Source organism: Oryctolagus cuniculus, chromosome 4, assembly GCF_051225735.1.
Source record: "Oryctolagus cuniculus isolate XC-2025 breed Fujian yellow rabbit chromosome 4, ASM5122573v1, whole genome shotgun sequence".
Taxonomy (NCBI): domain Eukaryota; kingdom Metazoa; phylum Chordata; class Mammalia; order Lagomorpha; family Leporidae; genus Oryctolagus; species Oryctolagus cuniculus.
In genome coordinates this window covers 129,505,868-129,563,480 of record NC_142870.1, presented here as the reverse complement: position 1 = coordinate 129,563,480, position 57,613 = coordinate 129,505,868, and the positions used below count along the sequence as shown (strand labels likewise).

At 38.5% G+C, this 57,613-nt stretch overlaps 1 protein-coding gene and 1 pseudogene across 1 annotated transcript; both read left to right on the top strand.

Annotated features, from left to right (window-relative positions):
* The first annotated feature begins 9,886 nt into the window (after nucleotides 1-9,886).
* LOC100340931 (mitochondrial outer membrane protein SLC25A46 pseudogene) lies at nucleotides 9,887-10,621 on the top strand (annotated as a pseudogene).
* Nucleotides 10,622-23,502: 12,881 nt separating this feature from the next.
* LOC103350418 (arylacetamide deacetylase-like 2) lies at nucleotides 23,503-52,854 on the top strand. The gene is made up of 5 exons (XM_017346847.4): nucleotides 23,503-23,640; nucleotides 28,202-28,424; nucleotides 33,914-33,983; nucleotides 36,231-36,402; nucleotides 52,246-52,854. The coding sequence occupies exons 1-5, from the start codon at nucleotides 23,503-23,505 to the stop codon at nucleotides 52,846-52,848; spliced, it is 1,206 nt and encodes a 401-aa protein (XP_017202336.3). The 3' UTR covers nucleotides 52,849-52,854.
* Nucleotides 52,855-57,613: the final 4,759 nt, after the last annotated feature.

Sequence of the window (57,613 nt, the reverse complement as noted above, 5' to 3'; positions counted from 1 at the left end):
TGTACGCACCAGTGCTGGAAGCCTAGGTGAGACAGGGCGCTCCCCCAGCACTTCGGCAACAGCCGCCGCCGCCCCTCCCACAACCCATCCTGGGACAGACACTGAGACAGGCACAACTGAGTGGGGGAGGAAATAGAAAACAGAACAGAGTGAGTAGCGCCTGTGGAAAGAGTGCGCGATTCAGGGGGACAAATTGAGGGACTAAACAAGCGAGGATCCCTTGCTGCCTAGACACTCCCCCAAATCGGAGCTGCAGTGGGCGGGAAGCAGCCCTCTTGTTTGTTTACATTCGGGTTTAAAGGAGAACTGCCTCTGCCTCTGCACTAACCTTCAGAGGCGGAGCCTGGAGCCCAAAGGTGGAGTGGAGCGACATGACACTCCTCGCACAGGGGGCAAGCAGTGAGGGAGGGCAGCTCAAAGCCCTGACACCAGTCTACTCAAGTTACCAGAAGAAAAAGAAATTGAATAGCCCCCGCAGGAAGAGGGCAGGATCCAGGGGGATGAACTGAGGGATCAAAAATGCCAGGATCCTTAGGAGCTGCCCAACCCACAATCAGAGCTGCAGCGGGCAGAGTGCAGCCATCCTGTTTGTTTACATTTGGGCTTAAAGGAGGCTGGCCTCTGCTCTGAAGGAGGAAGCAGCAGGGGCGGAGTCCAAAGGTAATCTGGAGCTACTTGGCACTCCTCACGCAGGAGGTGTAGTGAGAGAGAGCGGCTGACCAACGAACCCCAGGCACAGACACATAAGGCTAACACAGGAACAAGGGAACCGGCCCCCAAGGGGTGGAGATTGGCACCTCAAAGCCCTGACACCAGCCCACTCAAGTTACAAAAATAAATAAATAAATAAGTCAATAATAAATAAATAAACAAGTTCTAGAAGGCAGAGCAGCCTGCTTACACTGGATATTGGTACAGACTCACAGCAGCCTATAGCAGAGGGAAATCAACCTGAAAAACCACCCAGATGGAATGCCAAAAAACAAAACAAAAACCCACAATAAGAATATAGAAGAACATATAAACTCATCAATGGAGCAGGCTAAACCAACCATAACAGAGGCTGAAGAAGAAGAAGAATTTGAAACCATGCCAGAAAAAGAATTCTGAAAATTAATAATCAGAACACTTAAAAATAATGAGAAACAGTGTCGAGAGCTGAATGAAAAACAAGCCCAAGGATTAGAGATCCTAAAGAGAAGCCAGAATGAAATACTGGAAATGAAAAACTCAATTGACCATATAAAAAACACCATGGAATCCCTCGGAAATTAAACAGATGAAATAGAAGACCGAATATCAGAATTCGAAGGCAAACTTCCAGAAATAATACAGTCAGTTCAAACACAGGAAGAAGAAATTAAAAAATTAAAAAATATGGTCAGAGACCTACAAGATTCAATCAAACAGTGTAATGTTCAGATAATAGGAGTCCCTGAGGGGGTAGAAAGAGAGAATGGATTAGAAGGTGTTTTCAATGAAATAATATCAGGAAACTTCAAACAAACGCAGCTGGATAATAACAGGCAAATTCAACAGATAGCCAGGACTCCGAACAGGGTAGACCAGAAGAGAAATTCACCACGACACATTGTGGCAACACCCAGCTCAGTGACACACAAAGAACAAATCCTAAAATGTGCCAGAGAAAAACGACAAATCACATTCAGGGGTAAGTTAATCAGACTCACCCCAGACTTCTCATCACAAACACTACAGGCAAGGAGACAATGGCATGATATATTTCAAGTTTTAAAAGACAAACAATGGGCCGGCACCACGGCTAAATAAGCTAATCCTCCGCCTTGCAGTGCCGGCACAATGGGTTCTAGTCCCGGTCGGGGCACCGGATTCTGTCCCGGTTGCTCCTCTTCTAGGCCAGCTCTCTGCCGTGGCCTGGGGAAGGCAGTGGAGGGTGGCCCAAATGCTTGGGCTCTGCACCCCATCGGAGACCAGGATAAGCACCTGGCTCCTGCCTTCAGATCAGCGCGGTGCGCCGGCCGTGGTGTGCCGGCCACAGTGTGCCGGCCATGGCGGCCATTGGAGGGTGAACCAACGGCAAAAGGAAGAGCTTTCTCTCTGTCTCTCTCTCTCTCTCACTGTCTACTCTGCCTGTCAAAAAAAAAAAAAAAAAAAAAGACAAACAATGCCAACCTAGAATCTATACCCTGCAAAGCTATCATTTATGATTGAAGGGGAAATAAAGATCTTCCAAGACAAACAGAAACTGAAAGAATTTGTATCCACATGTCCAACCCTACAACACTTTCTCAAAGACATGCTGCACACAGAAATACAAAAACAAGAACTTCACTACAAAAAAAAAAGCGAATGTAGAGTAACCTACAAAGTTCAAAATACATAAACAGCTCGTTTCAGGAAACATGAATGGGAAAAGACAGAACTTAACAATAATCACACTGAATGTGAATGGTCTTAATTCTACTACCAAGAGACATAGACTAGCTGATTGGATCAAGAAAGAGAATCCATCTATATGCTGCCTTCAGGAGACACACCTTATCAGCAAAGATGCACGCAGACTGAAAGTGAAAGGATGGAAAAAGATACTCCAAGCTAACAGAAATCAAAAAAGAGCTGGTGTGGCCATCCTAATATCAGATAAAATAGACTTTAACATAAAAACTATTAAAAGAGACAGAGAAGGGCACTATATAATGATTAAAGGATCTATCCAACAGGAAGACATTACTATTATAAATGTATATGCACCTAATTACAGGGCGCCTGGCTACCTGAAAGAATTACTAAAGGATTTAAAGGGAGATATAGATTCAAATACAATAGTAACAGGGGACTTCAACACCCCACTCTCACCAATGGACAGATCAACCAGACAGAAATTCAACAAGGAAACAACAGAGCTAATTGACGCTATAGACCAAATACACCTAATAGATATCTTCAGAACCTTCCACCCCACAGCTACAGAGTTCATGTATTTCTCCCCAGTACATGGAACATTCTCTAGGACTGACCATATGCTAGGCCATAAAGGGAGCCTCAACAAATTCAAAACAATTGAAACTATACCATGCAGCTTCTCAGACCACAGCTCAGTGAAACTCAAAATCAATAACCCAAGAATCTCTACACCATATGCAAACATGGAGAATGGACAACATGATCCTAAACGAACAGTGGGTCATCGAAGAAATTAAAAGAGAAATCAAAAGATTTCTAGAAACAAATGAAAATGACAACACAACCTATCAAAACCTGTGGGACACAGCAAAAGCAGTGCTAAGAGGAAAGTTTATAGCAATTGGTGCCTACATCAAGAAGCTGGAAAGGAACCAAACAAATGAACTCTCCATGCACCTCAAGGATTTAGAAAAAAGCAGCCAATCAAGCCCAAATCCAGAAGGAGGAAAGAAATACTAAAGATCAGAGAAGAAATAAACAGAATTGAAACAAACAAACAAACAAAATACAAAAGATCAACAAAACCAGGAGCTGGTTCTTTGAAAAAATAAACAAAATCGACACACCATTGGCCCAACTAACCAAAAAAAGGAGAGAGAAGACCCAAATCTGTAAAATCAAAGATTGTAATGGAAACGTAACAACAGACACAACAGAAATAAAAAGAATCATCAGAAACCACTACAAAGAGATGTATGCTAACAAATTGGGGAACCTGGAAGAAATGGATAGATTCCTGGACACATACAACCTTCCTAAACTGAGCCGTGAAGATATAGAAAATCTACACAGACCTGTAACCATGGAAGAAATTGAATCAGTAATAAACTCACTACCGAAAAACAAGAGCCCAGGACCGGATGCCTTCACCACCGAATTTTACCAGACATTTATAGAACAACTAACCCCAGTTATTCTCAAATTATTCAAAACGATTGAAAGGGAGGGAATCCTCCCAAATTCTTTCTACGAAGCCAATATCACCTTAATTCCTAAGCCCGGAAAAGACACAACAGAGAAAGAAAACTGCAGACCTATCTCCCTGATGAACATAGATGCAAAAATACTCAACAAAATTCTGGCAAACCGAATCCAACTGCACCTCAGAAAGATCATTCACCTGGACCAAGTGGGATTTATCCCTGGTATGCAGGGATGGTTCAATATTCGAAAGTCAATCAATGTAATACATCACATTGATAAATTGAGAAACAAAAATCATATGATTATCTCAATAGATGCAGAGAAAGCATTTGACAAAATACAACACCCGTTCATGATGAAAACTCTAAGCAAATGGGGTTAGAAGGAACATTCCTCAACACAATTAAGGCAGTCTATGATAAACCAATGGCCAGCATCATATTGAATGGGGAAAAGTTGGAGGCATTTCCATTGAAAACTGGCACCAGACAGGGATGCCCACTCTCACCATTGCTATTCAATAGAGTCCTAGAAGTGTTAGCCAGGGCCATCAGGCAAGAAAAAGAAATTAAAGGGATACAAATGGGAAAGGAAGAAGTTAAACTATCCCTGTTTGCAGATGACATGATACTATATATAGGGGACCCGATAAACTCCTATAAGAGACTATTGGAACTCGTAGAACAGTTTGGTAAAGTAGCAGGATACAAAGTCAACGCTCAGAAATCAACAGTCTTTGTATACACGGATAATGCCAGGGCCGAGGAAGAACTTCTAAGATCAATCCCATTCACAATAGCCACAAAAACAATAAAGTACCTTGGAATAAATTTAACCAAGGATGTCAAAGACCTCTATAATGAAAATTACAAAACACTAAAGAAAGAAATTGAAGACGACACAAAAATGGAAAAACCTGCCATTCTCATGGATTGGAAGAATCAATATCATCAAAATGTCCATTCTCCCCAAAGCAATTTACAAGTTCAATGCAATACCAATCAAAATACCAAAGTCATTCTTCAAAGACCTAGAAAAAATGATGCTGAAATTCATATGGAGAAACAGGAGACCGATAATAGCTAAAGCAATCCTTTACAATAAAAACAAGGCTTGAGGCATCACAATTCCAGACTTCAAGACATACTACAGGGCAGTTATAATCAAAACAGCCTGGTACTGGTACAAAAACAGATGGATAGACCAATGGAACAGAATAGAAACATCGGAGATCAATCCAAACATCTACAGCCAACTCATATTCGACAAAGGACCTAAAACCAACCCCTGGAACAAGAACAGCCTCTTCAACAAATGGTGCTGGGAAAACTGGATGTCCACATGTCAAAGTATGAAGCAATACCCCTGCCTTACACCTTATACAAAAATCCACTCAACATGGATCAAAGAACTAGAGATGTGCCACGACACCATGAAACTAATTGAGAGCATAGGGAAAACCCTTCAAGATATTGGAACAGGTGAAGAATCCCTGGAGAAGACTCCAGAGGCATGGGTAATCAAAGATAAAATAAACAAATGGGATTACCTCAAATTGAAGAGTTTCCTTACAGCAAAGGAAACAGTCAGGAAAGTGAAGAGGCACCCAACAGAATGGGAGACGTTATTCGCTAACTACACAACAGATAAAGGATTAACAACTAGAATCTATAAAATGATCAAGAAACACCACAGCATCAAAACAAACAACCCAATAAAAAGATGGGCCAAAGACCTTAACAGACATTTTTCCAAAAGGAAATCCAAATGGCCAACAGACACATGAAAAAATGCTCAGGATCCCTAGCCATCAGGGAAATGCAGATCAAAACCACAATGAGGTTTCACCTCACTCCAGTTAGATTGACTTACATACAGAAATCAACCAACAACAGATGCTGGCAAGGATGTGGGGAAAAAGGGACACTAATCCACTGTTGGTGGGAATGCAAACTGGTAAAGCCACTATGGAAGACAGTTTGGAGAGTCCTTAGAAACCTGAATATAGCACTATCACAGGACCCAGCCATCCCACTCCTTGGAATATACCCAAATGGAATTAAAGGGGAGAAAAAAGAGCCATTTGCACCTCAATATTTGTTGCAGCTCAATTCACAATAGCTAGGACATGGAATCAACCTAAATGTCCATCAACGGATGACTGGATAAAGAAACTATGGGATATGTACTCTATGGAACACTATACAGCAGTAAAAAACAATGAAATCTGGGCATTTACAACAAAATGCAAGAAGCCGGAAAACATCATGCTGAGTGAAATAAGCCAGTCCAAAAGGAACAAATATCATATGTTCTCTCTGATCGATGGCATCTAAACGAGCATTTGAAATGATACCCATTGAAGGGAAATGGACACTATGAGAGACAATGACATGAGCAGCCCTTGTCTAGACTGTTGAGGAACAACTTACTATTTTATTCCTTTTAGTATTTTTGTTGTTGTTGTTGTTGCTCTGTTTGTTCTACATAAGACCACTGGTTGAACTCTGTAATCAATGCACAATCATTCTTAGGTGTTTAAAATTAACAGAAAAGTGATCTCCGTTAAACATAGGAGTGGGAATAAGAGAGGGAGGAGATGTATAGGTTGGCACATGCTCACTCAGACTTACCTCCAATGGTGGAACTAGAAATGTGCCAGGGGATTTCAGCTCAATCTTACCAAGGAGGCAGGTACCAATTCCAGTGCACTTGGTAAAGTGATAAGTATAAATACAAACCAATCAAAAAGATAGGGTAAGTGTCGAAGAGATTTCACAAATAAGACCAGTGTAAGAAAACAATGAAGAATAGAAATAAAAGGGAGAGTACGATCCTGGGGGGAAAGCAGGACACACAGCAGACTCATAGAATGGCAAATGCCCAAAACAGCACTCCTGCCTCAGAATCAACCCTTGGGACATTCGAATCTGGCTAAAAGGTCCATGAGAGTCTCATAGGCATGGGAAGCCATGACACGGTGGCAAAAAGCAATCTAAATGAAAGATCCTGGTGAACAAGACCCCAGCAGAAGGAACAGGACATCAAGGAGGGAGGCGCCTTTCTCTGAAGGGAGGAAGGAACCTCCACTGTGATATGGCCTTGACTAAACAAGTTCAGAGTCGGTGAACTCAAGGGGCTTCCATAGCCTAGACAGCTCATAGCAAGAGTCTCGGGTGATTGCTGACGTCATAAATAAGAGTGCCAATTGTAAAAGCAACAACGGGAATCACTGAGTACAGGCTCCCCACGTAGGATCTCTGTCCTTAATGTGTTTTACTATGAAACTTAAAAACAACACTACTAGTCGAACAATGCCCTGTACCTTGTGCGGTTGTGTGAGTGCAGCCTGTTGAAATCCTTGCTTAGTGTATACTAAGTTGATCTTCTGTATATGAAGGTGATTGAAAATGAAACTCGATGAAGGGCGGGATGGGAGAGGGAGTGGGAGAGGGGAAGGCCGCGGGAGGGAGGGGAGGTTGCACTTTGTAAACTCACATTTATTAAATAATAAAAAAAAAGAACTTATGGGGGGGGGAAGCCATTGTAATTCATAAACTGTACTTTGGAAATTTATATTTATTAAATAAAAGCTAAAAAAATAAAATAAAAGTATACTTTGAGGTTAGGTTTCATTTTGTTTACACAGCAGGCTAGGCTACAGTTCATTAGTTATGCAGGCCACCTTGAACTAAACATTATCACTCAAGTACAGAGGTTGACAATAAATGAGCCTCAGCCATCAGGCTGCCATTTGATTGAATTATGTCTATGCAAAACAAATGCCTCATTACACATTGTGCAGCCAATGAAGCTGTTTTTGCAGGTCATTTCTCTTTCTTTGGCTATGATTATGAGGATTTTTTGAAAGGTTCATGGAAAATCTGTATTAAGAAAAACTCATGCATTAATATTAAAACAATTTTTGCAACCAAATAAACATATTCTTAAATTCTGTTGTTCCATAAACTTCTTGAGGGATCTTAATTTGACCCATAGAAGTGATTGGATGGAGCATTCTGAACAATCTTTAGTCTGTATCGTTGTCCAGTTTTTGTATTGCTTTGAAGAAATGTGATAGAGTGAAGCACAAGTTGTTGGCCTTGGTGTCACCCACTGATAAAATCAATGCCAAACACCTGGTGGGCGTCTTTGGATACTGGGGATGATTGGATGGTTGTTTGGCCCCTTTAGTCAAGGTGACCCTGAAGTCATCAACATTGAATAATGCCCTTTGAAGCATCAGGAGCTGAAAGCTATTAATCAAACTTGGTATCAGACACTACTTTTAAAGTCTTTAGCCTAATAGTAGAATGATATAACAAGTACCTGAAACCTACATGCCTATTTATTGGAGTCCATGGCAATATGAAATTTCCATGGAAGTGTGCCAACCTCTCTGAGCTTGAACATTTATATCACTGAAACATCCACCAAATGCATTTATTCAAAATTGCAAGTCTGTATCTGTTCATCGGCATCACAGAGCCAGCCCCTGCAGATACAATTCTAAGAACATAATGATATTCCCTTCCTCCCTTGTTCCCTCCCTCCTTCTGTACTCCTATTTCCCTCCTCCTTCTTTCCTCCTTTCTTTTTTTTTTTTTTTAGTTTCTGAGATAACATATTTTACATTTACAAAACAGTAAAAGGGCTTTATACTTCACCAAATAAGAAGTTTAGCAAGTAAAAAAAAAAAGCAAACAAAAAATGCCCTATTTTATGGGAATATAGACAATGACTATAAATACTAATTGAATGGAAAAATGACCATTTCACTCATATACAGTAAATTTTAAAGTAATCTCAAATCATTTAAACTATAGTATAATATTCTTAACCACTGGTTTGACAAAGGAATAAAACAAAGTTTTACAAAGCTATATTTGCGGCAATATTGATATTGAGGTCAGAAATTCTTTCTTCCTCTTGGTCTAATCTTCTGATAAAGCTCTCAATAGTGGTATTAGCCAGCAGAAGCTTAGGCGGTTCCATTTGACTCACATATAACGTCTGGGTTCATGACTTTCATGAGCTCTTTAGTACCATACATAAGAGTCAGTGGCCATTTAAAAAACAAAAAACAAAAAACAAAAAAAAAAAAAACACTCTGACCACGGTACACCGTCACTGCCTTGGCAGCTCAACAGCAATCCCTCCACTCCCCCAAGAAGGAGTTTTCGAAAAACAGAGCTACTCTAGGCTTTCTTTTAGCCCTCTGGGAGCACGTGCCATTGCCAGTTCTTCCTATTATACCTGGAAGAACACATCAGGTGTTGTAGAAACACAAGAGGAAAAGAACCAGAAGCAGACCAACCAGCTGCAAATGGTGAGGCTGCCTGAAGGATATTCCTTTCGCCTCTTTACTAATTTCTTACCTGAATTACTAGGGTCCTGCCCTGGGTCTTTCTGCTTGTAGTAACGGTTCTCATGGGCCTAATAAAATGTAACTTGAGACTTCCAGTTGTTAGAATCCCCCCTTCCAATCTCCCCCTCACACACCAGGGCCGTGGCAGGAGCGACTGTCCTAGGTCACTCGGTCAGGTAACGGTGGGAGCCAGGTAGGCTCTCCTCGTGCTGCAGCTCTGACATGGATTCGAGGCACCCGGATGGATTCGGTGGCTTGGGCTACTGCGCAGGGCCCGGGAGGAGTAGGGCTTTAGCGGGCACTTTGCCTTCAAGGTCTTTCAGCTCCAGCCCGGACCTGGGCCACTGGGTGATGCTTGCCCCAGACTGCCGGGCAGCCAGCCTGCACTGGGACGAGAAGGGTCCGGGGCTCGCTGTGCCCTCCTCCTCCACACCGCACAAAGGCCCCGCAAGGAGCCTTTTCCTGGCAGGGGCGGCGGTGGCTTTAGGGGCAGAGCAGTTGAATGCACTCGCTGGATTTGGTATTGGACTTGCAAGTCTTTTTACAGACAATGCATTGGCCCTTCCTTGCAATGTCCTACGCCATCAATGTCAGGTTTATTACCATGACCGGCCTTATCATTTCATTCCATTTACAGGCATCAGTATTATGTACAGCTTCAACAAAACTCAGGGACCAAGAGCCCTGTGGAAAGTAATGGGGAGTACGTTTATTGTCCAAGGAGTCACACTTGGGGCAGAAGGCATAATTAGTGAATTCACATCTTTGCGAAGGGAGGTTTCACACAAATGGAATCCTGGACAAATAGAACACCGTCTATTGAAATCCCTAACTAATTTAGTAGTGATACCTTTTTATTGAAATAGTATGGAGTGAAATAATTCGAGACATACTGGCATTTTGGAATGTGTTAAAGAAGGAATTGGAGAAGTGACAGCTTTGGGAGTGCCTATAGCAAACGACTTCTGCTTCTTTCCTCGACCTTCTCCACGGTGCTGTACAGCATTCTTCATCACATCATCAGCTCATTCAGATGTTTGTTCTCCTAATTCTAAAAAGAAAGACTTACAATAGCCGCTTAGTAGAGAACGGTAGCCCCGTGCAGAATATGTTGGATGCTTATTTTTCAGAACTTATTGCTAACTTTACTGCCAGTCTTTGATGTTATACTTTACCCACTGGAAACAGGTTTGCACTGCCTTCACATTCAAGGAATATGCAGAATTATGGGAATGAGAGACTGCAGCAATATAAAAGGCTATGGGAAGGAGTGCTTGGTTTTTATAAATAGTTGGTGCTGTTATAACACAGTTTACACTGCATGCAGCTGTCTTACAGATTACTAAAATTATTTACTCTACACTTCTTCAGCATAGTGTTTGAGATTCAGGTTTCATCACTGGCTACTCCAGAAGGTATACTCTGGGCAATTTGCTGTGAAATGATGAGGGCTAGAAGAAAGACTGGGAGGGAAAATGGATTGGAAAGTGAACCTGGCAGAAAAAGCCCATTCAGATTATATTGACTCTTCTTCCTTTTTTTTTTTTTTAAAGGGATATGTATTTTTTTTCTTTTGGATCATGCCTACTGAAGATTTGAAATCTCAATAAAAATAACACTTTGTATGATTTAAATTGTAGCTAGTGTAGCACTCATGCTTAAGTAAAAATGAAAATGGGCAGAAGCAAAAACTTTTCATCAATGTAAACTAAATTTCATACAGTATGATCTATCTCTGACCTTAATATTTGCTACATGTTTATTTTACCTTCTAGATTGATACTGATATATTCTTCTTAATACAGCTTGTAATATCAGTTATTACCTTTAAGAAAATCAAGCAGGAGTCAGAGATTTTAAATTGCATTTATATATAATTATTTTCATGGCTATTATATATGTATTATATAAAGTAATTTATGTGCCAATATATAATTTGGAATTTCCTTCATTTTTACAAATTCTGTACTTTTAGGTCAGCTTATTGCATAAAAAAAAATCATAACTTTCTGATTAAATGTCAGAATAAAACATCAAAAGCCAAGATGCTCCCCAAATTTAAGTCAAATTTAACCTAATTGGGGGCAGCGCTGTGGCTTAGCTGGTAAAACTGCCTCCTCCAGCACCAGCATTCCACATGGGCACAGGTTCAAGTCCTGGCTGCTCCACTGTGATCCAGTTCTCTGCTATGGTCTGGGAAAGCAGAAGATGGCCCAAGTCCTTGTGCCCCTGCACCCATGTGGGAGACCTGAATGAAATTCCTGGCTCATGACTTCGGATTGGCACAGCTCCAGCTGTTGTGGCCATCTGGGGAGTGAACTGGCAGATGAAAGACTCTCTCTCGCTCTCGCTCTCTCTGCCTCTGCCTCTCTGTAACTCTGCCTTTCAAATAAATAAATTTTTTTTAAAAAAATAGCAGAATAGCACACCTGTCCATATCCAAACCCAGTGTTTCAAGCCCAGCAGCTTAAAATTTGACATACATTTATACAGATTCATTTCTTTAGCTATTTATGTGAATTGTCAGGCTATTTTTAGAGTCAATCTTAAGCGGCCATTTGAGGGGTGAACCAATGGAAGGAAGACCTTTCTCTCTGTCTCTCTCTCACTGTCTAACTCTGCCTGTCCAAAAAAAAAAAAAAAAAAAAAAGAAAAAAAGAAAAAAAAAAGAAAGAAAGAAAGGTATAAGCTTAATGTAGGCAGATTAATACCTTTAAAAAATAAATTTGGTTGAATGAATGCTAAAAAAAATGCAAACCTTAAAGGAAAATTGTTCTTGTGTTTTCTGAATGAGGAGAAAAAAAATTCAACAAATAAAGAAAAAACAATTTTTAATCAATTTAAAAATTCTTATGTTTATAAATTTAATTTGAAGAGTTAGACTCTTATATAGAAGAATAATATATTTTTGGCCTATCATTAAACATTTTAAAATGCCATTTCTTTCTTTGGATATCACAGTTTTACTGCAAACTGTTTACCCCTCTGAACCACTGAGACTTTGCACTAATGTTTCAAACCAAAACATAATTTACTTGTTAAATGTCACAGGAATGGTTACTTTGTTGATTAATAGTGTTGGAACAAAAAATAGTCAAAAATGTGAAACATAAAATAATAATTATCTCTACTGTCTTGAGTTTTAGTTACTAAAACAACATAAGTTTTCCATTATTTAATTTTAGCTGCACTAAAGCTGGAATATAAAATCAAACATTGCTGATCACATTAAAATTTTATAGTTAACATTTTTTAGATTATGGTTTTTAAATTTATTTATTTGTTCTCAATTGCTAAATAATTTTATGTGTATGTAACATATTTATCTTTCTAGAAAGCTTTCACTTTTATTGTAATCAAGGTGGTTTCAACATGAGTAAGCCAAAAAATTTCAAGTTTTAGGAAATTTTTATAATAGAATCTGAATGGAATTGAGTGTTTAATAGTGAAAATCTGTAGGATTCTTCATCTAGCTAAAATTTCTTAATTCAAGATTACTGGAAGTGAGTATAGACATACAGGTAGATCAATTTGTTTCATTGTGGAATCATTGTAATAGGCTGAACCACACATCAGTAAGGTTTGTCTTATTTTCCGTCTCTGGAGAAAGTAAAAATTAACATTAAAAGCTAATATTGAAAAGTGGTAAGCAAAATACTGATTACTTTTTACTGCTATTCCAAATTAGTTGAATATTCAAGTTTTAGCTAGGCAAATGTATTTCAATGATTTAGTCACGACTTCATCCTCAATGGGTAACTTTCCTGAGTCTTAGGAAGTCGGTTCATGTGAATCCCAGGCTTCGGCTGTCCCTTGATGGGAAGTTGGAGTCATGGTCGGGTCATTGCAGGAAGCTGCGGACCGGGAGCCAGGAGTTGCGGGTTGCCTATGGTCCCTTGAGCTCCAACCTGGAACAGCTGCTGGACACGGGGGCTCAGGAACAGCACTGGCCAGTTGGCGCTGGGTGAAGTCGTTTGTGGAGTTGCTGGCATCCCGAGGGGCTGTGGGTGAGTGTTGGGAGCTTCTTGGGCCTAAGGGAGCCCACCTTGAGGAACACGCCCTGGGTGCTGACTTCCAGGCTGGCCCCCGACGCCAGCATGACTGACTGCCGCCTGTAGCCATCAACAGGAAAATGCTCTAACGGTCCATCCAGCTCTGGTCAGCGAATCTGAGTACTTCCTGGTTCAGCCGTATCCCAGGACCCTGGCGCTGTGGGCCGGAAGCACTTCCACCACATCCGGGTTGGCCTGTTGCACTGCACGGCCACTGCTGCCAGCCCTGGGACCCCGGGGCTCTTGTGCCCTTGAATGTCATCCAGGGCTGGGCCTGGGCCTGCACCCTCAGGTCCAGCTGCACACTATGGCACGTCTGTGGAACATGAAATTGGTGCTCTCAAAGGTGACAAAATGTGGATTCCTGAAGGCTGAAGGCAGACGTGGGGGACCGGCAGGTGCGTCCAGTGCTGGGGGGATGCCTGGGCATGCAGCAGGAACTCTCGGGTGCCCAGAGGCGGCAGTAACAGAAAGTGGTATGCCTTAGGCTGGTTAGGACTTGCTGGGCCCGCAGGGGGCCTGCGGTGCTGGGGTGCGCCGGAGACATGCCCACGGTCCCGCGGGTCCAGGGCACTGGGCTGCATGCAGCACGCACGGTGCAAGGCCCCCGGTGCTAGGTGCTCCCTGTCTCAGCGGTATTCCTCGTGCAAGCAGACGGTGTCGGTCGAAGCCTGGGCCCAGGGGCAAGGGCAGTGGGGCAGCTCTTCTAGGAAAGCGGCTTCTGGTCATCCAGCTTCGCCCAGGCCAGGCACTTAGCTCTAAGTATTTTCTGTTTCACTGATGGCCTGATGAGATTTTTAAGCTAATTTCAATGTGGCCTCATAATATGATTAGTCTGTTACAATCCCACAATATGTGTTGATGTTAGGTTTATTAGCTAGTGTTCTAAATCCGTCTGTATGATGTGTATGCTTCAAAAGATTGTGTATTTTCAATTGTTGGAGATGAAAGCGTCTACCTATTCTGTCAATTTGAACTTAAGACTGTGTGGTGCATATCTTCCACATTGTGATGCATTTTTGTTTTGGTCTCTTAATTACAGGAAGAAGTGTGTTAAAAATCTCTTATAAATGGAATGCATCTGTCAGTTTCTCTTTGAATTCTGTTAATGTTTTTGCTTTCGTATCTTGAGATTAGTTATAATTCTGGAATTGTTATTGTTCTATCTACTAGGCAAGTTTTTTTTTTGTTGTTGTTAGTGACTCAATGTACAGAAATTATTTTTGCCTTGAGTCTATTTTGAAGATTAGCAATGTGTCTATACCAGCTTCCTTTTTGTAATTTTCTGGGATACATTTGCCACATATTGAATGTCAGTTTTTTTGGTACTGTGTTTTAGATTTGATTGTTGTGACCAGTATATAGATGTATATTTAAAAAACCTTCCATACTATTTCATTTATTTTTAACTAAAGGCAACCTTTATTACAGATATATTCATAAGAACTACTTCACATTTATCTTTAATAGTGGTAAAAACATAATATTTAATGTACCCGCACCAGTCTTTAAGTGTTTAATTCAGTAGCTTTATATTCACATTAGTGTGTAACAGTGCTATAGAACTTTTTCTTCTTACAACGCTGAATCTCTATAGTAATAGTAATTTAACATTATTTCTCTTTTTCCACTGAAACCTGTGAACAACTTTTTTTTGCTTCTATGATTTTAACTACTTTATAATGATCATTTGTTTTTTTGTGTCTAAAACATGAGGTTCCTACATGTTTTAGCATATGTCATAATATCGCTTTTAAGACTGCATAATACTCCATATATACCTTTTTAAAAATTTTAAAAAGTTTTGATTAACACATAATTGTACACAAATATAAGGTACAGTGTGATATTCCAATGCATGTATACAATGTATATTGATCAAATCAGGGTAAATTGCATTTTAAGCTCCTTATCAGTTCTTTATGCTTGAAGCTTTAATTTTTTTCTATTTGTTCATAAAATACATAACTGGTTATTATCCACTATAGTCACTTCACTATGTACAAAATATTGGAACATATTTATTGTATCTAACTTTGCTTTTTTTTTTTTTTGCCAGGCAGATTTAGACAGTGAGAGAGAGAGAGAGAGAGAGAGTTATAGACAGTGAGAGACAGAGAGAAAGGTCTTCCTTCCGTTGATTCACTCCCCTAATGGCCGCTATGGCCGGCGCTGTGCCACTCCAAAGCCAGGAGCTGGGTACTACTTTCCAGTCTCCCATGCGGGTGCAGGGACCCAAGCACTTGGGCCATACTCCGCTGTCCTCTCGGGCCACAGCAGAGAGTTGGACTGGAAGAGGAGCAACTGGGACTAGTACCCAGTGCCCCAACTGGGACTAGAACCTGGGGTGCTGGCACCACAGGTGGAGGATTAGCCAAGTGAGCCACGGCGCTGGCCCTAACTTTGCTTTGATACCTGATACTTAACCTCCTTCTATCCTCCTCAATCCTCTTCCCAGTCTATAAAACCAATATTTTACATTCATGATGTTTTTTCTCACTTGCACATATTTGTACGGATTATTTTACTTAACATGATGTCATATTTCCACCAAATTCCTATAAATGATGACTCAATTATTTTTTAAGGCTGAATGATATTCCATTATGTACATATATCACATTTCTTTCTCCATTCATTCATTGATAGGTGCCTAAGTTGATTAAATATGTTAGCTATTGTAAACAGTGCAGTAATAAACATGAGGGTGCAGGTCTCTCTTGATACAGTTATTTCTCTTCTTTTGGCTATATAATCAGAGTGGGATAGATGGATCTTTGACAATTCTATTTTTAGTTGTTTTGAGGAAACAATGTATGGCCATCTCTAATATCTATATTAATTTGTGTTCCCACCAAGAATGTTCTTTTCTGCACATCTTTAGTGACATTGATTGTATTTTTCTTGATAGTAGCCATTCTAACTGGGGTGAGATGATGTCTCATTGTGGCCCAGACTTGCATCTCCCTTATGGCTTGAGCAATTTTCTATATATGTGTTGGCCATTTTCATTTCTTCTTTGCATAAATATCTTTGCATATGATTAATCATTTTAAAACTGTATTATTCTGCGTCTTGTAGGTTATAGAACTTTTTGAATTCCTTATATATTCCTGGTATTAATCCTTTGTCAGATGAATTGTTAACAAATATTTTCTCCCATTCTGTTGGTTGACTCTTCACTCTGTTGATTGTTTCCTATGCTGTATAGAATCTTTTTAGTTTATACGGTTTAATTTGTCTAGATTGACTCTTCTTCCCTGTGCTGTAGGACTTATCCAAAAACCTCATTGCTTATACTAATGTCTTAAAATGTTTCCCGTATGTTTTGACTAATTTCATAATTTCAAATGTTGCATTTAGGTCTTTTAATCCTTTTTGAGTTTATTTTTTTTATGCAGGGTGAGTGACAGGAGTCAAGCTTTGTTTTTCTACATATGTATCCAGAAAGGATGTCCTTTCTCCATTTTGTCAAGCATTAGTTGGCCATAAATATGTGGATTCAATTTTGGAATCTCTATTCTGTTCCACTGATCTGTGTGTTGGTGTTTTTATGCCAGTATCATGTTGTGTTGGTTGATGTAACCCTATTGTATATCTCAAGAAGAGGTATTGTGATGCTTCCAGCGTTTTTGTTGTTGTTGTTCAAAATTGTTTTAAGGTTGTTTTTGCTTCCACATGAATTATAGGATTGTTTTTCTAGTTCTGTCAATAAGGTCACATTGAATGGGTAAATCACTTCAAGGAATATGCACATTTGGATAATACTAAATCCTCTAACTCAGGAATAGGACGTGTCTTTTCTTTTTCTTAATCCTCTTCAGCTTCTTTCATCAGTGTTTTGTAGTTTTCACTGTTGCAGTGCTTTGCTTCCTTGATTAAATTTATCCGCAGAGTTTTTTGGGGCACAGGGATAGATGTTGTTAATAAGATTACTTTCTTGATTGCTTTATCAGCAAATTCTTTACTGATTTTTAAAAGATTACTAGTTTTTGTGTATTGATTTTCTATACAGCATTTTTACTGAATTCATTTAACAGTTCTAATACCTTTAGGTGAAATTTTCAGGTGTTTTTATGTGTAGAATCATATCTGTGAATGGATGGTTTGACTTTTTTAGGATTTATTTATTTATTTGAAAGTCAAAGGAGAGAGTCAGAGAGAGTAAGAGAGAGAGAGAGAGAATCTTCCATCTTCTGATTTACTTCCTAAATAGCTGCAATGGCTGGGCTGGACCAGGCCAAAGCCAGGAACCAGGAGCCTTTTCTAGGTCTCCCACATAGATATAGGGGCCCAAGCACTTGGGCCATCTTCCGCTGCTTTTCCAGGCCTTTAGCAGGGAGCTGGATTGGAAGCAGAGCTGCCAGGATTGGAACCAGCACCCATATGGGATGCCAGCACGGCAGCGGCAGCTTAATGAGCTGAGCCACAGCTCCTGCCCCAAATTACTTCTTTACAACCCTTTCATATGGCTTTTATTTCTTTCACTTTACTAGTTTATGTGGCTGAGTTCTAGTACTGTGTTGTTTATGAGTGGTAAATGTGGACATCCTTACCTTGTTGCAGATCTTAGAGGAAATGCTTTTAACTTTTTCTTCATTCAGTGTGATGTTGGCTGTGGGTTTGTTCATTATGTTTAAGAGTGTTCCTTTTATATTAATCCATTGACAGCTTTTATGATGAAGTGATGTAGAATTTTATTGAATGCATTTTCTTTATATATTGAGATAACCATATGATTTTTGTCCTTCCTATTTTTGTGTAATGTATTATATTTATTGGTTTGTATATGCTAAACTGTCTTTGCATATTTGGACTCAATCCCCCCTGATCACAGTGAATAATCTTATTTTTTATTGTAGCATTCAATTTTCTAATATTTTAAGGGCTTTTAAAAATTCTTTTTTTCACTATCAACTGTGATTCTTTATGACATCATTTATTTATAGTTGAGGGACTGTTCCATTACACTGTTTGCTTTTTATAGACCCTTTTTTTCTCATTTCTTGGGTTCCTATTGTATATGGATTAAGTTCTTTTTTTTTAACTTTTATTTAATGAATATAAATTTCCAAAGTACAGCTTATGGATTACAATGGCTCCCCCCATAACTTCCCTCCCACCCACAACCCTCCCCTTTCCCTCTCCCTCCCCCCTTCCATTCACATCAAGATTCGTTTTCAATTCTCTTTATATACAGAAGATCAGTTTAGCATATATTAAGTAAAGATTTCAACAGTTTGCACCCACATAGAAACACAAAGTGAAAAATACTGTTTGAGTACTAGTTATAGCATTAAATCTCAATGTACAGCACACTAAGGACAAAGATCCTACATGAGGAGTAAGTGCACAGTGACTCCTGTTGTTGACTTAACAAATTGACACTCTTGTTTATGGCATCAGTAATCACCCCAGGCTCTTGTCATGAGCTGCCAAGGCTATGGAAGCCTTTTGAGTTCACCAACTCTGATCATATGTAGACAAGGTCGTAGTCAAAATGGAAGTTCTCTCCTCCCTTCAGAGAAAGATACCTCCTTCTTTGATGACCTGTTCTTTTTTTTTTTTTATTTTTTATTATTTTTTTTGACAGGCAGAGTGGACAGTGAGAGAGAGAGACAGAGAGAAAGGTCTTCCTTTGCCGTTGGTTCACCCTCCAATGGCCGCCGCGGCCGGCGCACCGCGCTGATCCGATGGCAGGAGCCAGGAGCCAGGTGCTTTTCCTGGTCTCCCATGGGGTGCAGGGCCCAAGCACCCGGGCCATCCTCCACTGCACTCCCTGGCCACAGCAGAGGGCTGGCCTGGAAGAGGGGCAACCGGGACAGAATCCGGCGCCCCGACTGGGACTAGAACCCGGTGTGCCGGCGCCGCTAGGCGGAGGATTAGCCTATTGAGCCGCGGCGCCGGCTTGATGACCTGTTCTTTTCACTGGGATCTGACTCGCGGAGATCTTTCATGTAGGGTGTTTTTTTTTTTTTTTTTTTTTTTTTTTTTTTTTTTTTTTTTGCCAAAGTGTTTTGGCTTTCATGCCTGCAATACTCTCATGGGCTTTTCAGCCAGATTGGAATGCCTTTAGGGCTGATTCTGAGGCCAGAGTGCTGTTTAGGATATCTGCCATTCTATGGGTCTGCTGTGTATCTCGCTTCCCATGTTGGATTGTTTTCTCCCTTTTTTATTCTATCAGCTAGTATTTGCCAACACTAGTCTTCTTTATGTGCTCCCTTTGGCTCTTAGTCCTATCATTCTGATCAATTGTGAACAGAAATTGATCACTTTGACTAGGGAGATGGCATTGGTATATGCCACCTTGATGGGATTGAATTGGAATCCCCTGGCATGTTTCTAACTCTACCGTTTGAGGTAAGTCAGCTTGAGCATGTCCCGAATTGCACATCTCTTCCCTCTCTTATTCCCACTCTTATATTTGACAGCGATCACTTTTCAGTTAAGTTTCAACACTTGAGAATAACTGTGTATTGATTACAATATTCAACCAAAAGTATTAAGTAGAACAAACAAAAAAAATACAAAGAGGGATAACATATCAAGTTGTTCATCAACAGTCAGGGCAAGGGATGCTCAAGTCACCATTTCTCATAGTGTTCATTTCACTTTAACAGGTTTTCTTTTTGGTGCTCAGTTAGTTGTCACCTATCAAGGAGAACATATGGTATTTGTCCCTTTGGGACTGGCTTATTTCACTCAGCATAATGGTTTCCAGATTCCTAACAGGGATCACTTTTCAGTTAAAAATTAAACACCTAAGAATAATTGTGTGTTAATTACAGAGTTCAACCAGTAGTACTAGAACAAAAAAAAATACTCAAATGGATAAAGTATTACATTGTACATCAACAGTCAGGACAAGAGCTGATCAAGTCACTGTTTCTCATAGTGTCCATTTCACTTCAACAAGTTTCCCCTTTGGTGCTCAGTTAGTTGTTGCCGATCAGGGAGAACATATGATATTTGTCCCTTTGGGACTGGCTTAATTCACTCAGCATGATGTTTTCTAAATTCCTCCATCTTTTTGCAAATGACCGGGTTTCACTGTTTTTGACTGCTGTATATTATTCTATAGAGTACATGTCCCATAATTTCTTTATCCAGTCTACTGTTGATGGGCATTTGGGTTGGTTGCAGGTCTTAGCTATTGTGAATTGAGCTGCAATAAACATTAAGGTGCAGACAGCTTTTTTGTTTGCCAATTTCATTTCCTTTGGGTAAATTCCAAGGAGTGGGATGGCTGGGTTGAATGGTAGGGTTATATTCAGGTTTCTGAGGAATCTCCAAACTGACTTCTGTAGTGGCTTAACTGTAAGCCAAAATATGTCTTTCTTCCTTAGACGCTCCTCTCAAATATTTTAGGTAAGGTAACGATAAAGCTGAGCAATACAGTCTTAGAGCCCCAAACCCAAGGCCTGAAAAAGATGCATGTCTATTTTGATTATTACATATTTTTTGGTATTGTCAGGTAGAGTACACTGAGGAATATTTAGACTGGCATATCAAACGATTAAGTTTATTAACTTGCAGTTCCCAGGAAAAGAACAACACAAGTTTCAAGGCCAGTGGGAAAGGAGGAGCTAGGAAGAACTCTTGACCACTGATGAAAATGAGGAGAAAGAGGTAGACACCTGTGGGCTGAAGCTTTTATTGGGGTCTAGAACATTACTTAGGTGAGACAAAGCACTTGGATCATCATCCAGTGCTCTCCTGGGCACATTAGCAGGGAGCTGGATCAGAAATGCAGTAGATGGCACTTGAACCAGTGGCCATATGTGATACTGGCATCCCTGGTTATGTCTTAACCTGCTGCACAACAATATCAGTCCCAGATAGTGAGATCTGAAGTCCTACACTCTAAACTTTCTCCATGTTTTTCTTCAAAAAAATTTTAAATTTATTTTTATTTATTTGTTTGAAACACACACACACACACATACACAGAGAGAGAGAGAGAGAGATCTTTAATCAGGATTTGTTATTTTAAGGGAAAAAATGCACAGGAACTTAGGAGTCACTTTTTTGGGTTCACTGGATATAAAACAAAAGTATCACAATTAAGTGATTCAGGGTATGGGGATTTACATACATAGATCACAGAAATAGTAACTGGTTGGAGACCATCTCTGTTATGTAGATTAGTGGTGACAAGCCAGAGATGGTGCAAGAAAATGGATGCTGAAGCTGTGCTATGGTTTGGACTTTGAATTTCTCCAACAGCCCATTCACATGTTAAAGGTGTGGTCTCCAGATTAGTGCTATCCATGGGTAGTGTGGAACTTTTAGGAGATGACGCCTAGTCTGAGGTCCTTAGATTATTGTGGCATGCATGTGCATGGTTGTTCTCTCAGAAGCTTGTTTGATTTGAGCTTGGCGCCACCAAGTCTTTCTATCCCTAGCTCAAGATGAGACAACTTGTTCCATCCAATGCATGTTCCCTGCATGTTGTTTTCTGCCACAAACCAATGGCACTGACTGATCTTGGATTTGAACTTCCAAAACTTTGAGCCAAATACTTTTTCTCTTTATAAAATTAGTTGCCACGAGCAATTAATTGTCATAATGAAAAGCTAATATAAGCAGTATTAATATGAGTTGCAGTTATCAAAACATCCTAACTCAGAGAGTGTAAATTCATCTTTCCTCTACACTTCATTGCAGCTGGGCCCTCTGTGGATTCAATAGTGCTCATCCACATCCATAAGGATAATCTTCTTTACTCAGTCTACAAGCTCAAGTGCTAATCTCTCCTGGAAACACTCTTACAGACGTACTCAGTTTTCTAGCCATCTGGTCATCCTTTAGCCCAGTCAAGTTGCCACATAAATTTAGGATAACACTATGTAATCCTCTTGAAAAATACAGTGTGGTTTTGAAACATTGTAACTTAACTTACTGTAAACTTCTAGCTTGGTGAATGATGAAACTTGCGTATGTGCCCTATCTGTTGTGCCAAAACCAAGCTCATCACATGCACAGCTTGTTAACATGGTCAATAATAATACTGGCATGAGCTTGGCTTTTGACTAATATCAAGTATGGTTCTGTCAAATTTTGTTTACATCTTTTCAGATGAATGGTTAAAAGCAATATGATACAAAGCTTGAATAATCTATGATTATTTTAAAATTTACTGTGTACAAGTGAAATAAGCATCTTTTCATTTGATTATTGTTTATAGCCGTGGCCTATATTTTTGCTGAACTACGGGTTTTTAACTGGTTGAATTCTTTATTTATTAGAGCAATAAGCCTTTGATTATAATGTAAATTAAACATGTATTATCTGAAAATTTAAAAGGAAAGAAAAGAAATAAAGAAGAAAAAAGAAAAGGAAAGAAAGAGGGAAGAAGGGAGGGAGGGAGAAAATAGAGGGAAGAAGAGAAGAAGAGGAGTATAATTAGAATTGTACACATGAACTCTATTAACTCCATTCTCTTTATATTAATTCCAAATTTGTTTAAACTTAAAAAAATTAAAGATTTATTTATTTATTTGAAAGACAGAGTTAAAGAGAGGCAAAGGCAGAGAGTGAGAGAGAGAGAGAGAGAGAGGTCTTCCATTTGTTGGTTCACTCCCCAGTTGGCCACAATGGCCGGGCCAGAGCTGTGCTGATCCGAAGCCAGGAGTTTCTCCCTGGTCTCACATGTAGGTGCAGAGGCCCAAGGACTTGGGCCATCTTCTACTGCTTTCCCAGGCCAATGCAGAGAGCTGGATCCGAAGTGGAGCAGTTGGAATTTGAATTGGCGCTATATGGGATGCCAGCGCTGCAGGTAGCAGCTTTACCTGCTATGCCACAGTGCTGCCCCCCCCCAAATTTCTACAAAATATTGTAACTAATCATAAAATTTTACTTCATGGGTTAATCAGTGCTTTCATTTAGTCTCTGATTTAAGACTCAACAAAAATTATTTTGTGCTGATTATGGTATTGCAAGGTGAAGAAACATGGTAGGAGGCTCTCACTGCATGCAGTAATACCTGCATGACCTGTTGAATGACAACATCTGTTTTACAAAGTCTGTCTATCTGAAAAACTAGTTAATACTGATGTTGCAATGCTTGAATTGAAAATTATCTCCACGTCGTGAAGATGATGATATTTCCTGACAGGGCCTCTGGTCTATGTTTGGTTTGCTGCTTATTATTCAGTGTATATAGAAAACAAATAATCTCAGCACTGTGAAAAAGCTGGAAAAAGGATTATTATGGGGTTGAAAACTCTCTGTTTGGGGATGTTTTGTGTTATCTTTGTCTCTCATATTTATACACCCCTACCGGCCAACATTGAAGAAAGCTGGAAAGTAATGGTCTTGGATACAATTGCTAAAACTTGTACATTCATGGTAAGATAAACACTTTTTTTTTTCCTGGAGATTGAGATACTTGATTAACCAAAAATCAATGTTTTTGACTTTAACAGTATTAATATTATCATTTTTGAAGAATCATTTGTTGTTCATTTTTCTAAACTAAGTTAATCAAATATCATAAATGAATAAAATTTGCTGAATGTGTATAAAAGACAGTGAGAAAAACTTTCTTGTTTTCAAGAAGTTTATGTATAAATGTAAGGTCTCCATATATTGTAATATTCATTAAAGAATGATATTGTTGAAGGGAAAAGCTTTAAGGCTTATTTGATAGCTTGACTTTGACTTGAATTTTCAGTGTCAATCTAAATAATCATCACATATTATGTAGATAATTGTTAAGGATGTTTACACCTGTTTGATGTTAATTTAGGTCTTTTACTATTTCAATGGCTTCCATTGTCCATTTTTAACACTATGTTGCTTAATTTTAGAGATTAATTTACTTTGAATATGTACAGAGAATTATGACTTCATCAAAAGTAACTCCCCTGTAGTTAGAAACTAACATTCTTGAACTCTTCAACTGTATATACATATATATCTCTATATATCCCTCTCTCTATATATATACATGTGCATATAACCCCCCCCCATTCCCCATTATGCTGTAGTTCTTTTTATTAATTTATAGAGGAGAAGAAGGAGATACAAGAAAGTACATGAAAGTGGAAAATAACAAGTATAATGGGAAGCCAGGACTGCTGTATTGAAAAACTCATACTCTTTCTACCAAACCAGTTTGTTCCCACAAAGAGTCTTTGATGACAGTAACAAGAGGCTAAAAGAAGGCAATAATAACAATAGATGCAGAAAAAGAGAGAGGAAACTGCGTTGTAAGAGGGAGAAGCTCTCTCACAATACTTTGAATGAGAAGCACTAGTTCTGTGAAACTACAGCCAACTCTGACTGATGTCTGCCAAGTCTACATCAAAGGCATTAGGGGAAGGGGTTTAGCTTCATGAAATCCTTTTATTTTTCTAGTCACTTCCAAATTGTCACTTTTTTCCATAACAGTGTCTCTCACTAATGCTCTTATTCCTCGATTTAATGTCAGTGAAAGAATATGTAAGTAAACAAATATTAGGTCCACAGAAAACTGCTATGTTATGTTCCTTGATTATTCATATGTATTTAAAACTCAGAGGGAATGATATTGACAATATCATCCAAATAACAACATTATCAAAACATCCAACTCTAAAACTCTACCTTCACTTTCTTTGCTTCAAATAATCTTATCCTTGTCTAGCTGTAATATAATTGTACACTTCATGTATTTGATATTTTATATAGATTAGTTTTTACTTTTAAAGAGATAATAAGAAAAAACACAAAATATTTAAAGATTATTTTAGTAAATTTAAAAGCCTTTGATTGTTCTAGGGAAACAATTTTGTAATTGTCAGGACTAATTTTTCTGACTTGAGTAGTTATGCCAGTACAAATAATAAATTTTTTACATATGACAGGGAAATGAAAATGAGAGTTCCTGGTAAAGTGTCTCGAAAAATACAGGCATTGCTATGAAGTCAGTCATATGTTGTATTGGAAAGCAGAGCTGGTGAAAGAAATTATGTCTAACCATGGGAATTTTACTTAACACTTCATTGTCAATTTTTTACTTATTAAATGGAGACATTAATAATAAATACCGTACAGGATTCATCTGAGAATGAAAGACCATATATGCTAGGAGTGCCTAAAAGAGCACAAACGAGTCTCTAAGCAGTTTTTATTTAATTTTAAAATAAAGTCTTAAATATCTACTTAAAAATGAAAATGCTAGAAATGAGAAACAAGGCATTTGCCAAAAATCTATGTTTTAAATGTCAATTCACCATAAGAAAAATTAAGTAAATTAAATTAGTTACCAAAAATTTGCTGTAAAGATAGTCTGCTTAATTATACTCAATTAGTATAATAATATTCAAGAATTTTCATTAGTGGAGAGTACTTAAAATTTTGAATACTTAGCATGTACCAGACAGTCCTCTCTGTCTAATGAAACTACTAATTTAAACTACATTGCAGCCCACTGAGGGATTTATTATTAGTAATAAAATTAATATTAATATTATCACTGCATAGATAAGGAAAGTGAGGTACGGAGAGAATTCACTAGTATGTGGTAATAAGGGGCTGGTCTAGGAACGTGGGTATAGGTTTGTCTTTCGCCTTCACTGACTGTAACAGTTTATCCATGTTTCTTACCATGAAAGTTTATTGATTAAATGTTCTGCAATATCATGTAAATACCTCAAATTCTTTCCAATAATTATAATGATAAAGGATATTTAACATTATGGACCATGCACGGTTTTTGTTTTGAGTGAACTGCCCAAGAATCTTAGACAAAAGTCCTAGGAAACCTGGTCAGAAATATGAGCTTTCTTCAAATATAGGATTTGTGACAGACACAGGCAAAAGGGATTGATATATCTGGAGTTTTTTTAAATTTATTTATTTTACTTGAAAGTAATATTAAAAAAAGTCAGAGTTCTATCAGCTAGTATTTGCAGACACTATTCTTGTTTATGTGATCCCTTTGGTTCTTAGTCCTATCATTATGATCAATTGTGAACAGAAATTGATCACTGGGACTAGTGAGATGGCATTGGTACATGCCACCTTGATGGGATTGAATTAGAATCCCCTGGTATCTTTCTAACTCTACCGATTGAGGTAAGGGGGGAGAGAATGATCCAGCATGGGAAGTGAGATACACAGCAGACCCGTAGAATGGCAGATGTCCTAGACAGCACTCTGGCCTCAGAATCAGCCCTTAAGGCATGCGGATCTGGCTGAAAAGCCCATGAGAGTATTTCAGGCATGGAAAGCCAATACACTCTGGGGGGAAAAAAAAAAAAACCTAAATGAAAGATCTCCATGAGTGAGATCCCAGTGGAAAGAATGGGTCATCAAAGAAGGAGGTATCTTTCTCTGAAGGGAGGAGAGAACTTCCATTTTGACCATGGCCTTGTCTAAAAATTATCAGAGTCAGTGAACTCAGGGGGCTTCCATAGCCTTGGCAGCTCATGACAAGAGCCTAGGGTAATTACTGATGCCATAAACAAGAGTGTCAATTTGTTAAGTCAGCAACAGGAGTCACTGTGCATTTACTCCTCATGTAGGATCTTTGTCCTTAGTGTGCTATACATTGAGATTTAATGCTATAACTAGTACTCAAACAGTATTTTTCACTTTATGTTTCTGTGTGGGAGCAAACTGTTGAAATCTTTACTTAATGTATGCTAAACTGGTCTTCTGTATATAAAGAGAATTGAAAATGAATCTTGATGTGAATGGAAGGGGAGAGGGAGTGGGTAAGGGGAGGGTTGCGGGTGGGAGGGACGTTATGTGGGGGGAGCCATTTTAATCCATAAGCCGTACTTTGGAAATTTATATTCATTAAATAAAAGTTTAAAAAAAAAAGTCAGAGTTACACAGAGAGGAGAAAAAGAGAGAGAGAGAGAGAGAGAGAGAAAGAGAGAGAGGTTTTACATCTGATGGTTCACTCCCCAGCTGGCCGCAATGGCCGGAGCTGCGCTGATCCAAAGCCAGGAGCCAGGAGCTTCCTCCGGGTCTTACATGTGGGTTCAGGGGCCCAAGGACTTGGGCCATCTTCCACTGCTTTCCCAGGCCACAGCAGAGAGCTGGACAAGAAGTAGAGCATCCGGGTTTCGAACCAGCACCCATATGGGATGCCGGCATTTCAGGCCAGGGCATTAACCCGCTCTGTCACAGCGCCAGCACCATATTTGCAGTTTAAAATCAGGAAACTTGGATCATTAATAGTGTGTTCACATGATGATACTTAAAATTTGGGGTTAAGTAAAATGAACTATAAAACATAACAGCATGCCTACAAAAAGAATTATAATACTTGGATATTTTTCAATAGAATTGTTTAATGAAGAAACAATCAGTAGTCAGAAACATCTAGAAAAGATGATTTTTGATAAAGTATTTTTAAATTTACTTTTTATTTGAGAGGGAGAGTGTGAGGGAGGGGGGAAGGTAGGGAGTGAGGGGGTGAGAGAGAGAGAGAGGGATAGATCCCTGTTGCTGGTGCATTGCCCAAGTGTCTGTAATGGCTAGGCAGAGGCTGGGAGCCAGGCACTTAATCCAGACCTCTTGAATGGTGGCAGGGACTCACTCAGCTGCTGGAGCCATCATCTCTGCTTCCCAGGTTGAGTATTAACAGGAAGCTGCAATCTGAGCAGAACTGGGAGTTGCACTCAGGCACTTTTGACATGGGATGTCAGATCTCTTCACCACTAGTCCAAACCTCTGTCCCTAAGACGGTTTTTGAGTTAGATAATTTTTAATCTAAAATAAATAAATAAATATTTAAAATTTTCAAAGGAATCAAGGTTATATAATAAGAACTTCAGAGATTTATTTGCAAATAAGGTTTATAAACATTGTATTTCTTCATGTATGTGTTTCTTCTGTTTACTTCCTTTTTTGCTTTCTCTTTATTTTAATGTTATGTAAAGATCCACGTGTTCAATTTTGTTTGTTTTTACAGGCCATATGTTTTGAAAATATAGGTATCATGAGATATGAAGAGTTTATTTCCATGATATTCCATCTGGATTATACTGAACCACAGTCAGATGAGTACGTCACAGTGACTGATACTACATTTGTTGACATCCCAGTACGTCTGTACGTGCCGAAGAGAAAGTCAGAAACCCCAAGACGAGCTGTAATCTATATTCATGGTGGTGCTTTCTGTTTTGGAAGCTTCAGTAAGTTCATTATATAAGGAAAAAGTATAACTCATTGTGTTTTTGATACAGGAAACATTTTATATAAATATACATGCTTAAACATGCATACACTATGTTCATGTGGACACATTTAAATATGATTATAAATATTATAATTCTAAGGGAAACATAATCATGCACATAAATATAATTTGCCAGTATCATGAAGATTTTGAATATACTTTTGTTTTGTTCAGCATTTTATTCTGTGCTTTCATATTGAATAAACATGCTCATATATCAAAGGAAAATAAGGCATGAACAAGTCAGTTACTAAAACATTTTTCTTTTTAATCATAATATATTGATAAATAGGGGCACTGAAGTGATACAGATGTTTTAAAAATCAAATCAGAAATATATTAGTTACTACAAAGGGAATTTTGCATTTACTAATAACAATAATATTAATGGTGGCTGTTTAGAATGCTGTGGCTCGTCTTGAATCTAAGAGGAAAAAACAAAGTAGAGTATCACAATAATAGACCCTTCCCGTGAAGTATAGGGTGTCTGCTTGCCTCCAGTGATGATTCTACAAGACTATGTTGCAAAATAAAAAAAAAAATCAATAAAATTATCCTTATTAAAACTTTGGAGAATTCAGTCATATAGTGATGCTTGCATATAGGCCACTGTTTTATCTAAGAAAATAATAAAATTAAACAAATAAATGGAATTGATGAAGGTCAACAAATAATAAATGAAACTGAATTGAAGTCACTCTGTATTTCTCTAAGTCTCATTTAGTTAAAAATTGCTTGATAATCTCATAAAGATATGGGTACTATAGCAAGCTGTACTTAATCAAATATTAGTGTAGAATAGATTAATGTACAAAATGCCAACTTGGTTAGGCTGCAATTCTGGCTTTCTAGTTTTCTCCTACCCAGTTTTCTAACAGCTAACATGAAAAACAAATATAATCAGTTATAGAGCACATTTATGTCCCTTGCTTGGTTTGGTTTGTACAGTCCTGAAACAAATTAGAATCATGTTACACTTGCCAGACTATTTTATCAGTTACCACTCAAAGTTCACAGAATAGGAAGGTAGAAAGCAATACAAGAACAATTACCAGGCAAAGGGAGAATGCCAGGAGGAAATAGGGATGCTACTCTATCTCACATATATTTTATTTTTTAGAGTCCTCAAAGCAAAAAAACAAAGTAAAACAAAACAAGCAAACCCAAATAACAAGAAAATGTAAAAGTAGATAGATTCTAAGACTGAAATAAGAAATTCAGCTCTTTGTTACAAAAAGACTTTCTACTACATGAAGAGCATCTTAAAACACCCTTACAATGAGCTATTAATTTTTATGATAATCCTCATAAGTACAGGCTAACAGATTGACACAAAGACATGTAGTTAGTGAAAGCAGTTCTAGGCGTAGATAATGTGATGCAGTAAAGATAAAGACCCTCTTTGGGACATGCACTTGAAAGGTGAATTTTATAATATCTAGAGAAGTGTGTGTTCTGCTGTGTTCTGTATATCTTGAGGAAATCCTCATTAAAAGAGTTTTCCTTTTGAACAACTCTGAAGGAAACCGAGAAAGTGAATTCTATAGCACATACTGTGACAAGGAAGGGGAGATCAGTCATCTCCAGCCTGTAAGGGCTAACGCCCAAAGACAGAGATTCACGAATTTTAGAGGCTCAGAAACAGCTGGTAGGGTGAGTTATGCAGATCAAGAATTTTTGATTCAGTAAATCAATGGCGGAGCCAGAGAATTTGCATTTCAAATTAATTTCCAGTTGTTGCTGGTCGTAGCACCGCTGTGTAACTGATGTCTTGCTGTGTTTGGCTCAGCAATCCTGCTGGTTATTGCTCTCTTTATTCTACCCTCACCTATAGTTTAAAAAGAAAAGAAAAGAATGACGTGCTGTCTATACTTACTCTTCATCAATATCTTAAATATCCTTCTGCCCCCAAATTCTCTCCCTTGCGTGGTTCTGACTTTTGGAACTCTACTCTAATCCCTCATTCTGCAATTACCCTCATGCTATTGGCATGCAGGTCTCTCTCCTCTGATACTGTTCTTGAGTTTTGAATCAAACATATACAACCAATTAGATGTGTATGTCTATATGGACCACAGACCACAAACCACTTGAGCTTAAGTATGACCAAATACAGTTTATCTTATGTCCAAACAGTCTTAAGGAAATGAAAACCCACCATTTATCAAAACCAACATATCAATCTCGTGAATGTTCTTAGTGACAATTGTTTATTGTTCTTTACTGTTTCTTAGTGCCCGCACTCAATTAGCATATCTCGTTTATTTTCCTTCCTAACAGTTTGACTTTATATCCATAATTTAGTACTTCATCTTGCACAGACACCTTTTCTTGATGTCTCCACTGCCTCCCTGTTCAACTTTGCTTCATCCACTACTTTCAACAATACTGAGTTACTTTTAGTTCCCTAAAGACTTCATGCATTGTCCTTTCTCCCTGCAACGGTACTTATTTTAGAACATCTTTCATATTTTACCCCCAGAAGATGACTCACCTGTTACCTTCAGATAAAATCTGTTTTTTTCTCATGTGTACATCTGTGTGTCTGTGGGCGTGAGATCTCTGGCTGTTTTCTGCTGTTTGCAATTTTCAATTTATCTTTTTTTTTCTTTTGTTCCAGTATTTCTTCCTTCTTCTTCTTCTTCTTTTTTTTTTTTTTTTTTTTGACAGAGAGAGAAGTCTTCCACCTGCTGGTTCACTCCCCAGATGGCTGCGCGGCCAGAGCTATGCCGATCTGAAGCCAGGAGCCAGGAGCTTCTGGGTCTCCCTGGCGGATGCAGGGGCTCAAGGACTTGGGCCATCCTCCACTGCTATCCCAGGCCATAGCAGAGAGCTGGACTGGAAGAGGAGCAGCCAGGACTAGAACTGGCACCCATATGAGATGCCAGCGCTTCAGGCCAGGGCGTTAACCATTGTGCCACAGTGCCGGCCCCTAAAATTTCTTTTAAAATTAAGAAATCTAGGAAAATTTGGCTTTGGTAGTTTTTTAAATATAATTCCTTGGTTCTTGTTTTATCAGCATTTATCCTAATATCTTCTTGTTTCTAACTTGTTCCTGCACATGCTACACATTCAATGAATGGGCATGGAATGAAGGAAAAACATGACCGTAGATTACATCAGCAAATACTGTGTGAGTTGGGACACTTTGAGATAAGAATAAAACACAAAAAAAATCTTGATTTGATTTTAGTTGTAAGGTAATTTAAAAATAATTTGGATGTAAAAATAAAGACACATATAATCATTGAAATATAATCATTGAGGGGCTTTACAAATGAAGGTCAAAGGGCCAGAACTGTGGTGCAGTTGGTTAAGCACCGACTTGGGACAGCTGCATCACACATCAGTGCTTGTTTGATTACTGGCTACTCAGTGCTTCCAATCTAGCTCTCTCTAGTTTGCCTAGGAAGCAACAAACAATGGCTGAAGTAGCTGAGTCCCTGTTACCCACATGGGAGACCAGGATGGAGTTCCTGCTCCTTGCTTTGACTCTGCTCAGTCCTGGCTCTTGCAGCCATCTGAGGTAGTGACCAGTGGATGGAAAATCTCTTTCTCTCTCTCTCCCTCTCTCTCTGTCACTCTTGCAAGTAAATAAATAAATCTTTAAAAATTAAATGTAAAAGATAGAGTGCTTTTACATCTTGCACATTTTGGTCTTTATCTGTGTATTGCCCTCCCCTCCCCAAATTATCAATTCAACATTTAATGGAAACGTTCTTTTTCTTTTGTTTACAGATTTATTTATTTATTTAAAAGGCATTTACAGAGAAAAGGAGAGACTGAGAGAAAGATCTTCCATCTGTTGGTTTAGTTCCCAAGTGGCCAAAACTGACAAAGCTGGGCTAACCTGAAAACAGGAGCCAGGAGCTTCTTCTGGGTCCCCCACGTGGGTGCAGGGGCCCAAGCATGTGAACCATGTTCTGATGCTTTCCCAGGAGCATTAGCAGGGAGTGGGATAGGAAGTGGAGCATCTGCATCTTGAAATGGTGCCTTATGGGATGCTGGCGTTGACAGGCAGTAGCATTGCTGGCTACACTACAGTGCCAGCCCTGGAAATATTATTTTTCTAACTAAAAGACTAAGTGATTTACTTTTCTGTTTTCCAGGTTGTTATGCACCAAATATTAAGTTTGATGTATCTAACTTGAAATTTTGTCAATGTGCCAGAGAAGCCTTAAAAAAGTTTGGAAATTGATCATAATTCTAGAATTCTCTGAATTTCTAGGGTCTTGTATAAAAAAGAAAGCAGTATCAGATGTCACATAATTTGCTAAGGTGCTTTGGCCATGGCACTGGTAAATCAGATTTTTGGACACTTGGGGAAAGATGTGGAGTGTGTCTGTATGTATGAGTATTGGGAGACAGTCAATGGCTTGTATGCAAACATCCCAAGACTCATCTGTACATCTAAGACTTACATTGGTTTGGAACAGGCTTTCTCAAAAGCTAGTTGCTGTTCCTAAGCTTCTGCCTTAATACTAAGTTTATTTTGGCCATTTCCTATTGTGGCATATTGAAAGAGAATGGAAGTTTTGAGGAATTATGTTATTGACCACTGTTGTTTTAGGGAGTCAATACCTACTGTTAAAGATGCCTTGCAACTTAAAATTGGGTCTTGTTTTAATAAATCTATTGTGAACTGAAAATAAGTAAGTCAAAACTGTAGTTAATACATGTGACCTACCAAACAACAGCTTCCTACCTTAAGTGCTCTTAACACTTGCATTAGCTTACAGTTCTATCTCAAGGCAGAAATCTAAAAGCATATTGCTAGCTCGGGAAAATTAAAAATTTGCAGTACCATTTCTTTGGAATGCTTATCACTTATGCAGCATGGTAAAGTAAAAACATAATAAGTTAAACTGTATTAAGTCAGAAATCATTTATAATTTTTTTCCTGAGTTTAGAACCAAATGAAAGATTATGCACAGAATTCAAGTTAATGAAAGTCAAAATATTATTATTGTTGTTTCCAGTGAAAGTTTTGGAGAAAACATATGTAGGTGCTTGGCATGTCATGTTTTAGTTACAGAGATTAACCAGTCACTGTGGTCTACCCTACTGTCCAATTACACACACACTCCCTATGGAACTTGCTGCCTAGAGTTGCAGAAAAATAGAGAATGCAAAAGGCCACAGAGGCACTGGAGAAGCGTTGTTGTGTACAGAGAGCTGATGCCAAAGAAAAATTAAAATGAGCCGAGACTAATTTTTCTCCCTTAAATACTTATTTGCAAAGTCATCTTTCTCCTCTGGAGAGAGTGACTGGCAATACTAGGGTGAGCAGACCATGTGATGTTAATTCTAGTCCCCCTCATTGAAACAAGAGTGTGAAATAGAGATTCCTGTGAAGTGCTCACATTTCTTTCTCTGTTTATAATTATAATTGAAGGTTTTTTTTTATTTGAAAGTATTATTTTGACTTTTGTTTCTTCATTTCAGAGCAGACGGCTCTCGACTTCCTAAACAGATGGACGGCAAAGACACTAGATGCTGTCGTCGTAGGAGTAGAGTAAGAGAATGTTTTCCTTTGGCAACTTTGATTTTTACCTTCATCCAATAGAGGTTTTATTTTAAATCAAGTCAGATATGCTTCAAATATGATTTTAAAAAATTAGTTTGTTTCCTCATTACCATTGTGACATAGACTGCTCCTTGGAAGGGTCCAATAACCAATTATTCTCCCAGAAATGTGGGAATCTCCCAGTTATACCCAAAAGAGTTTTCTTGGAATAACTACTGCTCTAACTACATAAAATTCAAATGCTATAAGTCTCTAGTTGTGTAACACCTGGACAACAGAAAGTAAATTAATCATTATGCATTTGGGATATTGAGTCATATTTTGGCTGGTAAGAAAATGCTTAACTTAAGAATAATTCTTGTTTGGAATGATGTAGGTGATAAAGATTAGGACTAGCTGAGAATATTAAGCCATGCTTAAGAAAAGTGGTTTTATACTTGGATTTGTCTAGAATATACCAGAGTGTCTTAAGCTGGAACAGTAATTTCATATCCATACTAGTATACTTTGGATTTCTGAGATCTAGGATAAATTAGGATATCTGCCATCCTCTGGAAGAATATTTTCTTCTACATTTTTCTACTCCATAAAAATAACAATAATTACAAAAATATTACAGATTTCTGATACAAAAAATTTTATAAGATTTAGCGGTTTTGGTTCTATTTATTTATGTATTTTTTAACTTGGAAGTTATAGAAGGTTAAAAAGAGTTAAGATTTAATCACTTAAATAGAATGTTTGCTTTTATATTCATTATACTTTTATCAGAAGGGCACCTAAAAGAACTTCAACCTTTTATCATTATCACCATTGTGTATTTTAATTTTACCTGTTTTAATACAGTGATACAATTTTTCCTGCCTTATATAGTATGAATCCTTACAAATTTTGTTGATATTTATTCCTAAAATACCTTAAATATGGTGCATTTCAAGTAATGCACACAACATATCTAATGTTCCAGATACATCTATATATGTTTTACATTTTATTTAGAACTTTCTAGATACAATTTATCATAGAATTCTTTTTTTTTTTTTTTTTTTTTGACAGGCAGAGTGGACAGTGAGAGAGAGAGAGACAAAGAGAAAGGTCTTCCTTTTTGCCCTATTTATTTATTTATTTATGCCCTATTTATTTATTTATTTATTTATTTTGACAGGCAGATTGGACAGTGAGAGAGAGAGACAGAGAAAAAGGTCTTCCTTTGCCGTTGGTTCACCCTCCAATGGCCGCCACAGCCAGCGGGCTGTGGCCGGCGCACCGCGCTGATCCGATGGCAGGAGCCAGGTACTTATCCTGGTCTCCCATGGGGTGCAGGGCCCAAGGACTTGGGCCATCCTCCACTGCACTCCCTGGCCAGAGCAGAGAGCTGGCCTGGAAGAGGGGCAATTGGGACAGAATCCAGCGCCCCGACCAGGACTAGAACCCGGTGTGCCGGCACTGCAAGGCAGAGGATTAGCCTATTGAGCCACGGCGCCGGCCTATCATAGAATTCTAAGAACTCTATAGCCAATATTTAATATCAAGTATAAATATTAATAGATTTTATCACCCTGAAGAAAATAATACTTCAGCTCTGAGAACAGGCTAACAGAGTACAATTCTGGCTTTACTGACCCACATATATTAGGGAAATATCCATTAAAAATAATTGGATATAACTTGCTTTAAAAATTCATTGAACAGAAACCGGCAAAATCCCTAGGCTATTTTAGTGTTATTTGCATTTCAATATTTTAATTTAGATTTCAATTATTCAATTATTCATGTATGTGTTGCCATCTTGTAGAATTTTTATCTTAATGTCTTTGAAATATAGTACATTTGGCTAGAATATACACTGAGATCTGTTGCCTTTAAGCAAATTCTTGATACTTTTTAAAAAATTGATTTCCAAAATGCTTGGATCACCTGTTATACTGAGAACATGATGTAAGTTATAGAACATCTCCAATCCAAAATGCGCTTGGCCTAGGTTTTTGCTTACAATACCCAGGGAGATCATACCACTCCCATGAATCTGCTTACACAACACCATTCATGGACTTTAGGTACAAGACTGAAAAACATGTTTCACTTTCAATTCAATATTTTAAGCAAGTAATATTAGTAGAAAATTCATACTTTGTTTTAAAGCGATTGAACAATAAGTGTTAAATTGCATTTATTTGGTCACTGAGCACCGTTTGAACAGATGCAAACCTAATGTTTCATTGTTCTTTTTTGAAGCTATAGACTAGCTCCTCAACACCACTTTCCAGCACAGTTTGAAGACTGCCTAACTGTAGTCAAGTATTTTCTTCAGGATAAAATTCTTACAAAATATAGAGTGGATCCTACCCGAATCTGTATTTCAGGAGACAGTTCTGGAGGTGCGTTAACAGCAGCAGTGACTCAAAAGGTACATTATTTTTGTGTTCAGCAAAGGAGGTAGAGGTTGAGGCTCATTTCTCATTTCCACACAGATATCTAGTTCTTATGGCGCCAGTAGTTAAAGACCATCCTTGCCCATTGAATTACCATGGTACTTTGTAGAAATTCTATTGACCATAATCTTTTTCTGAATGTTCCTTTTCCATTGACCTGTATGCTTATCTTATGCCAATACTATGCTGGATTCAACTGTTTTTTAACTTATTTATTTTTATTAGTATAGAGCGAACAGATTTCATGTATTTTATAATTACAATTCTAAGAAGATAACTCTACTCCCCTCTCTCCCATTCTACCTTCCTCAATCTCCTGCCTTTCTTCCTTTATTTTTTTCTTTAATATTTGCAAAGATACTTCAGTCCACTCTATAACCAAAGGCTTAATTCACCATTAACCATAATATTCAACAAGTTAAAAAATGGGAAGACCATGGTTCCACAGGAATATAAACAAGGGATAAAAATAACAATCATATCACAAGATGTTGTTTTATAATTTTTAAATAACCTATATTAGCTATCACATATCAGAGAAAACATGATATTTGAATTTTTAGATTGAGAGGCTAATTTCACTAAATATAATGGTTTCTGGTTGCATCCATTTTGTTTCAAAAGAAAGGATTCCACTCTTTTTTATGGATGAGTAGTATTCCATAGGGTATATATTTATCACATTTTCTTTACCAGTCACCCATCGATGGACAATTGGGTTGATTTCATATCTTAGCTATTGTGAATTGAGCTAAAAAAATGGGCGTACAAATAACTCTTTCATATACTGATTTTATTTCATTGGGGTAAATTCCCAGGAGTGGGATGGCTGGGTCATATAGTAGATCTACTTTTAGATTTCTGAGGAATCTTCATACTGTCTTTGGTAATGGTTGTACTAGTTTACATTTATACCAATAGTGCATTAGGGTACCTTTTTCCATGCATCCTTATCAGTATTTATTTTTTGGTTTTTGGATGATGGCCATTTTAACTGGGGTGAGGTGAAACATCATTGTGGTTTTTATTTTCACTTCCCTGATGATTAGTGACCCTGAGTAATTTTTTATGTCTGTTGGTAAGAATGTAAAAGATCTCTATAATGAAAATTATAAAACATTAAAGAAATAAATAGAAAACACACACAATAATGGAAAAATCTTCCATGTTCATGGATTCTAAGAATGGATACCATCAAAATGTTGACACTATTTTATCTATGCAAAACGTCCATACAAAATGATTTAAAGATTCAATGTGATCCCAATCAAAATACTGAGGATACTCTGCTCAGACTTAGAAAAAGTGATGCTAAAATTGATGAGAGACCTTAATAGATGAAGCAACCTTAAAAACAAAGACAAAACTGGAGGCATCATAATACCAAATTTCAAGATATTTCACAAGGCAGTTATAATCAAAACATTCTGGTACTGGCATAAAAATTGATATGTAGACCATTGGAATGGAATAGAAAACCAAGAAATTAATCCCCTCAACTACAACCAACTGATTATTTGACAGACAAGCTAAAATCAGTCCCTAGAGAAAGGACAATGTCTTCAACAAATGGCACTGGGAAAATTTTATCTATGCATGCAGAAGTATGAAATAAAACCCTGACCTTACACAGTATGCAAAAATCAACTCAAAATGGATCCAAGAATTAAAGATGTAAATCTACAATCTGATATCATCAAATTACTAGAAAAGAACTTTGGGTATACTCTGCAAGACATTGGCGTAGGCAAAGACTTCTTGGAAAAAAACCCAGAAGAACAGTCAATAAAAACAAAAATAGTCAAATAAGATTATGTTAAGCTAACATTATTCTGCTCTGTAAAGGAAACACTCAACAAAGTCATAACTGATAGAACAGCAGAAAATATTTGCAAACTATGTGATGGATAAAGCACTCTGGCCTCAGAATCAGCCCTTAAGGCACTCAAATCTGGGTAAAAAGCTCATGAGAGTTCCTCAGGCATAGAAAGCCAAGACACTGTGGCAAATAAAAATGACCTAAATGAAAGATCTCTGTGAGTCAGATCCCAGACGAAAGAATGGGCCATCAAAGAAGGAGGTATCTTTCTCTGAAGGGAGGAGAAAACTTCCACTTTGACTATGGCCTTGTCTGAATAAGGTTGGAGTTTGTGAACTCAAGAGCCTTCCATTGCCTTGGCAGCTCAGGATAAGAGCCTCAGGTGAATACTAATGTCATAAATAAGAGTGTTAATTAAATCAACAATGGGAGTCACTGTACGCTTGCTCCCCATGTAGGATCTCTGTCTTTAATGTGTTGTACTATGCAAATTAATGGTAAAACTACTACTCAAACAGTACTTTATACTTTGTGTATCTGTGTGGGTGCAAACTGTTGAAATCTTTACTTAGTATATACCAAGTTGAACTTCTGTATATAAAGATAATTGAAAATGAAAAAAATTAATAATCCAGGACCTATAAAGAACTCAAAAAATTGAACAACAACAACAAAGCCAATCCAGTTAAGAAATGGGCAAAAAAGGGGCTGGCTCTGTGGTGCAGTGGTTTAAAGCCCTGGCCTGCAGTGCCAGCATCCCATATGGGTACCTGTTTGAGTCCCAGCTGCTCCACTTCTGATCCAGCTCCATGCTAATGTGCCTGGGAAAGCAGAGGAAGATGGCCCAAGTCTTTGGGCTCATAAGCCACATGGGAGACCCAGAAAAATCTCCTGTCTCCTAGTTTAAGATCGGCTCAGCTCTGGCCATTGCAGCCATTTGGTGAGCAAACCAGTAGGTAGAAGACCTCTCTCTCTCTTTCTGTGTGTGTGTGTGTGTGTGTGTTTGTGTGTGTCTACCTCTCTCTGTAACTCTGTCAAAAAATAAAAATAAGTCTTTAAAAATTAAAGAAATGAACAAAAATTTTTCAAATGATGAAATTCAAATGGACTACAGACACATGAAAAACCACTCAGGATAACATGCTCCACTGTATTTTTTATTTGACATTGAAATCTTCATTTCTAATATTTCAGTTTGAATTCTCCTCACAATCTCAGTCTCATGGATGATTTTTCTTTGATGTCGTGTGTGGATTTCTTTTAAAAAAGATTTATTTATTTATTTGAAAGTCTGAGTTACACAGAGAGAAGGAGAGCCAGAGAGAGATAGAGGTCTTCCATCTGCTGATTCACTGCCCAGATGGCCACAACTCTGCTTCTTCTGGGTCTCCCACGTGGATTCAGGGGTCCAAGGACTTAGGCCATCTTCTACTGCTTTCCTAGGCCATAGCAGAAAGCTGGACTGGAAGTGGAGCAGCTGAGACATGAACCAGTGCCCATATGGGATGTCGGCACTGCAGGTGGCAGCTTTACCTGCTATGCCACAGCGCTGGCCCCATATGGATTTTTTTAACTCAGGAATTTGCTTCTCATTGCTTCTGAGTAATCCTATCATTAATCTTTTGAATTCCTTTTTAGGCATTTCATCCATCTCTTTGTCTTCACATTCTAATATTGTATTGTTGCTGTGTTCCTTTGTGGGAGTCATATTGTCTTCCTTATTCTTGTTTCTTGAGTTTCTGTGTTTATTTTTAGGCATTTGTGGAAGTTCTTTCTGTTTTTCTCCTCCAATGGCTTTTTTCCTTTGAACTATGCCTCTGTGACTTAGTTTAGTGTCTGCTGTTTCAGCGAGTACCCAGAGGCATGTGCTGGGTGTGGCCAGGGAGTTCTTATCAGTGCTCCAGAGTGGGGTGAGTATCCAGGCTGGTACCCAAGTTGCATGTGGTAGGTCACCTCTATTGTCAGCAGGGAAGAAGATATGATCTCCTCTGTTGATATAATCACACCCTCACCTCCTCTCTTCCAAGGTGATCAATGCCCTGGGTTAGCCCCCAGTGGATGCAACACTCACCCGTGCTGTCACATGAAGGATATTTGCAGTCCTTGTGTGAATGTGGATCCTGCTACAGTGACCCACCTCAGACAGGGAGCTCTGAGTGTGTGGACCTGGTTGCCCAGTGACCTATCTATACTCTATGCCCTATGATGCAATCACAGAGTTCCCACAGTCTCAACACACAAAACTCCCACAATGACAGGGTGGAGAGGCACCCACTAGCCCACCCCATCCTCTGAGAGGCAGACATTCCCAGAGCCAGCTGCCTGTGTATGCTCTGCCTTGGCAGTTTAAGCCCTAGAACCTGTGATATGTTGAGAAGCAGAGGGCACCTCACAATCCTACATGAGTGCCCACCCCCAGTAAATCCTCCCAGCCTGACTCTCAGTGTGGAACACCAGTTTTCCCCTCTGGTAAAATCCCTGGGTCACACACATGTACCTGACCTGCTGCAGCTACTAGTGGTGTCAAGATGGCACCTTGGCCCCGCCAGTAGCTGGGTGCACACACATGAACATCTATTGCCATTACTGATGTCAAAGTGGTGCCCTCTCACAGCCAGTCCCCAGATGCCATTTGTGGGGGGGATGAGGAGAAAGAAACATACTCTTTTTTTGCTGGGTTAGGTGGTACACTGTCCTCTTAAGGGTTCCAGGCCGGACTCAAAGATGGCATACTCCACTAGGCAAGCTCTCCAGCTACATTGCCAGTGGCATGGGCTACTTCAGGCTGCTCTCACTTTGCTTTACAAAGGTGGCACTTCCTCTGGCTAGTTGCTGCATATCCAGACCATCCACGCTGATCCATGGCATTTCTCTTCCCTCTGTAAAATTTCCACTGCAGATTTCTCTCCAACTCTCCCCTGGGAATGCACTCTCTTCACTTTTTAGTTATTGTTTCCCCTCGCCTAAAGCAGTATGTCCTTTCCCTATTCCATCATCCTGGAATCCCAGAGTAGGATCACAGCATAAGTAATTAAGCTAGACTTTTTAGGAACTTCATCAGTTTTTCTACTATGGTACCTTTTGGGTTCCAATCTAGATTTTCATGTTGCATCTAGTTGTCATATCTCACTAGTCTCCTTTAATTTGTGACAGTCTGCTTGTATTTCATTACCTTTCATGGCCTTAATGCTTTTTAAGAATGCTGTTTATTTTCTTATATTTGCTCATTATATCAACTTTCTCCACTTTTTAAAGAGAGAAGTGTGATGAAGCTAGTATTCTTCATTCTTTTTTTGGAGGTGGGAAGCTGCTCTGTACTTTAAGTAATATGACTCAAAGTCTTCCTCTGTGGAAGGAGAAGCCGCGGCCGCCCCCCTACCTGGGTCCCAGCCCCTCAGATGGCTGCCTGGCTTTCTAGAGCCCACCTGGCTGGCAGGGCCCCTGTGCCTCGCCCAGCCACACCACTTCTATGAGTCAGGGGAGGAGCTGATGTGCCCTGGGGCTGTGGCTGCTGCCTGTCTCTGCGGCCTGGAGCCAGCTCATCCCCTGCTCTACAGCCGCATGGCACCTCCACCACCGCCCACTGTGGCCCAAGGAACCCCTCACCTCCTCTGCAAGACCCCACTGGGAGCCCTGTTGGGGGCACCACCTCCACTTGTACTAGAACCCCAGCCCGGTTCCCCACCCAAGGCCACTGGCCCTGCACAGGCTGACAGGTGAGGGAGAGGAGAGCCAGGGGCAAAGCTCCATCCCCCCTTCCTTCCTTCCTTTGGACAAAGTCCTAGGGCTGAGTTTTGTTTTTTTTTTTTTTTGGCAGAGTTACAGACAGTAAGAGAGAGACAGAGAGAAAGGTCTTCCTTCCATTGGTTCACTCCCCAAATGACTGCCATGGCTTGCGCTGTGCCAATCCGAAGCCAGGAGCCAGGTGCTTCTGGTCTCCCATGCGGTTACAGGGGCCCAAGCACTTGGGCCATCCTCCACTGCACTCCCAGGCCACAGCAGAGAGCTGGACTGGAAGAGGAGCAACCGGGACTAGAACCTGGTACCCATATGGGATGCTGGTGCTGCAGGCGGATGATTAACCAAGTGAGCCATGGCCCTGGCCAGGGCTGAGGTTTTAAGCCAGGTCTGGAGGGCAAAGGTTGTGACCTCAACAGCCACCTCTGAGGTTATGGAACCCAGGAGCAGAAGCTGGAACCCCCAAGGAGAGCACAGGTCCCATGGACCGTGGGGTCACTGGGAGGGCAGCAGTGACCAGCTCCTTGAGAGAGGGGTGAGTGTCTGTGTGTGTACATGACAGCAAGGTCCAGAGTTCAGATCCAGATTTCCCGAGGTGCACCATTGCCCCTTCAGGGCCTCTAGGCCCCTGGGCTGCCTCCCCAAGAGCTCACTAAACCACAGGCCATAGTGCCCCCCTCTTCTCACCTACCACACATGTCCTCATGCCCTCCTAGGGCTGCAGGAGGGGGCTAGAGAAGGGAGGTCCCATGTACATATTTATCACCCCTTTTTCATAGCCCCCCAGATCTTTCATACATTTTTGCAGGGGTGCCACTCTCAACGATCCTCTTCCTGGTTAAATAAATCCTCAGACGGGTGCTGTGAAGAAATAAAAAGCAAAATATCAGTCCAGATACCTCTCCATCTGTCAGTTTTTCCATTTACTTCCTCTGAAGTATTAAAAAAATACTAAATTAGAGCACTTAGAAATTTATAGTTCACACATACATATATGTATATGTACACATATTCACATTTATATACATATGCACATACAGTTATATCCATGTATAAACACAGTTATATGAATATCTACTCATATATACGAACATGTACACACATATACATATACATGTACATGTACCTATATCTATCTATCTGTCTATCTATCAATCTATGAGGCTTACAAAAACTTTGTAGAATTAAAAGGTAAGTTTATTTTGGGCAAAAACTTTTAAACCCATGCTTACCAGGGGGTATTTCAGAAGTTCATGAAAAATGTATAATAAAAACAAAACTATGTGTGAATTAAAAAAAAACTTTTGGACTAAAATAAGCTAATCTTTTAATACCATTTTTCTATTGGCTTTTTGGTTAATTGATTTATTTTTTAGGGAATACAAATTTCATAAGTAAACTTTTAGGAATATACTTATTCTTCCCACCATACCCACCCTCCCACCCAGCCTTACACCCTTTCTCCTCCCTCTCCCCTTCCCAGTCCCATTCTCCATTAAGATTCATTTTCAATTAACTGTACACAGAAGACCAATTCTATACTAAGTAAAGATGTCAACAATTTGTGTGTGTGCGCGCACACACACACACACAGAACTAGTGTTACAGTTAACTCTCATAATGCAACTCATTGAGGACAGAGGTCCCAAATGACCTACATGGAGAGTTAGTGCACAGTGACTCCTATTGTTAACACAGTGACTCCTATTGTGGGGCCAGCGCAGTGGATCACTTGGGTAATCCTCCGCCTGCGGTGCTGGATCCCACATTGGCACCGGGTTTGGGTTCTAATCAAATGCAGTAGTAGAGGATAACCCATTTACCATGGTATCAAAGAAAATTAAATATATAGAAATAAAATTAACAAAAAATATGGAAAATCATTATGAAGAAACTTTAGAACACCTTGGAACATATCAAAGTGGGCCTGAACAAAAGGAAACACTTTACTGGCTAGGATGACTGCCTGTTATGAAATTTTATTTCTCCTAAAGTTAATTTAAAAATGCCATGGCTCACTTGGTTAATCCTCCACCAGCGCTTCTGGCATCCCATATTAGTGCCTGGTTCTAGTCCCAGTTGCTCCTTTTCCAGTCCAGCTCTCTGCTGTGGAGGATGGCCCAAGTACTTGGGTGCCTACACCTGCATGGGAGACCAGGAGGAAGCACCTGGCTGCTGGCTTCGGATCAGTGCAGCACGCAGGCCATAACAACTATTTGGTGGGGTGAACCAACGGAAGGAAGACCTTTCTCTCTGTCTCTCTCTCACTGTCTATAACTCTACCTGTCAAACAAATAAAAATAAATAAATAAATAAATAAAAAACCCACAGTGACTTCTATTTTTAATTTAACAATTAACACTCTTATGTATGACCACCCGAGGCTCTTGACATGAGCTGCCTAGGATATAGAATGCTTTTGAATCCACAGATGCTGTCATTATTTCAACAAGGCCATATGCAAAGTGGAAGTTCTCTCCTCCCTTTAGAGAAAAGTACATCCTTCTTTGGTGGCCACTTCTTTCAGTTGGGGTCTCACAGAGATCCTTCATGTAGAATATATATTTTTTTTTTTTTGCCACAGTGTCTTGGCTTTCCATGTCTGAAATGCTCTCACAGGCTTTTCAACCAGACCAGGAAGCCTTAAGGGCTGATTCTGAGGTCAGAGTTTTATTTAAAGCAATTGTCATTCTATGAGTCTACTTCCCATGTTGGAACATTCTCTCCTTTTTAATTCTATCTGTTATTATTGCCAGACACTTGATCCTTCTTATATGATTACTTTAACACTTAATCCTATCTATTTATATGTTAACATTAATAATATGATCACTTTAACACTTAAGATGGCATTTTTACCACCAAGCTTAATGAGATTTGGGGTCCCATGACAAGGTTTTAAACTGTACCATTAGAAGTAACTCCATAGGAATTAATGCAAAACTATAAAACTTTACAGTTATAAAATTCCTCCTCCCTCTCTTATTCCCATTCTTATTTTTTACTGAGATCCATCCTCAATTCACTTTATACACATTTGATTAACTCTATGCTAAGTAAAGAGTTCAAGAAATAGTATGAAGAAAAAAATGAAAAAAAAAGAAACTGTTCCTCGACAGTCAAGACAAGGGCAGCTCAAATCATCCCTTTTCAAAGTGTCAATTTCACTTCTACAGATTTTGTTTTAGGTGCTCTATTAGTTATTACAGATCAGGGAGAACAAATGGTATTTGTCCCTTTGGGTTGGGGTATTTCACTAAGTATGATGTTTTCCAGATTCATTCATTTTATTGCAAATGACTGGGTTTCATTTTTTTTACTACTGTGTAGTATTCACAGTGTACATATCCTATAATTTCTTTATCCAGGCTTATTCAGTTGACAGACATTTAGGTTGATTCTGTGTCTTAGCTCTTGTGAACTGAGCTGCAATAATCATGGGGGTTCCGAAAACTCTTAATCACTGATTTCATTTCCCTTGGGTAAATTCTCAGTTGTGGGATGTTGGCGCTTCAGGCCAGGGCATTAACCTGCTGCGCCATAGCACTGGCCCCTCTCATGCACATTTTAAAATCTTTATTTTAATGTTTTATTGTGGAGAGTGACTACAATGTGTTGTGGTGAAGATCTTTTCTGGTCATGGCTATTAGGAGTTTAATGTGCTTTCTGTACTTGAATGTCTCTTCCTTTCTCCAAATTATGGACGTTTTCTGTTATTATTTCACTAAAAAGCCCTTGTAACCCTTTCTGTCTTTCTGTGCCTTCAGGAACTTTTAGAACCAGTATGTTGCATTGTTTGATAGTATCCTGTAGATTCCTAACAGTGATTTTATTTTTCTAATTTCTTCTTTTTGTTTTTGGATTGTTTTGTCTTCTAAGTTGAATATTCTTTCTTCTGCTTCAGATTCTGTTGTTAAGGCTTTCCACTGCATTTTTAAATTTGTTATATTGAATTCTTCATTTCATTTTGCTTTCTCTTTAAGATCTCAATTTTGCGGGAGAAATTTTCTTTCATGTCATCTACAGATTTCAGTAGTTCTTGCATTTGCTTCTGATTATTTCTATATAATCTTATGATCAATTTTTTTAGTTCAATTTCTGGCATTTCTTCAGTCTCATCATCTTCACAATCTAGTATTGAAGTGTTGTGTTTATTTGGGGATGCCATGTTGTGTTCCTTATTCTTATTCTTGTTTCTTATTTCAGCATTTGTAGAGATATGTCGCTCCCCCTCTTCGTGGAGGAACGACACAGGACCCTACGCTGTTCTTTCGTCTGCTCGGCCCTCCCCGGGTTTGCTGCTGGTTCTTCCCGGGTTGGCTACTATCCCTTCCACCTCCGTGGAAGGGCAGTTCCCCCTGGCCACATTCCCCACTTCCGCAGGGGAGCGGCACACCGCCGGCCGGCTCTTCTCGGGGGCTGCACAGGTGTTCCTTCAGCTAGATGTTCCCCATAGATGTTCCTGGTGCATGCCGTTTCTCTCCTCCTTTATAGTCCTCCTCCGCCAATCCTAACTCGGCTGCCCACACGCCGAGTACGCTGCTCTCCTCCAATCAGGAGTAGGTCCTACAGTTTATTGGTTGAACTGGAGGCAGCTGCGTAGAAGCTGTTTTCTCCTCTCCCAGCGCCATATTGTGGGAGAGCAGATGCATAGAATAAGTCTTAATTCCAGTAACTCAGTCTAGTCCGAATTGCTCCCCACAGAGATACTTGTTGGTTTCTTCCTTTTTTTTACCTGTGGTGGCTTTTATCTTTGTACTATGCCTCCTCTGTGGCTAAGTGGAGAGTCTGCTTTCAGTGAATATCTAGAGGCATGTCATGAGTGTGGTCAAGGAGCTCTATTCAGTTCTCCAGGGTGAAGGGCATGTCTAATGTGACATACCCAAGTTTGGTGTGGTAAATATCCTCTTTTTTTAATCAGAAGGGAAATTTATTTCGCTCAGCTGAGCTCCTCTCCTCTAAGGAGACCAGTGCCTGAGTGCTAGCCCCAGTGCTTGTAATATTCATCTGCTCTGCCCCAAGGACCACACAAAGAATCTGTGCAGTCCTCAGTGTAAGCTCAGATTCCCCAGCAATGTCCCTCACCAGTGAACTAGGAAGCCCTGAGCATGTGGAGTCTCCCACAGTGACTACCCACAGTCCCAGCCACACTATGAGACTTCCCACACAGCCTCAGTTTTATTCAGTCCTAGCACACAAGTTTCCCACAGTCACATGGACCCAGAACTCTGTTAATTCTCCCCAGCAGAGTCAGGAGTCTCCACTCTGCTGGTTGCTGAGCATGACGCAAGCTGGTGCAGCTATTACATATGTCCAAAATGGTACTCCCCTCTATTGGCTTGTTACAGGATGCTGTTGTAAGGTGACTGGAGAGAGAGAAATGTATCCCTCCTTTTTTTTCTCCTCTAGATTGGCTGGTACACTATCCTCCATGGGACTCCAAGGCGTGTTCCCACTAGGCTCTTCCTGTCACTTTATCACCAGTGGCATGGGCTGCAGTAGTCTGGTCTTACCTCACTTTCCAATGCTGGTGCATATGTTCTCAGCTGCTGGGGTCCTTTTATTGGCTTTTTGAGTGTTCTCATATATAGTAATCAGTAACATCACACACACACACACACACACACACACACACAAACCATACTGTAGATTCCAAGCAGCTATGATAGCAAAGCCTCACCTTTGATTCTGTACCAAAGGTCACCCCTTAATCCAACTTGCTCCACCTTAATCCCCTTTGGGGTTAGAGTTCTATGTACATTTTCTAAAAATAAAGAAGAATTTCATTATCAAAAAGAAAGTTTGAAACTATTGACTGATTGATTCCTGAGTTATCTTGCAGCCTGAACTAATTTGCTGTATCTTACAAATAGCATTGTTTATTTGAAGGATCTTATGGAGTTGGGTGGTCTGGTAGTAAGGAAGGTTAATATTGAAGAGTTCCCTGCTTTGAGATTATTATACTAAGTGCTATAACATGTTGCAGAGCAAGCTGACCTTAAATTTTATCTGGAACTGGTTTTGCAAGTGTAGATTCTGAAAAATATTTAATAATTACTCAGCAGTAATCAAGCAACATCTTGACACACCTGCATATTTGATGCATTTGCTTCTCTTTGTAAAGAAGCTTAATTTAAATAATTATATAGCCATAAAGATTATGAAGATGGAAAGGCCTACCTTATAGCTCCTTATAGCTTTCCAACAGGTTAATCATAAATATTAACACAGGCATCAGAAACAGAAGCGAGTCTCAGTAAAATCTGTAGTGAATTGTTCTCAATTAAAATTAACTTTCATTCTAGTCCCTTAATGAAGTATAAAGGAACATAGCATCTATTTACACAGTATGTTCTGTCTGTTCAAAGGGATTGTTGCTGCTGGTAATAGTGCATCAGAACTCAATGTACTTAAATAGTATTTGCAAACATGATTTCTTTTACCATTTCATATTTATCTATATGATCATACTTTAAGATATGTATTCTTCTTGCACTGCAAAACTTTCTATTTTTAGTATAGGTGCTGCTGAAGTGAGAACAGACTACAAAACTTTCTACCTGAGTCATATTTTGATCCAAAAATTTTTCTTTTCACTAGGTTTATCCGAGTCATCAGAACCAACTTTTACTTTATGATGAATATAAAGCTTTCTTATAATCTCATAATGTTACAATTGATTGGCAATATATTACAGATTTAATGCTTACAAACCGTGGTGTCAGCCGGTGCCCCTGTAGCTCAATAGGCTAATCCTCCGCCTGCGGCGCCAGCACACCGGGTCAGGGTGCCGGATTCTGTCCTGGTTGCTCCTCTTCCAGTCCAGCTCTCTGCTATGGCCTGGGAATGCAGTGGAGGATGGCCCAAGTCCTTGGGCCCTGCACCCGCATGAAAGACCAAGCGAAGCACCTGGCTCCTGGCTTCCGGTCAGTGCGGTGCGCTGGCCACGGCGGCCATTGGGGGGTGAACCAACGGAAAAGGAAGACCTTTCTCTCTCTCTCTCTCTCTCACTGTCCACTCTGCCTGTCAAAAAATAAAATAAATAAATAAATAAATAAAATTAAAAAAAAACCTGTGGTGTCAGTAAAACTTCGCTGCTGATAGATCAATAGTTTGTGGACTCTAAAAAGACACATGGGTTATTTTGTCTTTTATACCATTCTCTGCCATTTCTTATGTCTGTAGTTATGATTTATATGTTGAAGACTATGAAATCTGAAACTTCCTCTGAGAAAACTGTCCTGATCTCTGAATTCAGATACCCAAATTGATTTCTTCCTTGGTGTTCTGTATAAGCCAGACTTTCCTCCAAGCAAATCTATTCTCTTTTTCTGTATGTTACTGGGAACAATTTATACATTACTAGAGCATAGTAGTTATCCCATTATTTGTTGCATATGCATATCCCCATCTAGACTCTAAGTGCTTTGGAATCTGATATATATGGACATAGGTCATATTCACTGATACATATATACCATGCTTTTAAACCCTGACATCACATCTATATTTCTGCTTTCCTCATCCATCAAAATATCTCAGGGTTTGAATTCCTTGCCTTTCTTCAATTTCTGTTTTCTGATTAGCAACTTCCTTTAACCTGGTCCATCATATAACAACACAATCCCACAGATTATTCTTAATGTGAATCTATGGAACACATTTAAAGACATTGTCCCTGCACTCCTCTGGAACCAGTGGTAAATGATTACTCATCTATGGATTCAGATGTGTTTAATTTGTTTGCCCAAGTAGGGTGTGGGTGGGTTCATCCGGTCCTCTCCCTGTTTACATAGTCACTGTTTGTTTCTCTCCATGGTTCCTGGTCCAAGGAAATGAGAAAAGTCTGCAGAGATCCTTTATTGTGAATACTTAATGGGCCTGAGCCATATTCCTGGCCACAGGTTACTAAGATGTTTGTCCAAACACCATCTCTGCATCCTCAAACAAAACTGGAGCTGAACCAATATTTCCTGTGTTATGCTTGATGGCTTATTCACAGGCTTTGTCTAAATCCTTCTAGTGGGATAGCAATCACAACCGTTACAATGCTAGATGTCTGGGTTGAAAATAACATATATGCCAAGTTTTGTGGGAAAAAAAATTCATCCAGAATGGGTAAAGCCGTGCCTGCAGTGCCAGCATCCTGTAGAGGCACTGGTTCGAGTCCCAGCTGCTCCACTTCTTCTCTAGCTCTCTGTTATGGCCTGGGAAAACAGTGGAGGATGGCCCAAGTCCTTGGGCCTCTGCACTCATGTGAGAGACCTGGAAGAAGCTCCTGACTACTGGCTTTGGCTTTGGATAGCGCAGTTCCGGCTATTGTGGTCATCTGGGGAGTGAACCAGTGGACAGAAGACAAATCTCTCTCTCTCTCTCTCTCTGCCTCTCCCTTTTTAAAACTCTGCCTTTCAAATAAATAAATATATCTTTAAAAATTATCCACAGGTATTATTTTGCATATATCCATCTTTCTCTGGGTGATAGGTCGTGCATCAATTCGTGTGGATGTGCAGGACTTTGGAGAAACACACATCCGATCCTGGGGGCTTAATGGTAGGATCCCATCCCGTGTCAACCAGTGACTGTATTGAGAAGGGTAGTAGTTGATGAGAGTCTCAATATAGGGACTTCAATATAACCCTTTGACATGAGGAACTTACCAATGTAAAGGCAAATTTTATGCCCAGTTGGTGGTCACAGGGCATTTGGAAAGAATTTACCAACACATTGGACTGAATGAAGTGAGCTTTATACAAAGCATAGGTATCCACTACAGAGAATTCCTTTGAATAGGTTTTGAATAGTTCAGTTATACATTGATGCAGGCCTCTCCATGCAGGGAATAGTCATGAAAAATTTCTTCTTTGACCTTTACCAGCTTTATCTCAAGCAGTCATCTCTCCCAACTCAAGACACCTATGAAGACTGTTTATGAACAGAGAAACTGATGTAAGAGTGAAATGGTGCTGGCCCACTTCACTCCAAAATTTTGTTTTATTAATTTCAAATATATTTTCCACTTGCTCCAAAGATCTGCATTTAACAAGAAGCTAGAGTCAGGAGCTGGATCTGTGACATAGGCTTCTTAATCACTCTATTTGAATCTGTAACTGGTTCTTCAAGTTATAGGCCATACCACTGATATTATGGACATCAAGAGAGTAGTTTATTGACACTATGAAAAAAATTGTTCTGTTGTCCATATGTTTATACCAAAATTTGGGACAAATCCATGAAAAACTCTTATGCCATTTTGAAGAATTTAGAATGGAGCACATGTTTAGTCTAGTGGTTAAGGTGCTGCTGTGGTTTAGAGACACATTCTCTTATCCTGAGGTTTTCACTTGGAACAGCAGTGGGTGTTTTCCTTTGTTCAGATGACATTGCTGCAGATGCAGCCTCTGGTGGAGACAATAGCTCCTATAAGATTAATTCAAAGTTTTCTCTTGCAGTCTGCAGGGCCATAGATGGGGCTTCAACATACTCTGCTTCTCTGCCAAGGTATAGGGGTTCCTTGCAAAATAATCTATATGTTTTTCCCGCATATCAAACTTCGTGAACCTCAACATATTTTTTTCATAGTTTTCTCCTTTTGTTTTCCAAACACTCCACCATTCTCTCAGAAAGTAATGCTTGGCATTTCCCTCCAATTTTGTCCATGTATTTTGCATCTGTGTAATGTTTCATGAATTTATGGTATGATGTTGTGAATGTTTGCCTAATACTCAAATATATTATTTTAAAATTGTCCCACATTTAAAAAAATGTTTCAAGATTTTAAATATTTTCATATTGGCAAAATGTTAAAATTATTATTTTGTTATTTTTTAAAAATAAACATTAAAATAATACTAGTTAAGTATTATGTTTATTTCATTTACTTTGGTTAGCTTCAGTCAGAAAGAATTTTTACAAACTTTAATATGAGCATACTATCAATTTCCCCTAGAATCCATTTAGGATCAGGTTATTTCCACTGTGTTTCTCTCTCCTCTTTTACTTTTTCTGTTTCTGTGTTTTTCTATCTCTCCCATTCTCTTTCTCTTTCTTTCTCACTCACTCTATCATTATTTAAAAACTTTAGTGTTTGAAAAGAGCATGAGTTTTTCATGCCAATGAAAGATATTATAAATATTGTGAAAATAATTACAGTTTATCATTACCAATTCATGTAGAATGGCTTATCTCATGTTTAAAGTTAGATTTCTCCTCCTGGTTGTAGAAATCTTTGCCTTACAATGTATTACTATTTGTATTTTAGGTACAGAATGATCCTGAAATAGAACATAAAATCAAAGCACATGCTTTACTTTACCCTGCCTTACAGGCAATTGATTCTTACTTGCCATCTCACCGAGAAAATGAGCATGGTGTAATTCTGACACGGGAAATGGCCATAAAGCTGGTCAGTCTGTATTTCACCAGGGATCAAACACTCCCCGAGGCAATGAGAAGAAACCAGTATATGCCCCTGGAATCAAGACATCTGTTTAAGTTTGTTAACTGGAGTACTCTTCTTCCTGCGAACTATAAAAAGGACTACATTTATACTGAACCAATTCTTGGAAGAGCTAGTTTTTCATTGCCAGCACTTATGGATGACAGAGCATCACCCTTGTTGGCCAATGATTCCCAGTTACAGAAGTTGCCACTAACCTATATCCTTACCTGTCAACATGATCTCATAAGAGATGATGGACTTATGTATGTTTCAAGACTGCGAAATGTTGGAGTTCAAGTTGCTCATGACCATATGGAGAATGGATTCCATGGAGCTTTATCATATATGACATCACCATTTTATTTACATCTAGGTCGTAGGATAAGAGACAAGTACATTGACTGGTTGGATAAAAACTTATAAATAATATATGAATATATATTGCATTGAGTTATAACTTGTGAATACTTTGTAGCTGTGTTGCAAAGAAAAATATAATTTATGTTGTCTAAATTTAGATTTGAATCATTTATAACAGTTGCTGTATATCTCTGAGCTGATTATTAAATTTTATCAGTGTAATTTGTCTATTTTCCCCTTACTTATAATTTATTATACTTATGTTGGCCCTAATAAGCAGTAAAACTTACTGAAGTTGAGAAATAAGAATGATTATTGGCAAATTAAGGAAGACAGTTTCAAGATAGACACAGAAAGTGTAGTAGTAGAGAGTGGGAAAAGGAAAAATAAGGAAAAAATATGCACTCAGTAATGAAGCACATGTGAATATGGGGTAAAACTTTTTTTTCCAAAAATCTGTCATATATATTATCTCAGTTTCTCAAAAACAAGTCACTTCTTCAGACCTTTTGCTGAGTCAAAACCTAAAATAAGAAGTTGAAGATTTATTGCTTGAAAAGAAATCTCTAGCATGCTAGTATGGATCTGAGTATTAAGCATAATAAACTGAATCAAGCTAAGCTGTTGGAAATGCAGTAAAGAAGAATATTGTCTGTGTGTGAATGTTCACAGTCCAGCAAATCCCTGAAAAAATGTTGTGTCTACTTGTTCGTTTGAAATCAGACATTCTTTCGAGCATCCATCAGAAGGCAATTAATATATAACAGAGTTTTTGGAAAATTGTTCATGCATTGAATTCTGTGAACATTTTGTGCCTCTTCTAATTTCATAATAGCTTTTTTGTTTGTTTGTTTCTTTCATTGCCTTTCCTCACAGCTCCATTCCTATAAACATAGGAATGGAACAAAGCGAAAGGACTTAAACTCTGAAATGAAAGGGAAGATGTGGCTACTGTTGTCAGATCCTGAAATCTGGAAATGTGAATACTTCTGGATTATGCCCTTGCCACCCACAGGGGAAAAAAAAAGATTCTTATAGTGACATACATACAGGTGTGCATTGTGTTGTTTATTTGTGCAAGGTGAATATCTTACTGCTACTGTAATTTGAGTCTGACATTTTCAGATCACCCAGTAGAATGTCATATTTTAGTATTAGTCTTACATGAGGGTACTTCAGTAAGTTCATGGAAATGGAATTCAACACTATTTATTTTGACTCAAAATATTTTTGAGACTTATACATATTTTTTTCATAATTGTTTTCCAGGAACTTTTTGAATGCTCCTCATATATTAGGTATTTGGTAAATTTATTTATTATGGTTTTGTTTCCAAATTCCATTGAATTCATATTATGTGAAAATACCATCTTCCAAGAAAGACTGTTTTAATTCTGTTCAGTATGTGTGACTTATTTTGATTTTGACGGTGTGATTTGATTTTCCTTGCCTAATAGCGTTGACTAAAACCTCCAAAACAGGTACATTTGAGAGGCAGAACAAGTATCTTAACTTTTTCCTAATTTTAAGGGTAATGGAATTTATATTTCACTATTACATTTGATGTTATATTAGGTCTAGGTTTTCCATTATCTGGTTGCAGATTTTTACTTCTATTGCTTGTTTGTTAAGGAAATTAATATTATCATATGATTAATTATTTCAAATGCTTTTTCTTCATCTATAGAATTTATCATATTTTCCTCAGCTAAATATGACCTATACGTTTAGCTTATTGTTGTTTATATATGTTGTATATAAAATAATTTAAAACCCATTCTAAATGTATTTTGTATGTAATATAAAATTATTTGTAGAAGTGTTAGCAATTATTATCCTCACTTTCATGAGACATTTTTGTTTATTAACTTTCTTTTTTTGGTCTTGACATATTTTTGTTTCTGTGTTCAGCTGGTCTCATAAAATGATTCATAAAGAGTACCCTATCTACTTGCTTTTTCTTCTTTGAAAAGTTTGTATAAGCCTCATTGTATTTCTTTGTTCAGAGTTTTGAAAAATTCAGCAATCAACCCATCATGCCTGTGGTATCTGTTATAGAAAACTCTTAAAGTTACACGTTAAAACCCTACATAGTTTTATTTATAATCAGACTGTTTAAAATTTTAATCCTAAGTTGCTTTAGTAATCTTTTTTATTTCCAAGGAATTTAGCCAATTCATCCAAGATTTCAAGTTTATAGTCATCCTATTGGTTTTTTTTAAAAGATTTATTTTGTTTATTTGAAAGATAGAGTTACAGAGAGAGAGGTAGAGATACAGAGAGAGGTCTCCCATCCACTGGTTCACTCCCCTGATAGCTGCAATGGCCAGAGCTGAGCTGATCCGAAGCCAGGAGCCAGGAGACTCTTCTGGGTCTCCCATGCGGGTGCAGGGGCCCAAGCACTAGGGCATCTTCTACTGCTTTCCAGGCCATAGCAGAGAGCTGGATCAGAAGTGGAGCAGCCAGGACTAGAACCAGTGCCCATATGAGATGCCGGCGCTTCAGGCCAGGGATTTAACCTGCTGCGCCACAGTGCCAGTCCCCATCTTATTGTTTATTATATTTTATATTGGTCAATGCCAGTGGAGTTTGGAGTGCTGTCTCTTTTTCATTTATGTTATGAGTTCCCTGTAGAGCCGCTCAAAGATTTATATATTTATTTATTGTTTTCAATGCCTCTCTGTCTTTTTATCGATCCTATTTATTTTATGTTTACTTCATTAATTATTGCTGTTACCTTTATTATTTTTTTCTACACATTTTTCAACTTTTTTGTTGCTTTTACTCTTTTGAGATAGGTGAATAGATCAAATACACACTTTTTAAAACTACTGTATATAAGGCATTTGAATATGCAGAAACTAGAAATAATTTTTTGACATTTTAAAGTTCAACAACAATTTGGATGAATAAGAAACTCTTTCATGATAATAGTATGTTTATTTACTTATAACGAAATTTCCAGATCTCCCATAATTAATACAGTGCAACTGTCAGAAACAGTATTTATGAAGTGAAAAAAACTGAATTGATATTAAAAATATGATGAAGTACATGGATTATTTAACCATTGAAGGAATATAATATTGCTAACAGCTTTCAGTTTTATGTATGAAAAATAATGTTAGTACATTGTAATATAACAATACTACTGGCTTTCAATACAATGAAAGAAGGCTCTTGAGTCTTTTGCCAAAGACAAACCAGTACAAATAATGAGAATGAATGGCTTTCACGAGAATTTACACATCAGATTAAATGAAATGAAGCAGTGGAAATCCCACGCTTAAATGACATTGAACAAAAAGGGATCTTTGGTACTATAATTTGTAGATAAAAAATGCAATGTTGAGTTCAAACCAGTAACCAAATATTATGTAAAGTCATTATGACTTATTTCCAGAATTAGCTGGAAAAGAATAAGCATTTCATATTGCCTTTGCTGTTCCAATATTCTTAAATTAAATGTGCTATAAAAACTCTGATTGTGATAAATAATAGATAACTTCCTATATTAAAAAAGTCAGTTATTTGGGGGCAGATATTTGGTCTCATAGTTAAAATGCTACCAAGGATGCCTGCATTGCATGACAGGGTGCTTGAGTCTGAGTCCCATCTCTACTCCTGATTCTTCTTCCTGTTGATCAAGGCCTTAAGAAATAGTAGTGATGGCTCTAGAAGTTGGGTCGCTGACCTATATAGAATACTCAGGTTGAGATCCTGGCTCTTGGCTTTGGCCTGGTCCAGCACAGGCTGTTGCAGGCATTTGGGGTGTGAATCGGGATGGGAGCTCTTTCTCAGTCTTTCTGCTGCCCATCCCTCTTCTCTTTTTGCCTTTCAAATTAATAAAATAAAATAAATTGATCTATGGTAGAATATTTTTAAAAAGAAAGAAATCTCTCAACATGAAAAATAGATCAGTAGTTATCAAGGGTTAGCAGTGGGGAAAATGTGTGACCTCAGAAGTATAGTACACGCTAGTATTGGGGAGTGATGGAACTATTATGCACCTTGCTATATATATCCATGTATTCAAATCCATAGTACTATACAAAAAGATCTTTGAAGTTTAATATATGTTCATTTTGTCTTTTTATTTTTGTGGCTAAAATTTTAATCTATTACATATGTATTTTTCAATTGTCATGTCACTAATGGTAAAAAAAAGAGAACAGATTTCATGTCACTCATAGATAAAATTCTGATTATAATGACATTTACCTTAATGTTCATTTAAACAATAAAATAAGTACTTGACTTTCAATTTCAACCTTCCGAATAAGAGACTTATCTTAACCCCATTTTTTGAAACAAGTAGAATACTGTAAAAATATGTTAAAATATGCTTATTTTCTTTGATTTTAAAGAGAAAAGAAATCTTTTATTGTTCAAAGCCTAAGTGGAACAGTTTTTTGCTATTCTAATTTCTGAAAGTCTATTGAATAAATATACTCATTAAAATAATTTTTTATTTATATAAAGAAAATAGATTTATTGTACTTCATATGTACAATTTTAAGCACATAATGATACTTCCTCCATCTTCTTTCCTTCCCTTTTTAAAAAATTTTTGCAGTAATATACTTTCAGTTTACTTTATAATCACAAGCTTAATCCTCCACTAAATAAAGAATTCAATCAGTTACAATTAGAAAGACTACTGTTCCACAGGAGTATAGACAAAGGCCATAAACAGCAATCAAATCTCAAGGTGTCAATTTCAGATCTTAGCTATTGTTAATTGAGCTGCTATAAACATATGGGTACAGATAACTCTTTCATATGTTGAGTTCTATTGAATAAATTCCCAGGAGTGGGATGGCTGGGT

Bases quoted from the DNA above. Each gene is read 5' to 3' on its own strand.
- LOC103350418 (XM_017346847.4), top strand. From the start codon at position 23,503: ATGGGGTTGAAAACTCTCTGTTTGGGGATGTTTTGTGTTATCTTTGTC. The intron at 33,984-36,230 runs GTAAGAGAATGT...TCTTTTTTGAAG, and splicing joins GCTGTCGTCGTAGGAGTAGA to CTATAGACTAGCTCCTCAAC. The intron at 36,403-52,245 runs GTACATTATTTT...TTTGTATTTTAG, and splicing joins CAGCAGCAGTGACTCAAAAG to GTACAGAATGATCCTGAAAT.